General features: G+C 36.1%; 4 protein-coding genes, 1 long non-coding RNA gene and 1 other non-coding gene across 11 annotated transcripts in view; 3 read left to right on the top strand and 3 right to left on the bottom strand.

The window, feature by feature from the left end:
* Positions 1–1,473: 1,473 nt before the first annotated feature.
* Positions 1,474–1,579, bottom strand: LOC145633448 (small nucleolar RNA R71). Its single transcript, XR_014112773.1, has one exon. It is a non-coding gene; the product is annotated as a small nucleolar RNA R71 (small nucleolar RNA).
* A 28,311-nt stretch (positions 1,580–29,890) lies between these two features.
* On the top strand, positions 29,891–30,598 carry LOC145632992 (uncharacterized). The gene is made up of 2 exons (XM_081685307.1): positions 29,891–30,088; positions 30,152–30,598. Exons 1-2 carry the CDS (start codon positions 29,891–29,893, stop codon positions 30,596–30,598), a joined length of 645 nt encoding a protein of 214 aa, XP_081541433.1.
* Positions 30,599–31,022: 424 nt separating this feature from the next.
* On the top strand, positions 31,023–33,794 carry LOC145630845 (uncharacterized). 2 transcript variants are annotated; one of them, XM_081682991.1, is made up of 5 exons: positions 31,023–31,273; positions 31,352–31,612; positions 31,732–32,017; positions 32,394–32,471; positions 33,511–33,794. In XM_081682991.1, the coding sequence occupies exons 2-5, from the start codon at positions 31,377–31,379 to the stop codon at positions 33,565–33,567; spliced, it is 657 nt and encodes a 218-aa protein (XP_081539117.1). In that variant the 5' UTR covers positions 31,023–31,273; positions 31,352–31,376; the 3' UTR covers positions 33,568–33,794. The 2 variants fall into 2 exon arrangements, with proteins under 2 accessions (XP_081539117.1, XP_081539116.1); XM_081682990.1 differs by having other exon boundaries at positions 31,027–31,273; positions 31,361–31,612.
* Positions 33,795–34,779: 985 nt separating this feature from the next.
* LOC145630844 (non-canonical heme oxygenase HOZ, chloroplastic-like) lies at positions 34,780–46,171 on the bottom strand. Of its 3 annotated transcripts, XR_014112275.1 has the most exons (15): positions 45,868–46,171; positions 45,723–45,785; positions 45,506–45,592; positions 45,260–45,358; positions 43,403–43,498; positions 43,246–43,311; positions 43,049–43,139; positions 42,467–42,534; positions 42,319–42,384; positions 41,840–41,890; positions 41,435–41,499; positions 40,962–41,040; positions 36,912–37,042; positions 36,692–36,822; positions 34,780–35,097 (listed from the first exon to the last, which is right to left on the bottom strand). XR_014112275.1 is itself a non-coding variant. In XM_081682988.1 (13 exons), the coding sequence occupies exons 1-12, from the start codon at positions 46,063–46,065 to the stop codon at positions 40,986–40,988; spliced, it is 1,005 nt and encodes a 334-aa protein (XP_081539114.1). In that variant the 5' UTR covers positions 46,066–46,167; the 3' UTR covers positions 34,791–35,097; positions 40,962–40,985. The 3 variants fall into 3 exon arrangements, 1 of the variants encoding a protein (XP_081539114.1); XR_014112274.1 differs by lacking the exon at positions 36,912–37,042 and having other exon boundaries at positions 34,783–35,097; XM_081682988.1 differs by lacking the exons at positions 36,692–36,822; positions 36,912–37,042 and having other exon boundaries at positions 34,791–35,097; positions 45,868–46,167.
* A 2,743-nt stretch (positions 46,172–48,914) lies between these two features.
* LOC145632991 (protein FAR1-RELATED SEQUENCE 6-like) lies at positions 48,915–49,969 on the top strand. The gene is made up of 3 exons (XM_081685306.1): positions 48,915–49,291; positions 49,394–49,760; positions 49,850–49,969. The coding sequence occupies exons 1-3, from the start codon at positions 48,915–48,917 to the stop codon at positions 49,967–49,969; spliced, it is 864 nt and encodes a 287-aa protein (XP_081541432.1).
* Positions 49,970–71,555: 21,586 nt separating this feature from the next.
* Positions 71,556–72,089, bottom strand: part of LOC145630843 (uncharacterized) — a 2,559-nt gene continuing 2,025 nt past the window's right edge. For all 3 annotated transcript variants that reach the window (XR_014112272.1, XR_014112273.1, XR_014112271.1), the window contains one exon: positions 71,556–71,843. This is a non-coding gene — a long non-coding RNA (uncharacterized LOC145630843). The remainder of the gene's footprint in view (positions 71,844–72,089) is intronic.

The following is a 72,089-nucleotide window of genomic DNA, read 5'->3' as shown; positions in this document are numbered from 1 at the left end:
ATTTGAATATAAATACTTGAGGGATTTTATTTTCCTCTCTTATGCTTTATTTTTCTAGATTTAACGCTTCTTAGTTTTCTTTCTCTCGATTGTTGAACCCTAGCTTTTCATTCTTCATTAATTCAATCATCGAGGTATTTCAATTATTCTTTTCATTCTTTATTTATTTTATTAATTATGAATTCAAGTTTATTTATCTCTTTTGTTTTGTTTATTTCAATTATGAGTGAGTAGTCGGTTTCTAGGGTTAAGTGAGGGAAGCCATGTTTATACCATGATTATTTGTGCTTATTTATTTATAAATTTATGAATTAGGGTTTGAATAATTCCAATTGATTTGTGCTTTATTGTTTGATTCATGTAATTAGCCAATATCATGAGTTAATTATTTAGCTAATAAAAATTAGAATTGAAAGATCATATTTTTAGAGGCTTAATTACAATTGGCGAATTTGATTATGTTAGCGACCGAACTACATATGTTAATTCGTAAGCGTTAATTCCCGACCGTAGGATTAACAAGTGCTTTAATTATTCGACCTAGTTTGTTTATTAATGGATTGTTTGCATTTCTTGGATTGGTATAAGCATGGTGGACCGAACGTATGCCCTAGACTTTAATTTGTCTGAGAACAACCTTATTTTCATTATTGTCATTCTTTAGTTAATTAATCATCGAATCATTATTTGTTTATAGAAATAGTTCATATAATTGGACAAAAACTAATAGAACTTGTCTCCCTGTGGGATTCGACCCGTATTTGCTAAATCTCTGCTAACCTTAGACACTGTGCACTTGCGGTATAACTTTTTATTCATCAAGTTTTTGGCGCCTTTGCCGGGGAGACGGCTAGATTCTATTAGTTTTAGTTTGATTGTTTGAACTGTTTTTATTGTCCCATTGGAACTTCTAGTTTCAATTGGGACATTCTCATTGCTTTCTTTTCTTTTTGTTTATGCCCAGGTCAAAACAAACAGGTGATTTGATCCCTACGGATCCGGACTTGGACAAGACCCTTAGGCAACTCAAAAAACAAGGGAAAGGGAAGCAGAAAAAGACCTACTCATAGAAGATCTCTACAACACAGTTTGACACACGCAAAGAGATAACTTATAATAGGTCACTTAATTCTTACGGAGTACCATCCCAAGATGGCATTCCAACGGGTCTTAAAATGCCAGCAATCACTGCAGAGAACTTCAAAATCAAACCCGCATTGCTCAGTATGGTCCAACAAAATCAATTTAGTGGCCATCCTACTGACGAGCCGATTAATCACTTGCAGCGCTTTCAACCATTATGCTCCACTGTTCATCACAAAGGAGTCACTCAAGATCAATTGAAGGTGATGTTGTTTGGATTTTCCCTTCGCGATAAAGCTTAAAAGTGGTTGAACACTGTCGAGGAGACGGAGTGGAGCAAGATTTCTCAAGCATTCCTCAGAGAATATTTTCCCCCTGAAAAAACTGAAAAGATTCGACATCAAATATCAACATTTTCTCAAGAGTCGGGGGAATCTCTTAGGGAAGCATGGGATAGATTCTTAGATCTTCAACGATCATGCCCGCATCACAATTTTGAGAAGTGGAATCTTGTTCATATTTTCTATAACGGACTAGAACCCGAGACTAAATGTATTGTTGATTCTGCCGCAGGTGGTGTTTTCCTTGACAAGACAATCGAGGAAGGGTATGATTTTCTTGCAAATCTTGCAGCCAACCACTTCTCATCTCCAAGAACGCGACCAAAGAAAGGGAAGATGGAATTTGAAGCCTATTCACTCATGACATCTCAAATGGCTCAATTAATTGCAAAGATTGAAGCATTGCAGGCTGCTCAAGAATCTTCTCTTTTATCTGTTAATGCTATGTCTTCTCAACCTTTGCAAACTAATTTTTTTGTGAATTGTGTGGTATACAGGGTCATTTTGGATATCAATGTGCTCAGAATTCTCAAGACACCAATCAGATGGAGTAGGTGAATGCCTTTCAACAAAGGCAACCAAATGATCCATATTCTAACACATTTAATCTAGGTTGGAGGAATCATCCCTACCTTTCATACAAAAGCAATAATGTTCAAAATCCTCAACCTCAGCAATAATGGGCTCAACCTCAGCAACAGTGGTCACAGCCTTAGAACCCTCAACCTCAGCAATATGTTGCAAGGCCTCCACAACATCAACAAGGGACCTTTCATCATCCTCCTCCGGGTTTCAATAGACCACCTCAACAACCTACTCATGGAAATGCTAGCACTCACGAGCCTACTATGTCTGACCTCATGAGAATGATGACATCCATGAAGCAAAACACTGAAGATAGCATCAAGGAGTTAAAAAATACGACAAAGCATTTGGAGAACCAAATCTCGCAAGTCGTAGGTACCAATATCCAAAGGCAACCTGGCCACTTACCAGGACAGCCTATCCCTAAGGAGACCGCCAATGCTATCACTACTCGTAGTGGTGTTAGCTATGAAGGGCCCCAAATGCCTATTGATGATGCAAATCTTGAGAAGGATAAGAGTAAGGTTGCAGAGAAGGCCTTGGATGATGTTCCCACCTCAAAAGATGGGAAAGCTAAAGCAAGTGATGCTGAGAAAGAGAAAAAGAAAGGTTCCGAGCCTCCACCTGTCGAGCCAAAGCTACCATTCCCACATCGGATGCAAAAGAACAAGGTCGATCAACAATTTGGTAAGTTCTTGAGTATGGTCAAGAACCTTGAGGTAACTATTTCTTTTAATGATTTGGTCTCTCAAGTTCCAATGTATGAAAAGTTTTTAAAGGAAATGATTACTAAGAAGAAAGACTTTGGTGGTGTAGAAACAGTCGCTCTAGCTGCAGAGTGTAGTGCTATATTGCAAAATAAATTCCCACCTAAGCTTAAGGACCCTGGTAGTTTTTCCATCCCATGTCATGTAGGTGCATTATTCATTGATAAAGCTTTATGTGACTTAGGTGCTAGTGTGTCTGTTATGCCTCTTTCTGTTTGTAACAGGTTGAATATGGGAGCTTTAAAATGCACACAGATCACTTTGCAAAGGGCGGATCATTCTATAAAATACCCTTTAGGTGTTTTGGAGGATGTCCCCGTTCGGGTTGGGAAATTTTTCATTCCTGTTGACTTTGTAGTTTTGGATATGGAGGAGGATAGTAATATCCCGATCATTTTAGGTAGACCTTTCTTGTGTACTGCAGGTGTTGTTATTAATGTCAAGTCTGGGTCCTTTACTTTGTCTGTTGGTGATGATACAGTGACTTTTAATCTAACCAATGCGATGAAGTCGCCTATACTTGAGAATACTTGTTGCAGGATTGATGTGCTTGATGAGATTGTGAGAGATGATACGCCTCGTGAGTTAGCTAATGATCCATTAGAAGCTGTTCTCACCCTGGAGGTATCTGAAGGAGAAGGAGATGCAGAGATTGACTCCTTGATTCGTGACTTGGATGCCCCTAACACTGAGGGGTTTGAGGTAATGGAAACTATTTGTTCTACTTCTGAGTCACAGGTAAAAAAGGTAGAGTTAAAACCTTTGCCTTCTCATCTTAAATATGCATTTCTTGATGATAATGAGGAATGCCCTGTAATTGTTAGTGCTAAACTCGATGATAGCCAACTTTCTAAGCTTTTGACTATGCTTCGCGTACATAAAAAGGCAATCGGGTATAGCATTGATGATCTTACAGGGATAAGTCCTAATTTTTGTATGCATAGAATCAATCTGGAAGAGAATCATCGCCCTTGCATCCAACCACAACGTCGATTGAATCCTAATATGCAAGAGGTGGTGAAGAAAGAGGTAATGAAACTTCTTGACGCGGGCATCATCTACCCCATCTCATATTCTAAGTGGGTGAGCCCGGTACAAGTCGTTCCTAAGAAAGGGGGGACAACTGTTGTTAAAAATGATAAGAATGAACTAATTCCTACTCGTGTTGTCACAGGTTGGCGTATGTGTATCGATTATCGCAGGTTGAACACAGCCACCTTGAAAGATCACTTCCCCTTACCTTTTATAGATCAAATGCTTGAAAGATTATAAAAACATAGTTTTTTCTGTTATTTGGATGGATATTCAGGTCTCTTTCATATTCCCATTCATCCGGAAGATCAAGAGAAGACAACGTTCACATGCCCCTATGGTACATTTGCTTATCGCAGAATGCCATTTGGGTTGTGTAACGCCCCTGCGACGTTTCAAAGGTGTATGATGGCCATTTTCTCTGATTTCATTGAGAACATCATGGAGGTATTTATGGATGATTTCAGTGTTTATGGTTCTGACTTTGATATGTGCTTGCATAATCTTTCTAAGGTGCTTAAACGTTGTACAGATGTCAATTTGGTCTTGAATTGGGAAAAGTGCCACTTCATGGTCAATGAAGGAGTGGTACTTGGTCATCTTATTTCTGATCGTGGCATCCAAGTTGACAAAGCAAAAATTGAGGTGATTGAGAAACTTCCCCCTCCCGTGAATGTCAAGGGAGTGAGAAGTTTTCTTGGTCATGCAGGGTTTTATCGCCGATTTATAAAAGATTTTTCGAAAATAGCGAAACCCCTCACTCAATTATTGTTTAAGGATGCCACATTTGAGTTTACTGATGCTTGTATGGAGTCTTTTAACAGGATTAAGGAGGCATTGATAACTGCTCCTATCATACAACCTCCGGATTGGGATTTGCCATTCGAGATAATGTGTGATGCGAGTGACTATGCTGTGGGAGCCGTGCTTGGACAACGAAAGAACAAGGTTTTGCATGCCATTTACTATGCTAGTAAAACCTTGGATGAGGCGTCATACTCTGTTTTGTTTATTTTATCCTTTTGGCTGATTTTCTTTATAAATAACGTATTAAAAACTCCGTTTTCATCCACCAATTCTCACGAGTTCTCATCAACAATCAGTTTTAATTAACATTCACCTACAATTAGTTTTCATTAGCAATCATTAATTCATTCATCTCTTCATCTTTCTTTCTCTTTTTCTAAACCCTTGCTTTTTAAATACAAAATTCCGCATTCGCAAGATCTAGAAACACCTAGCCATATTCGAAGTTGCCTTCGCCCTAGACGTGAAATTAAAGGTTTAATTTATAAGGGTTTGGTCCCAAATCTCTATTTCAATTATTTAATTTAATTGTTTGTTTATTGTTTTCCTTGAAGTTACTAACGTGTGTATTTTGTTATTAGAAAGAGGTATCAGGCATCAAAGTAAGTACTTTAATTGATGTTATGATGTAGAATTCATGTTTATATTGTTATTATGATATTCCTAGTACCATGTCTAGGGTAATTTTAATATTAAATATGATTGTTACGATGCTTCCTATGTTCTTTCTAATATTTATGATTGTTAGTATCATGTTAGGGTTAAAGATTTGATCTTTATTGCTTAGTGACATGCTAGGATTTGCTATTAATCTTGTTAGTATCATGCCTAGGATCTTGCTATTTTTATTATGCTTTAACATGATTTATGATTATTTTTATAATTGTTTTGATTATGATTATAATTTTATAATTATTATTATTTTTATGATGATTATTTTATTTATGATTATTATTTTTATTATTATTATGTTGCTTGATGCTTATTTATTTTTATTGCTTGATCACACTTTATTGCATGTTTAAAGGGAATTTGGTACTTGTAATCACGCTTAATAAGATAATTAATAATCTTGTTAGGGTTAATTGTGATTATAATTTCAAGTGATCGCCAATAATAGTTTATTTGTGCATTAAAATTTAACCAACATAGATAAACAGATTTAGGTTAAACCTAATGATTGCATGTTAGTCAGAAAGCGCACATGAATACGATCAGAATAAAGTAAAGGCCTATTATTAGGGCAGGTTCAATCTCTTTTAGGTTGGATTTGTACCTTCATCCCCGAACCCTATTTGGTTCAAGACCTTATGGAGTTGACGATCTCTTGGATCGTTAAGGGGTGTAACCTTCACCTCGTGAACGGTTTACAAGTTCCTAAAAAACTTGTTGGCGACTCTTTTGCTCTATCTTCTTTCCCTTTGGACGCCACCATAATTTAGTGTATGATCACAGTGGGGTTCAAGCTAGGGGATTAACGCTTGAAATATTCCCTACAACCATGCCGCTCTAAAGTATCTCCTAGCAAAGAAAGAGGCTAAACCGAGGCTCATTCGATGGATTTTGCTCCTTCAAGAGTTCGATTTAGAGATTCGAGATAAAAAGGGTGCCGAGAACGTTGTTGCGGATCACCTTTCTCGATTGAGATTTCAGTCTACTTCAGATAGCCCTATAAATGACTCTTTCCCCGATGATCATTTATTCTCTGTTTCTTCTGTATCTACATGGTATGCTGACTATGCTAATTTTTGTGTAGGTGGTTCACATCCTCCGGATTTGACTTACCAACAACGCAAGAAGTTCTACCATGATGCCAAGCGGTACTTTTGGGATGATCCTCACTTGTATCGTAAGTGTTCTGATGGGATAGATGTTTCGGAGATGTGTAGCAGATTGGGATACTCATGGTGTCCTTCATCATTGCCATAATCTACCTTCTAGTGGGCATCTTGGTTCTACTGCAACTGCCTACCGAGTGCTTCAATGTGGTTTCTATTGGCCCTCATTATTCAAGGATGATCGTGCCTTTTGTAATGCATGTGATGAGTGTCAAAGAACGGGAAATATATCGAAGAGGCAAGAGATGCCACAAAATGGGATTCTTGAGGTCGAGCCTTTTGATGTCTGGGGCATTGATTTTATGGGACCATTTCCCTCTTCTTGTGGGAATCGATACATTTTGGTTGCCGTCGACTATGTCACCAAGTGGGTCGAAGCTATTGCGTCGCCTACTAATGATTCAAAAGTCGTTATGAAGCTATTTAAAAAGATCATCTTTCCGCGCTTCGGAGTCCCAAGAGTTGTTATTAGTGACGGTGGTTCTCATTTCCATCAACGAACTTTCAAGGCTCTTCTTAAGAAACATGGAGTTACTCAAAAGGTTGGCTTGTCCTATCATCCTCAAACGAGCGGCCAAGTCGAGGTATCTAATCGACAAATCAAAAGAATCCTTGAAAAGGTTGTCAACAAGTCCCGGAAAGATTGGTCATGGAAGTTGGATGATACATTGTGGGCATTGCGAACGGCTTACAAGACTCCGTTAGGGACAACTCCATATCGATTGGTGTATGGAAAAGCTTGTCATTTACCGGTCGAAATGGAATATCTTTCACAATGGGCCGTCAAGGAGATTAATTTAGATCTAGAAAAGGCCGGTGAAGCGAGACTTCTTCAATTGAACGAGCTAGATGAGATACGGCTTGATGCTTATGAGAACCATAGGCTCTACAAAGACCAAACGAAGAAGTTTCATGATAAGATGATCCAGAAACGAGAATTCAAGGTTGGCGACAAGGTCCTGCTTTATTACTAGAGACTTCGGCTCATTCCTGGAAAGCTTAAGTCTAGATGGTCCGGGCCTTTCACAGTTACTGATGTCAAAGCACATGGAGCCATTGAGGTTGCTAGCGAAAACGGCACGAAATTCAAGGTAAATGGACAACGGTTGAAGCTATATATTGAGGGTGCTTTTATCGGCAAATTGGAGACGATTTATCTCTCCGATCCACCAATTGATGCTTGAAATAGAGGTAAGAAGTCAAGCTCACGACTTTAAAAGAGCACTTATCGGGAGGTAACCTGATTTCTTATTTCTTTTATTTATTTTTAGTTTTCTTATAATTTTAGTTTATTTTATTATTATTTTTATTTTTTCTTCTTCACAAACATCTTAGTTTATTATTATTTTATAATTTTAGTTTATTAGTTTTAGTTTTCTTATTTATTTTTTTAGTTTTCTTTGATTCACTAACATTTTTTTTCTTTGTTTTTTTTTTAGTGAAGGCCTTAAGAAACAAAAAAAAAAAAAAAAAAAAAAAAAAAAAAAAAACTACAGCAGCCAAAAAACCCGTAGCCCCACCCCGCGCCCCCCACCCCCCTCTGCAGCCACTACCAGCCCGCAGGCCAGCCTGCGGCCGCGGGTTTTGGCGAACCCACCCAGCAAAAAAAAAAAATCAGAAAACCAAAACTGAAAAAAAAAAATAAATAAAAAAAAGAGAAGAGAGAAGAACGTAATACATTCCCCTTCTGTTTCTCTCCTCTCCCTCGCCACCTCCACCACAACCGCACCCACCACCGTCGCCCCACCCCACCGGCGACCAGCACCCACCGAACCTCCACCCTCTTATCACCATCTATCACCATAATCCTTCTCTTCCTTTTGAATTTCATAAACCCTAACTTTTCCAATTGATTTAGGGCTTTTGAAATTCCAAGTTTTGTGACATCAAATTGGGAATTTTGGGGGTATCCTTGGACTATTATAAGAGGTTTTGACATATTTTTTATGCACAATTCTCATTGTAGAGGTATAAATTTCAAAATTTTCATCTCTTACTATTCTACAATTGTGCTAATTCTTGAGTTTTAATCTTTTTATCATCTATTTCCCCAAGTTGGTGTGGTAGTATTGATTTTGTGTATAATTTTTGTGTGGATTGGTTGTGAATTATTTTGGGTGACACATATTTGGCTTTGGATTATTCTCATTCATTGGTTTGTGTTTCTTTGTTGATTAAATTTCTCATCACTTTCACCATGAGGACAAGAACACGAACCTCTTCAGCACTTAAGCCACTCTATGACCCCAACGCATATTCACGAAAAATCACAAAAAAACCACCGACCAAACCCACAAAACGACCTACACAATCTAAGCCAACCTCTAAAACCTCCACACCTAAAGCACCATCTAGAGTCCAGCCTCTCCCCCCATCACCATCAACTCCACTTTCTTGGTTAACCGAGTCTCAAAAACAATGTGCAAGGAAGCTCAAAGATCGAACCATGGGACACACTCTTTACTTTTCTCTCTCAGATGCTAAAAATCTTGGGTTTGAATGGTTCTTTGATAGCATTGCAATAACACATGGATGGAGTAAGGTCCTTCGTATTGATCATGATATATGTCCATCACTTGTCATTGAATTTCTTGCCTCACTTGATGTCCAATCAAATAAGGGGGATATGGTATTTTCTTTGGATGGAGACGAGCGGATTATGTCGTGGGATGATGTGAACATGGCTTTTGGATGGCCGAATAAAGGTGTCATGGGTCCAAAAGAGTTTATGAAATTCAAGGGAAGTCCAAGCTACTCTCTCTTCAATTTGAGCACTATTTGGAAACAAATAACAGGTCGAACAGATTGGGAGTCCGGTGTTAGCAATTCTAGTTCTATTGGTTGTCCAGCTCTTCGCATGCTACATTGATTTATACTTCAGTTATTTCGACCCAAGAGTGAGGCCGGCCAGGTGACTACATTGGACTTAAAACTTCTATGGTGGCTCACTAGATCTCATGGAAATGCAAGCCTTAATCTCGCCAAATTCCTCATTGAAGCATTTTTATGGGAGCGGGATCTGAAGAAGGGTGATATTTCCATGGGTGGATTTGTTTCTGTGTTATGTGCGACATTATATGTTGATTTGAAAAATAAAGAGACATTTGAATCCACCAACTACATCAATCAGGCTGCAATGGACAGATTCGGTTGGCTTTTTCACCGGTCTAAGGGTCGATATATTTGGTTTGTTAAGGGTTGCCGAAGTTCCGATGCAAGGTTGGTGTACGACATTTTCCCGAATGATGCACCCCTCGATGCAAGTAGTCTAAGTTGGAAACCACGTGAGATCACCGAGCGAATAGAGGTACACGGTGAAGTGCAACGTACTTTCCCTTGTTCACATTGTCAATCGGCGGCCGCTAGACCAAATAGCCCGGTGGTTGAAGATACCTCTCATTCTCGCCCTCCACCATCCTCTAGTAACCCAACTTCTAGTACTACGACAACTCCACTCACTCTTGATGAGCAACTGAAAAATTTTATGGATTCTTGTCTTTCTTTTCAGGATTCAGTTCTCACACGACTCACCACCATTGAAGGACATGTACAGGATCTATATGCTGAGATTTGTGATTTGCGTCGCCATGTTGGAGTTCCTAGGGCCACTGTTTCTGCTGTTGTCACTGCTACCATACCTAATGGTAGTAGCGAGTCCCTTTGAGTGAGCCATACCTTTCCTTTATCCTTTGTATGCTTGTACACAGTGAGGACACTGTGCTTCATTCTAGCTTGGGGGAGGGATACTTATCTTTAATTGCTTTCATAGTGTAGTTTTTATTGCTTTCTTAGGACTGTTGTACGGTTTGTACCATTCATTAGGAGTGGGAGTTTACGTGCAACGAAAAAAAATGTACTGCTTTCTTAGTTTAGTTGTGCTTTTGATTAATGTATTCTTGTGCCTATCTTACACTTGTTTGACTTCGAACCATGTGTGGATTAGATTAGACTCTCTTGAACTTCTTCTCATCATAGTTATGATTTTGAAATTCGGTCGGTGTGCTTTATACGTTGATAACTGCATAGCAATGTAGCTTGTGATTAATAGGTTTGTGGTAAGATGTTTTGCTCTTTTTGAGTCTAGCTAGTCGAGATTTTGTAGACCCCAAGCCATGTGAGTTTTTGAAACCTGATTGATTGACTGTCACATTTATAACAGTCTATATTTTTGTATGTGTGATAGTTCCTGGTGCAACTTTGATCTTGATTTTGCCTTAAGACTCGTAGTAATTCGGTTGTGATGAGTGTACGATTGAAATGATAAAGGTCTTTCTTTTTCTTAATTTGAGCCTCCAGAAGTTATTTTTGTACATTTGCTCCTTAATTGTTACCTATGTTGAGCTTTATCCTTCATTGAATTAGCCATATTACAAGCCTTCGGCCTCAATTGGTTACTATTCCCAAGTCTAGCTTGGGAGAGTGGTCTATTTGTTATTTGTGATTTTTATTTGGCTAATGTAGGCGTCGTTTGAAGTGCGCCTATGTTAAAAGCATGTGTGAATATGCTTGGCACTCATAGGAAGTGGGAATTGACATATACGATTAGGGACAAGGAACATAGGGAGCCGCCAACAAGTTTTTAAGGAACTAGTAAACCATTCACGGATCATAAAAAGGCAACCACGAATAAGGGACAACAAAGGCAACAACGATTGACCCGTGAAGGTTACACCCCATTCATAATCCATGAGATTACTAACTCCATATGGTTCGGAACCACGAAAGGAGGATCGGGGATGATGGTACGAAGTGAGTCATGGAGTCACATTCGCCCGTATTGGCCTCTACTCGATTCTTATATTGAAAAGAATTCCTGTGATCTCAAAGGCATACAAACAAAAATATTCAATTTTCTCCAAACTATTATTAAGCTAAATTGGTTGAATATTAATGCAACATATAATTCTAAAATATTGTGATCACTTTAATTAATTAACAAGATTAAAAAGGAACCTAAACTGGTCGTCCAAATTATCTTATTAGGCGTGATTTTCAATTACATATTCCCTTTAACATGCAATATGGTGATCAATAATAATATAATAACATCAATATTGGAAGCAATTTAACAATAAATTGTTAGTCAAATCAAATATAAATTATAAACCTAATCATGATACTAGCAATATTAAAAATAAAATAAGAGTAATTAAATTAATTAATTAGTCACATTCCGTGCGTTCCTTTAAATTGCTACATCATGAATAAACTGTTAGTAACTTCAATAAAAAAAATAGAAATTAAATTAAATTAAATAAAAAGTAGAGTTGATTTGGTCCAAACCCTCAGTAATTTGTACCTTTCACGCCTTGGTTTAAGGACGGAACCTCGGGTTAAGTATAGACTGCTTGGAGTGCTTAGGGGAATTGTTATGGAAGAATAAGGAGGCTAGAAATTAGGTTAAAGAGGGAGAAGAGAATGATTTTTGGTGTAAGGTGAGAGAGAATGATTATTGGTGCCCCGTACATCAGAAATGAGGGGGTATTTATAGAGAAAATGTGCTGAGGGAGCACACGGAACCCTAAAATGATAAAAACCCTAAAAAAGTATCCCGTGACACGGCAAACTGTACCGTGACACGGGAAGTCCCACCGTCAGACGGAAAACTTTCCCGCGACACGGTACATTTTTAGTGTGACGCGGGAAATTTTCAGAAAACGGGAAAGAAAACGCGTTAAGGGTTTACACGGAAAAGACACGGAATGTCCCGTGACACGGCACAAGTACCGTGACACGGCAGTATCCACCGTGACACGGTACAGTACACCGTGTCACAGTATGGGAGACGCGGAAATTACACGGAAACAGCTCCGTGTCACGGGGAATCCCACCGTCAGACGGTGTAAATTCCCGTGACACGGTGGAAAATGCCGTGACGCGGGAGTTGTTTAGGTACGAAGAACGCAAATAGGACACGGAATATCCCCGCGTCACAGCAAGGGCACCGTGTCACGAGAATTCCCACCGTCAGACGGTGCAATTTCCCGTGACACGGTGGAATTGCACTGTGCGCGGTGATTCCAAGTTTTTACCCGTTTTTAAAACCATCATAACTTTTGATCCGTAACTAGGAATGAGGCATATAATATATCATTGGAAAGCTTATCAAGTCTAATTTCCAACCTAATTAAAATCAAGTCAAAATAATATTTAGATTTTAAGATATGGCCGTTTTAGTGGAAGGGTATTGGTTTTAGGCCGAGTTTAGTGTTTTGCTCATATCTTTTTCGTTATAGCTCGGAATTGGGCTTATGATACATGTTTGGAAAGCTTATTTAAAGGCCTATCCAACAAAATAATAATTGGATCAAAATTGTATATCCATAAAATCAGTTTCTCTCAGTTTTGCGATGTGGACACGAAAAGTGGAAAATAGGTTATGGTTTAGGGAAATGAGCTAGAAATTGGATTGGTTCATGAAATATATTGGATAGAACATGGATTTAAGCACTCCAAAGATTAAATACTCAACTTGATCAATAATGGCGGTGAAAGGTGTTCATCAACGGCTTTGGTTTTGGGGAGACATTTTTAGGTGTCTACAGCTAAATATTTGGTTCATGGTGCAATAAAGGAGATTTTGAAAAACAAAAAAACAAAAAAAAAAAAAACAAAAAGAAGAGAAAAAGCATAATAAATGGGGTATAAAAAAAATAAGAGAATGATGAAAAAAAATAAATAAAAAAAGAGGGTTGAAGAAAGAAGGGAAGAAGAGGATATTAAATCACTTTGGTGTATTGTGATTTTTGTTTTGATCTTTATGGTGTATGGGGAGGCAAGATGCTAAACAAGATTATCTTTGACATGCATTCAATTGTGTTGTTATTGTGGACTATCATTATCACTCTCCTAGTTAGCTCACCTATCACATTTCCCAAATTGTTTATCCTACCTCTCACCCTAGCCCCATTACAACCCTCATAAAGACCTTTTGATATTCGTGCATAAGTTATGATTGAGTGAAATGAGTTTTGAGTCAAAGTTAAAGAGTATTTGTGGCATTCCGAGTCGACATGGTATAGGTTGAGTGTTTGTTATAACCCTAGCTGGTAGGGCATCTCTCGTGCTCTACTTCAGCATATCTACAGGAAATCGGCGGAGAATAGCTTGGAAAGAGACTGTTTGTGGCCTCTAGATTGGAGAGTTAATTGCAAGACTATGAGTGCTACGTGGTTCTATATGTATTCGAGCCAGATTTCTGTTTCGCTAACTTTGGTTTGATAGTTTGCTCGAGAGTCGAGTCGGTCTTATTCTGGTTCCCTGGAAGTCTTGTTTATCTTGTTTCTCCGTCTTGAGTCTAGTGTTGCTTAGGGACAAGCAACAGTTTAGCTTGGGGGAATTTGATAAATCATATTTATATAGTTTTATTTAGGCACGTTTTTGCTATAGTTAGAGCTTTTTCATAGTCTTCTTAGTTGTTTTTAGAGTCATGTCTGCATAAGTTATTATATGTCGCTCTATTACGCTCCGTTTGTGTTTTTCTTAATGTTCCAGGTGATTTCACAGTCATTTGGAAGCTTTCGAAGTGTTTAGAGATGATTCGGATGATATTTGAATGGAAATCGATGGATCGAGTTCATCAATCGAGGGATTTATGCTCGTGGATGTTGGCTCTAAGGATTTTGTGCATGGAAAATGAAAATAGCATCCACGGGAGTCACTATGGACCTTGCGGAAGTGAATTTGAGTTAGAAACGGGGAAAAACGAAGGTTTGCAAGGTATCAAAAATGACCTTTGCTCACTCATTTGATCATATCTTGAGTTCTACAAATTGGATTGATGCAATTCAAGTTGTGTTGGAAACTAGACTTAAAGAGCTTTCGAATGATAAGTCACACACCCAGAAAAGATTCCTGGAACAGAAGTTATGAGCATTTGAATCTAGCCGACGCAATCAGCCAACCGTAGGGCTGGCTGCGCCTCTGTCCCGCGCCTCCTCGAGGCTGCTGCCGCCACTGCCAGGGTGCGGGAACCACCCTGCGGCCGCGGGTCTGGTCGAGTGGTTGAGCAGCGTTTTGAAGCCTCGAGCGACCTTAAGTCTTCACTTCTTTTCACGTCATCGGTCTACTGACTTTATTTGTTGCCATATCATCATCTACCATCCAATAATATTGTAGCTTATGCATTTATTTATTTATTTATTTTTATTAGCTTAGAATTAGATTTGAATATAAATACTTGAGGGATTTTATTTTCCTCTCTTATGCTTTATTTTTCTAGATTAAACGCTTCTTAGTTTTCTTTCTCTCCATTGTTGAACCCTAGCTTTTCATTCTTCATTAATTCAATCATCGAGGTATTTCAATTATTCTCTTGTTCTTTATTTATTTTATTAATTATGAATTCAAGTTTATTTATCTCTTTTGTTTTGTTTATTTCAATTATGAGTGAGTAGTCGTTTTCTAGGGTTAAGTGAGGTAAGCCATGTTTATACCATGATTATTTGTGCTTATTTATTTATAAATTTATTAATTAGGGTTTGAATAATTCCAATTGATTTGTGCTTTATTGTTTGATTCATGTAATTGGCCAATATCATGAGTTAATTATTTAGCTAATAAAAATTAGAATTGAAAGATCATATTTTTAGAGGCTTAATTACAATTGGCGAATTTGATTATGTTAGCGACCGAACTACATATGTTAATTCGTAAGCGTTAATTCCCGACCGTAGGATTAACAAGTGCTTTAATTATTCGACCTAGTTTGTTTATTAATGGATTGTTTGCATTTCTTGGATTGGTATAAGCATGGTGGACCGAACGTATGCCCTAGACTTTAATTTGTCTGAGAACAACCTTATTTTCATTATTGTCATTCTTTAGTTAATTAATCATCGAATCATTATTTGTTTATAGAAATAGTTCATATAATTGGGAAAAAACTAATAGAACATGTCTCCCTGTGGGATTCGACCCGTATTTGCTAAATCTCTACTAACAATAGACACCGTGCACTTGCGGTATAACTTTTTATTCATCAACAGCTCTTCACGAAACTAATCACATCATTGCCCAAAACTCCCCAAAATTTCTGGAAGAAAATGACATGCATACCATCCGGCCCCGGCGCTTTATTTGGGTGCATTTGAAAGAGTACTTCCTTTATTTCCACCCCCGTGGGTTCTTGATCAAGCCTATCACCCATTTCATCCGAAATTCTCATATTAATCCCCTTCAAAACACTATCAAAATATGCCGGAGAACTATTATCAAAGAGATCACCAAAGTATTGGGAAATAATCGAATCCATATCCACTTTCGAGCTCTTCCACTCATCATGCTCATTATAAATCCCTCTAATCTCATTCTTTGCTTTCCGTTAGCTAGCTTTGTGATGGAAATATTTTGTGTTTTTATCCCCATCTCGGATTTCATTTGCTCTTTCCCTAGCGTGCCAATACGATTCCTCGATCCTTCGAAGATCTTCAAGTTCCTGAGCAATATCATTACACCTCTTCAACCTTGCTGCATCTGAACGCTGCCTCTGAACCTCTTTTAGGAGATTTTCGGCTTTTTTTAATATTCTTTTTTAAGGCACCGAAAGTGTTTGCAGCCCACGATGTCAAACCTTCAGCCACCCTAACAATCCTTGTATGCATAGGCTCAGTCCCACTAACACACCATGCATCCGAAACCACCTGTTTACATTCCTGCCGAGACAACCACAGAGCTTCTAATCGAAAAACTTTCTCATGCTTCTTGTTCACTTCATCCTCCCCAAATTTCAGTAAAATTGGTGCATGGTCTGAGTAACATAAAGGCAAATGTAATACCTCCAAATATGGAAACATAGCACATCATCCACCATTAGAAACATATTGATCAAGACGCTCTCGCACCACAGTTTCCATCGAAATTCCTCTCTGCCAAGTATGAATATTGCCTTTGAAACCAAGATCATGACACACACAATCATCCAAGGCCTCACGGAAACCATATATTTGTCTTTCACCTTGAACTGTCCCACCCTCCTTCTCATGCATCCCAAGTATTTCATTAAAATCCCCAAACATCAAAAGAGGGAGAGTAGATGAACCACTTCAGCTTCTCATAAGATCCCATGTAAGATGTTTATTAGAAGCCTCCGTCCACCCATAAATCCCCACCGCTCTCCAAATCGAAACATAATGCCTATCGAGCACCTCACCATCAATATGATGATCAGAAAAAGATCGAACATTCACAGTCGTATCTCTCCACCAAAACCCCAAACCTCCAGAAAACCCAACACTACTAACACATAGCCCATTAGAAAAACCACATCTATTTATAATTAGTTCAATTCTTTGAGAATCAATTTTTGTATCCACACGAAAACAATGTTTGGTCGATCCCTCCAACATAAGTCTTGGAGGGCATTCACTCGTAATGGGTTGCACCAGGAACATCAATCTACATTGCATTTCCCTATACATTATTAGCTGTAGGAAATATTTCAAGCATCCCACACTTGAGCCCCACTGTGAGTCTGTGATTATACATTTAAGTATGGTGGCGTCCAAAGGGAAGGAAGCTAGAGTAAAATAGTCGCCAACAAGTTTTAGGAACTTGTAAACCGTTCACAAGGTGAAAGTTACACCCCTTAAAGATCCATGAGATCGTGAACTCTAATAGGTCTGGAACCATTACTGGATATTTGGAGATGAAGGTACAGATCCAACCTAAAAGAAATTGAATCTGCCCTAAAAATAGGCTTCTACTTTATTCTTCTCGTTTTCATGTGCACTTTCTGACTAACATGCAATCAATAGGTTAACCCTAAACCTGTTTAATCTATGTTGGTTGAATATTAATGCACAAATAAATCTATTATTGGCGATCACTTGAATTATAATCAAATTAGCCTAAAGAAGATTATTAATTATCTTATTAAGCGTGATTACAAGTACCAATTCCCTTTAACATACATAAAAGGCGTGATCAAGCAATAACAATAATAACATAATAACAGTAATCATAATAAAGCATAATAATATTATCAAGATCCTAGGCATGATACTAACAAGATTAATAACAAATCCTAGCATGTCACTAAACATTAAAAATCAACGCTTTATCCCTAACATGATACTAACATGATATTAGGAAAGAAATAGGAAGCATCATGTAGACACCTAAAAATGTCTCCCCAAAACCAAACCCGATGATGAACACCTTTCACCGCCATTATTGGTCGGGTTAAGTATTTAATCTTTGGAGTGCTTAAATCCATGCTTAATCCAATACATTTCATAAACCAATCCATTTCCTGGCACATTTCCCTAAACTATAACTTGTTAATCTTTCTTTTCGATCTACACTAAATTCATACCACTTTCTCTCAAATTTTTTTCAAAACCCTAAGAGAGATAAAGCTTCAAATTCCACCATTTCTCACAAAAATTGGCATCCAAAAGATCTAGGACCGTAAGGGGTGAAAGCTCAAGGCAACAACAACCACCATTGGTTGACCCGGAGCTGCAAATTTCGGGATGGAGCGAGGTGGTGATAACCTCCCAAGAACAACGGCAAAGTATGCTCAACCTCATCTCGAGGCAGGTAATCCCTACACGTTTTGTTCATCATTCTACGCTTTCTAGATTAGGAATTGATAAACCGGTAGAAAAATTGTTTAAGGGTACTGGAATGAGTGGTTTATTTCAATTGAATTATGATACTTATGACTATTTAACTTTGGAATTTATTTCTAGTTTTAATGTGATAAAATCTAATGCTTTGATTACTCATGTTCAATTCCGTTTGCTTAATAATGATGTGAGATTGACTTTGAAAGAATTTGGTAAATTATTTGAGTTGAAATCGGATAGACCTATTGAACCGCCCCAAGACAATATTGTCGTTGTCTATAAATCCCTCATGAGGGATGCTAATCTAAACCTCCAACATGCCAAGGGCGTTTGGATACAACATCCCGTGCAAAAATTTTGGCAACGGTTTGTTGGCCTCACTATCTTTGCGAGGCATGAACCCGCCAATGTAAAGAGGGATGAACTAGAGTTGTTAGGGTCTTACATGATCCCTAGGAGTGACAAACTAAACATACCTCATAGGATAGCCCAACACTTCCAACAGGCGGCCAACGCGGCCAAGAGTGGTAGGTCTAGGGCCCCTATTTATTTTGGCAGTTTAGTCACCCACATAGCGGTCAAGCACCTTAACTTTATCCCTAACGACTTTAGGAAGGTAGTAGGCCCAACCCTTATGGACTTACCCTACTTAGGTAGCCTCAACTGGATCAATGTCATAGGGGGTGAAACTTGGTGGGTAATCCAAAGGGAGTCCGGTAGAAGGGACAATGTCTTTACGTTGCCTAACCCCGTTTTGACTAAGTTTGAGAAGGGTCAACCTTCCTACACCTTTGATTTAGGTAACCAAGGTGAGGCTCAAGTGGCTCATCAAGCACCACCTTCACCACAACCTCAATTTCACCCTCAACCACCTCCCCATCCCTACACTTATGACATCCCCACTTCTTCCACGAACTATAACATTGACCCAAACGCCCCTTATGACTTCTCGGATTTTAGGAGCCAACTAGATAGGATTGAGATGGGGCAAGGGAGAGTGGAGAGTATGGTGCGAAACCTAGATACTAGAGTAGGGTCTCTAGATAGGTTTTATACCCCATATATGATGACTATGCACGTCGGGGGGCTATTCCCCCCCGAGTCACTTGTTCCCGATTGGTTTCAATATCCTTAAGGAGGATATTCGGACCCAAGTGCCTTTGGTACCTATGTGGACTACTCTTCGGTCCACGGTTATGGGACCGGTGCTCCTTTTGGTGGGCTTGGGGGGAATGTAGACCCTAACTATTTTGCAAGCAGTTTGGATTACGGAGGTGGTGGTTCGAGCCATGGAGGAGCCGGTCCTAGCCATGGGGAGGCTATTTGAGGATGGATGAAGATGAGGAGTAGTTACTCTAGCTACAATCCCAAGTCAATGAGGGCATTGCTTGATTTGGCTTGGGGGGATGATCTTGTTTTTGGTAACTCTCTTCCTTTTCTCTATTTATTTGCTTTCTAGTGTAGTTTTTTTTATTGCTTTCCTATATGAAAATGCAAAAAAATCGAAAAAATAAAAAAATTCAAAAATGCGTTCCAATGAATTATAAATCATGCTTCCCTGTGCCCCTTACTTGAGAAAATGTGTTTTGATTCTTGGTATATGATGATAAGAATTGTGGATTAGTTGATCATGATTTGATGTTTGATTGCCTTGAAACCTTAACATGAGTCAATTTTGCCAACTGCTTGTGAATATAGTGCTTGACTAGTTGATTTGGTTAGGAATGTGTGATAGTTCCTGGTATGCCATTGAATTTGAGTATTGGTTTGCAACTATGAGTAATGTTTGTATGATTCACTATTATGCACATTTAGGAGGACGAAGGCATTTATTATTTTAGGTAGCCTTCAGATGATTTAGATACATTTGTTCCCTTCTTGCTACCCATGTTGTTGCTTGTGCCCTTTCGTTGTTTATTAGCCACATTACAAGCCTGTTTTGTCCCATTGGTTACTAGTCCCAAACTTGGCTTGGGGGAGCTATTAGTGAGTGAGGTGAGGGAGTTTGTAGTGTGCTTATTATTTGCACAATTTTGGGTGGGTTTTGAGAAGTTATTTTGTTCTTGATCATGTTTATTTTTGATGAGTTTGAAAATTATTTTCTTGAAAAAAAAAATAAAGCATGATGTTATGAAAAAAGAAAAAGAGGAGTTCAAGAAAAAAGAAAAAAATGAGTGAACTTCAATAGAAAGAAAAATCAAAAGGAAAAAAAAAATTGTTCAATGTTCAAATGTTCTAGTTGGAGGTTGATCAAAAAGAAAAAAATTGAGCTTCAATGAAAAATTCAAGTTTGGAAAATAAAGTTTGTTTATTCACTCCAGTTCTTTATTATTATATCTTATGAGTGAAATTGTAAGAGTTGGGATTGTTTGTATTGTTTGGAGTTGTATTTGGTGGATTTTTGTTAGAGTTAGTTATGTAGGAGATGTTGATCATTATTTATTTTGATCATGGGTTTTACTAGGATTTGCTCCCTTAAGCATAGCTTTTCTCTCACTTGTTCCCAAATTATTCCTACCCTTTACCCTAGCCTTACAATACAATCTTTAAAGACCTTCCGACCTTTGTGCATAGAGTTGTATGAATGTGAAAGTGTTGTTTATCAATGCAAGTTATGATTTGACATATTTCGAGTCGACTAGTGGGTTGAGCGTACATCTTTTTATACACACGAGAGTGTGAGTTGGGAGGGCATTGTTCACAATAAGGGGTTGGTTGGAGAGCGATCGAGTACATCTTTTACTCGCCACATAAATGAGAGTTGAGTGTGGGAGCACTAGTCTTGAATTCTATATGCTCTTATGGTTTGCTCTATTTGATAATTGTTAGGGAGGAGGGGTAATTGGACGGATTTGATTGGTTGGTTTTGAAGCACGTTTATTAGATTTACCTTGAATTTTTTGTGCTTGATTTTTACTTTTTGGGGTGAAGCATATTTATTAATTCATTGATGAGATCTTTGCTTAGGGACAAGCAAAGGTTTGGCTTGGGGGAGTTTGATGTGTCTATTTTATATAGTATTTTACCCCCGTCCCTTGCTCATAATTAGTAGTGTTTTTGGATCTTTAAAGCCACTTTTATTACTAATTGGTGTTTTTCTAGTGTTTTCGTAGTTTTGGTTGAGTTTTGTAGGAAATTGCACTTTTGGAGCATTTTCCCGGGTTTTCATGGATCAACCACGGAAATTGGAGGAGCACGACCATCTTCGAAGCCCAAGGCTGGTTAGAGTCATCAAGCCGGTGATTAAGGGCTCGGTGATCGGGATACCGAGGTATTTGGACCGAATGATCAAGACCCTAAGTGGATATTCGGGTTGGGCCGAAGAAATAAGCCCAATTGAAGTCCCAAGCCTCGAGGTAAAGCAAGGGCGTGGTGCACGAGAGTTATGCTGGTGCGTGGCCAAAGGCGCGCCCGATCGGGTGAGCTGCTAGCTCGATCGGGCGCGGCTATTTAGAAGAGTACGCGGAGAAAAAGGCGCGTGACCTGATTAGTTTTCGATTAGGATTTGTTTTAGGGATGTTTAAGTACGATTTTTGTACGTAATTTTGAGGACTCTCTTTTTTAGATTTTTTTCTCTCTACTTAGAATATTTTCTCTCTCTAAAATTCTCATATACTTTGTTCTTAAATTTATTCTTAATTCCAGATTTCTTTGGTAACAATTTCGCTTCTCTTAATCTTAGGGCTTGTTTGGCATCATTTTTGGTTTTCAGTTTCCTTTTTTTTAAAAACCAAAAACAGGAAACTAGAAAAAGGTGTTTCCACTTTTCTATTGTCAGTTTTCAAAATTTTCATGATTTTAATGAGTTTAAATAATTTTTGATTCATTATGAGGTATATATCATATATTTTTAAAAAAACAAAAAACCAAAAAACAGAAAACAACAGCAATGCCAAACGAACCCTCAGTTATTTGTTTTATTCTTTTGATCATGTCTTGTTTTATTACTTTGAATTGTTTAGATTTAATTATGTGTGAGTAGTTCTATTTCCAGGGTTTATTGGGATCCATAAATAATATGAAGGGGTAATTTATTGTTGTTAATTGTCAATGCTAGATTAATTTCCTATTGATTGATTTAATGCTCTGTGACTAGATTTGCGCAGATCTTTTATGCATGAGTTTGACAATATTGATTCGAGATTCGAAAGATGAGAATTGATCTTTAGGTATAGTTTCAATAGGCATTTTAATTTGTAAATGGTTAAGTCGAGATTCGAGAGATGAGATTTAATACCGGTAAATTATTGTGTGATTGTAATACGTAGCGAAAGCCCTTTATAATCTGATCAATTTATACATTGATGATTGATTATTATGTTTTACCCTGGAATATTATTTATTGGTGAACCTATGCCCTAGATCTTTTATTTATTGTTTTCTCCTTATTCTTAATCTCCGTAGTTTAGTTTTATATCCAAATTTATATTTTGGTTACTTTATAATTTAGATTACTTGAATTAATTAGGAATAGAAAGACCAGTTTCCCTGTGGATTCGACCCTACTTCCCTATCTATTTTAGTTAGTGGTTTTAGGAATTACTTTTGATTAGGTGATTCGACTTTATCCTGTCAAATACGATCAGCATAAAGTAGAGGCCTATTATTAGGGCAGGTTCAATCTCTTTTAGGTTGGATTTGTACCTTCATCCCCGAACTACCAGTCATGGTTCCAGACCTATTGGAGTTGACGATCTCCTGGATTGGTAAGGGGTGTAACCTTCACCCTGTGAACGGTTTACAAGTTCCTTAAACTTGTTGGCGACTCTTTTGCTCTAGCTTCCTTCCCTTTAGACGCCACCATGCTTAAGTGTATGATCACAGTGGAGTTCAAGTTTGGGGTAATTCTTGAAATATTCCCTACAGAAACCCTTAGCAACAAGTCGAGCTTTGAACCTCTCTATTGTACCATCAACTTTTATCTTGATTTTGAACACCCATTTACAGCCTATAGCCTTTTTACCCATTAGAAGATCCACCAAAATCAATGTTCAGTTATGTTTTAAGGCTTATATTCCTTTGTGTTTTGCAGTAACCCATCTAGGATTAGCAATAGATTCTTTATAGGTGTAGGGAATATTTCAAGCATCCCACACTTGAGCCCTACTGTGATCATACACTTAAGTATGGTGGCGTCCAAAGGGAAGGAAGCTAGAGCAAAAGAGTCGCTAACAAGTTTTAGGAACTTGTAAACCGTTCACATGGTGAAGGTTACACCCCTTCACGACCCATGAGATCGCTAACTCCATAGTGGTCTGGAACCATGACTGGATATTCGAGGATGAAGGTATAAATCCAACCTAAGAGAGATCGAACCTGTCCTAAAAATAGGCCTCTACTTTATTCTTCTCATATTCATGTGCGCTTTCTGACTAACATACAATCAATAGGTTAACCTTAAACATGTTTATCTATGTTGGTTGAATATTAATGCACAAACAAATCTATTATTGGCGATCGCGTGAATTATAACCATATTAGCCTAAACAAGATTATTAATTATCTTATTAAGCGTGATTATAAGTACAAATTCCCTTTAAACCTGCAAGAGAGGGTGTGATCAAGCAATAACAACAAATAATATATCAAGCAACATAATAATAACAACAAATCATCATCATAATAATCTCGATCTCAAAGCATAATAATATTATTAGCAAGATTCTAGGCATGATACTAACAAGATTAATAACAAACCCTAACATGTCACTAAACAATAAAAATCAAAGCTTTAATTCTAACATGATACTAATCATGGTAAAAGAAATAGGAAACAACCTAAGCATGATACTAGAAAGCAATAAAGACATCCTAACATGATACTAGGAATCAAAATAATATAAGCATGCTTTATAAAGAAATAATTAAGTAATTAAATTACGTACTTCGATGCCTCGTATCTCTTTCTAATAATAAAACACACACGTTAGTAACTTCAAGGAAAATATTAAATCAAACAATTAAATTAAATAATTGCAATAGGGATTTGGGACCAAACCCTCAGAAATTATCAACCTTTTACGTCTAGGGCAAAAGCAACTTTTAAAGACCTCTAGATCACTCTATATTCAATCTAAGGAAAATATTAAATCGAACAATTAAATTAAAGGAAAAATACACTTTAATAATCCCAACTATGGGCGATTTACTTCTAACAATCCCAACTATAGTTTATTTTTTAACAATCCCAACTATGGGGTCAGTTTTCCTCCAACAGTCCCAATTACTGGTGACCTGCTAAACAAGTTTTTTTTTAATTGCCACATGTCAACACGTGAATGGTCATAAATTAAAATTTAAAAAAAACATTTAAAACAAAATAACTAAAAATAAAAAATAAAAAAAAATTAACCAAAGTTTCGGCCACCCTTAATTTCCCCACCCCTAACCTCGCCGGAAACCTAACCCCATCCCCTAACCTCGCTGGAAATCGGCCGGCCAACACTCCTTCACCACTGAAATCAGCGGCCGACCTCTACTACCTATCTCCGACCCCCATAACCACATAGCTAGCCCTCCTCGATCCCCAAAACCACCTTGAAAATCCCCTTTACCTCATTGAGCCCGTGAAGAGATTAGATCGAAATTGGGGTCTTATTGAAGGTTTTTGCGAGGTGATGAGAAGAGTATCTATAACAGGGCAAGATGGTGGCTTGCGGCTGGAGTTGCAAGCTAAGTTGCGGCTGTCGTTGCTCTGTTGTTGCTGTGATGAGAAGTCGGTGGATCGGAGATGGCTGGTTGCGGGAATTCGTATGGCGAGGTTGCGGGAATTCATGGCGAAAGTTGTGAGAATTAGTGGTTGGAGTGCGTGAATTCGTGGTGAGAGGTGGAGGTGGTTGGTTGCACGAATCGGTGGCTGGGGTTGCACAAATTGGTGGCTGGAGACTGGAGTTGCGCGAATTGGTGGCGAGAGGTGGAGATGGCTGGTGATTGGTGGTGTGAATTGGTGGCGTGAGGGAGGAGGAATGTTGGTGTTGTTTGGTGGCGAGAAGTGTGTGTGGTGAGCAGGGAGGAGCTAGGCGGTGGAAAGGTGGTGAACGTTGGAGCAAGTGACTGGTAGGGGGTGAGGAGAGGGTGGCTGAATTTTTTTATTTTTTTATGGGTTTATTTTTTTTCAATATTTTGGACCAATAACGTGTTGACACGTGTCATGGTCACCTGTTATAACAGGTTATTGACTCGTCGTTGACCGGTTGGGACTGTTGGAGGAAAACTGACCCCATAGTTGGGATTGTTAAAAAATAAATTGTAGTTGGGATTGTTAGAAGTAAATCGCCCATAGTTGGGATTATTAAAGTGTATTTTTCCTAAATTAAATAATTGAAATAGAGAGTTGGACCAAACCCTCAGAAATTATCAACGGGGAAATACGACCCTATTTATAAAGAAAATAGTCCAAAAACGATAGAAAAGAATCAGAATTTGAATCGAAATAAAATTGGCGCATGTCGCCAACGACAGAGCCTAGCGCGAAACGACAAGCATCACGCATGTCTATGTTTCCTCTCAAATACCCCATTTTTTGGGGGAGTATTAGGACAACTTCTCTAGTGTTCAATACCCTTCTTAAGAATTAAAAAAAAAATCATATCTCCCTCATAAAGTTTGAGAAAACTGGTGTAACATTAGACTTATTCTGTATAAAGAACACCCAAGTCATTATAGTAAAATCATCAACAATTGTAAGAAAAATTCTACAACCTGTATGAGCTATTTCCTTATATGGGCCTTAAATGTCAAGATGTAACAATTGGAAGGGAACATAACTTTTTATAACATTAGAATGAAAAGATTTCCTACTCTGTCTTCCAGTTGGACATATTTCACAAAATCACCACCCAAGCAAGGTTTATTATGAACAAAAGAGAAAGAGGAGACATACTCAAATTGCTCAATAGGCAAGTGTCCTATTCTGAGATGCCAGAGCTTTGTATTATTCACATCTTGTAAAGAGCTTGAGGAAGTTGTAGCTACTTTATTCTCAGATTGTTGTTGAATAAGTTCCTTGCTAATATGATCTTCAAGGTAGTATAGACCTCTCTTAATTTTACCAAGAACAAGTGACTTTATTAAAGAACTCTGAAGCACACGTGTACCACTAGTAAAAGTAGCAGCAGAGTTCAAATCACCACAAATCTTAGGCACATATATTAGGTTGAACTTACAATCTTCAACATATAAAACATCTTTCAAAATAATGTTCTTAGTTAACTGAACATTTCCCTTATGAGTAATATGCACTTTTCCGCCACCTGGAATAATGATAAAACTCTCATCTCCAAGAAACTCATTCCATGTTATGAACAAACCTTTATCATGGATAATGTGATCAGTGGCCCCACTATCTATTATTCAACTATTGATTTTAGAGGATAATAGGCAAAATTTACCTACAACATTAGTTGGCTTTCCAAAATTGGAAGAACTTGTTGCATTTATGATATCTGCAATATACTTATGCTTATTCATCATGTTCAGAACATGTGATTTGGTCCAATCACCATCCTTCCTTGATCATCAAAGGTATAATCAGGCTCAGACTCGACTGAGTTAGTGGTCACTGCTGCAATTCTCTTATTCTTGTCATCATTCTTGAAATGAAGAGGGTAGCCATGAAGTTTATAACATCTCTGCATACTATGACCTGGCATCTTGTAGTGGTCACAATAGTAGTTGATACCTCTCTTATCAAAATTTTCAGAACCTACAAAAGAACCTCCACTAATACTATCTGAGAAGAATTGAACTATGATCTGTTGTAATTAACTAGAACCTCTATGATTGTTTCCATTTGTCATGTGATATGTTTCTATTGAAAGCAAAATGTTATATCATCACCAGATTCTGGCATAGGAACGCTTTTTTTATCCTTGTACAGCTACTTATGTTTCTCTTCTTGCATAAGCAGTCTATAGGCATGAGACAGCAAAGGTAGAGGTTGCATTAAAAAAATATTGCCCCTAACAACTTCAAAACCATCATTCAACTTCATAAAAAATTGCGTAACCAACTCACGTCATTTAAGGGAATCAGTTACACCACATGCCACCTCAGCTTTAGAGTATTTGTTTTATTTCAAGCAAGTTACTGTAATTAATGCTTGTATAAATACACTTCCTTCTTCATTATTAATCTTTAATCTATTCTTACAAAAATTACAGAAACCTTCTCTATTGAGATTCATTTTCGATCGATCGATCGATTTTTCGTTCTTTGCTCTTCTTTGGTCAGTTTTTCGATTCTCCAGTTTTGATTCATTTGTTGCACTTGTTCTTGATTTGATTCGAATTTTTCTGTTCGATTGCTGTGATTTAGATTGATTGTTTCCTCAATTGCTTGACCTAAAATTTCGTACTAGAAGCATTTCATAGTTCAGTTCTATACCTAAAAATGGGAAACATAACATTAGATGCCTCTCAAGATCCTACCTCTTCCTACTACATTCATCATTATGATAATCCTGGAATGAAGTTAGTGTTTAAGAAATTTGATGGAAATGGATACAGTGATTGGAAACGATCTATCCTTATTAGTTAGTCAGCTAAGAATAAACTAGGCTTTATTGATGGCTTAATTAAAAAACCTCCAGCTAATCCTACATTGCTTAATTAAGGCATGGGAAAGATGCAATAGCATGATCATTTCATGGATTTTGGGAGTATTATATCATGATTTGGCTAGGAGTGTGTTGTATGTTGAAACTGCCAGGTAAATTTGGATGAATCTTAAAGAGAGATATGGAGCTTTGTTTGGTACATTTTTATATGCTATTGAACAGGATATTAATGAGATCAATCAAGGTGTCAATAGTGTTTCCACCTTCTATACCAAGATTAAAAGGCTTTGGGATCAGCTTGATGATGTAGATCCTCTACCTCTATGTCACTGTGCTAATTGCAATGACAATATTGCACAACGATTGCTAAAATCTCAGCAAGATAAACGTCGCATTTGGAGGAGTCTCAACACTTGTTGTGGTGACAACAAAATGAACAAATTGTGAGGGCTTTGCCTAATAATGGCTGAAGTGTGTTGTAGGAACAAGTGAGGGATAAATTCTACCATCCCTACAAAAGCAAAAGGTTGATGATGAGTTCTTAGATATCAAGATGGGAGAAAAGACAGTCACTAAGGACTATACTAAATTCATTGAGTTGTCTAGGTTCGTGGAATGAGAAGTAAAAGGCTGTAAGCAAGGCTTGAGAGGAGATCATCTCTTTTCCTCCAATTCATATTGTCTGGACAATTGTTCGATATCCCCATTATCTTCTTATTTTATCAATTATTAGATTTTATTATGTTCTTTTTTTCTATTCACTTTTAAATATATTTAAGGATAGAGGATTAACTGTTATTGTTTAACTTATTTTCACTATTAAGATTTTCCCTCCATTCTCAGATGATTTTCTTATTTTGAATTTTCTTATTAAAGAATTCCTATTAAACAAAACACAAAACATATAGAAATGAACGGAATAATAGATTTGATTTGATAACTATAGTTTTTTTTAAAAAAAAATAAATAAAGTGCTATAGTGAAGGTCGATTTAATCAAAACGTATGCTTTGATTTCATAATAGGTAGACTGAAAAATTACTAGTCAAAGTTGTATATTAACATAATTTTTTGTTAAACTGTAGCAATTAAAAACATAGGGAGTAATTTTTAATGACTCTCATTGGTATTTTCATAGTACCAAGATGATAAAAAATTTATTTTGGTATTATGATAATACCAACCAGTGTTATTAGAGTTTTGTAAGACTCAAAGCACTTGTATTAGATACCAAGATATTCAAAAATCGTTTGTGAAGTTCAGCCCCAACACTCCGATAAAGACTATCGAGATTTTCTTGCCCAAAGTTTGAAACTTCAAAGTAAATCTTCCCTGGGTTCATATTTGGGTTTACCTGTGGAGCTAGGAGGTAGTAAAGTTTATGAGTTTATCTTCTTAATTGACAAGGTGGTTCAGCGACTGTCGGCTTTCGCATCTCTATGTCTTTCCTCAGTAGCGAAATTGGTTATTTTAAATTCAGTTTTGGTTGCCTCTTTTAATCATGTGCTCTCTGTATTTAAGATTCCTTCTTCGATTTGTTCGAAGGTGGATAACCTTTTGGCCCGCTTCTGGTGGAAATCTGATCCTCACTCCAAAGGTTTCGCCTTATGGTCTAAATCCCTGCTGCATTTACCTAAGGGTTTAGGAGGTCTCGAGATTCATTGTCTGGGCTCCTTCAACTCTGTTCTTTTGGCTCGTCAATGTTGGCGGATTCATCATCATCCTCAACTTCTTGTGTCAAGGCTTCTAAATGCAAGGTATCCTTCCCTTGGTCTTTTTCAGACAAAGAAGATTTCAGGTTCCTCTTGGGGTTGTCGTGGGTTGTTGCAAGGTCTGTCAGTTTTGTCCAATGGTATCGCCTAGAAGGTTGGCTCAAGGTCTCAGGTGCATATTCAAGAAGATCCTTGGGTTCCCGGAGAACCTCTGACTTTTCGTGATAATGGTGAGACACCTCTTCCGTCTCATGTTTCTTCTATTTTTAATTCGCGTTCTTACGCGTGGGACTTGACTTTGGTCCATAGGCTATTCGATTCTTTGACAACCAGTCGCATTTTTGCTCTGGAACGTCCCAGTAGGCCGATGGATGATTTTGTCTACTGAAAATTTTCAAGAGATGGTAATTTCACTACTAAGTCGGCTAATTCTATGTTGCTTCGTCAATCCTCTATTTTATATGAAGCGCACTCCTTTCCCTCTTCATGGTGGAAGTCTTTTTGGGGTATGCCTCTTAAACCGAAGATGCAGTGTTTTGTTGGAAACTTCTTCACAACGCTCTTCCTCTCAAAGGAATTCTGCAGTTTCGAGGAATTTCGATGGATCCAGCTTGTGTCCTCTGTCTTGGTGGTCAGGAAACCATAGAACATCTTTTTTGCAACTGCTCCTTTGTTTCCACCATTTGGAATTCTGCTCCAACTCTTTCGTCACTTGAAGCACGTCGAGACAAGTCTTTCACTGATTGGTTTACAGCTTTGGTGTTATCTTTGAGGCATTCCAAGTCTTGGGAGGTTTTAGTAAGTTTGGTTTCCTTCTTTTGGATTGTCTGGATTGCTCGAAATCATAAGGTATTTTGACAGGCTATGATTTCTCCTGGATTAGTTCTTCATCAGAAGCAGGATTGGGTTTCTAGAAGTTTTGTTGTTCAGGATTATAGGGCTATGATTCATTCTTCAAATGTTGGGTCTTGTAATAGGCCTAGATCCTCAATTCCATCTGGCTATCTGCAGGGTCCCTCCTCCTCTTCATTTGATATTTGCATTGTCTTTGATGGTGCTTATAGTGCTCAAGATCATACTGCTGGTGCTGGTTGGATTTTTCGAGATCCTGATTCGGATTTGGTTTTGGGTGGTGCCTCAAGAGCTTTTATTTCATCTTATCCTCTACACTTGGAATTACAAGCTTGTCTCTGGGCTCTTAAGGCAGCTGATCGTCGTGGGTATAGGCGCTTGTTGATTTACACTGACTGCTCGAACTTGTTTACTCTTCTTCATCATAAAAGTGGTCGAGATATTTCTAGTCTCTAATTATTTCAGAATATCCGGGATATTATCCTCCATTTCTTAGCTTGTGAACTTCGAAAGGTCCTTCGTCAATGGGTGGCTCCGGCTCATTGGTTGGCAGTTCAGGCTTGTCAACGCCGTTTTCTTTTTTTTTTTTTATCCTTTTCGTTTTTTTTTCTTTTGTTTTAGTCGTGTTGTTTTTTCTTAGTTTGTCTTGTAAAAAAAAAAAATTAATAATAATAATAATAATAATAAATAAAGATACCAAGATATTCTCTAATGACTAGCGTATATGTATCTAAAATCTTGGCCAATTTTAGCCCCATCTAAGTATTTGATCTAAGACGGAGAGGGACCAATAATACATCCCAAGATGTGTGCCTTAATAAGGCCCAAATGACGGTGTGTGAAGGTAACGTCTTTAATTTCTTGCCCTTTTTGTCTTTCATACATACATTCATACTCTCTGGACAAACATTTTTTTTTTTTTATTTTATTAACACCTAAAAGGAGAGGAAGGTAGAAGGAAAGATATGAGAAGCTTGAAAATCAAAGGTGAAAAAACCCACAAAAACAACACCAAAACCACCCAAAAAACCTCATAAACAACATCATACTGCTCAAACTCTCATATTCAAACAGTAGAATGTTTTGAGTAATTTCAACTCTATAATTTCATCTACAATACTAGATCTTAAGGTAAGTACAACATATTGTGTTCTTGAATCTAATTTAATAAATGGGATTATGATTATTTTTTATTTTCATTAACATAAGTTATTGCAGGAAATCAATACAATTCATGGAAAGAAGAGAAGAGAAGAATCAGATTAAATCGACGGAGCCAGAATTTGTGTTACAGTGGGGGAAAAGACTTAGATGTGTTCGCGTTAAAAACCCAAATTTCTCATCTAAATCCACCGGCGGAATCCGCCAGAAAATCACATCTCGTATCGTTACAGACTCCGCCGGTGACCCTTCTTTTTCGCCCCTCCGATGCACCACCAACAACAATACAAGCACCAACCATAACAACAGGTAATCATACTGTTATAGATATGAACAATATTATCGGAAAATATATGTGTGAGTGATGGGTTTTATTTAGTGTTTCAAAATTTTCATTAATTCGTGTTCATATTCGGCTTTTGTTAAAGGGGTTTGGATGCGCCGGGACATCTAAAGTCGCCGGAGAAAGAAGAGAGGTATTATACGACGAGAGGGTCAACGATTGGAGACGAGAGAGAAAATGGGAAGTCGATAATAATGGCGGAAGGAAATGGGTTTGGGATTACGGCGCAAGATAAAGGGAGTTTGATTTGGCCGAAGTTGTTTATTAGTTTATCAAGTAAAGAGAAGGAAGAAGATTTTCTTGCCATGAAAGGTTGTAAACTTCCTCAAAGACCTAAAAAGAGGGCTAAATTGGTTCAACGTACTTTACTTGTAAGTTCAAACATATCAATCTTTCAATTTTATTTTTTTAATTTTTTTTTTGATTGGATTAATACTGTGGTATCAATTTTTTAAGGGGATTTTATGGTTTATTTAATTCGATATAATTTGTAGAAATGATTTTGGTTATTTTTGTGGAGATTGTGTGAATTCTTATATGTGACCGGCCACTCCGGAAGTAGCCGTTTTGTTTGTGTTGGATGTGCGGTAACCTGATTTGGTGATGATTGGTTTTGTATGGTTGACGAATTTTGAAGTTTTAATTATAAAAAAAGAAAATGAAGATATGATTGGTTGAATGTTTGGTGTATGAAATTTGAAAAAATAAGTTTGAGTTAGGCTGATTTGGTGGTATTTGGAATGGCAGTTGGTGAGTCCAGGAGCATGGTTGTCTGATATGTGCCAAGAGAGGTATGAAGTTAGAGAAAAGAAGACTCCCAAGAAGGTAATATTTCAATTATTCTATCATTTTTGCTCTTTTGTAAATCGTTTTTACGAGTAATTTTTTTTCTAATACGGAGTACCTTCAATTAGATGATATGTGTGCAACTTTGTGCTCCACACTCGTGGAATTTGTGTGTATGAGCAAGTATTGTAGGTTTAAGAACTACGGAAATAAGGAAAACTCGAGCAATCAAGTTTGTAGCTGTGATGTATGCTTATAAAACTGTAGTTTGTGTATCAAGAGTGTGTTAGAGATTGAAGGACTAATAGGGTATAACATCTTTGAGATTAATTTTGAGTTGGTAATTGAATTGGAATATGCTGCTATTCGTTTATCACTGTTATAAACTTGGCACAAGTTCGAACTGAAACTATGTTCCCAATCAATTAAATTCTACTAAAAGCGAATCTAAAGACACACTTGTCAATATATTATTAAATAATTTCCCGCCAAAAGTACCTTCTAAAAAAATTATTATTATGTAAGGAAAAAATAAATTATATCTAAATTATGACATAATTTGTTTTATATAAAATATAAATCTTTTCCTAAAAGATTAAACTATCCATTATAAATTTATAATTATTACATGTATTTTAAATATTTTCTCTTACATGCTTTTATATCAAAAAATTTATAATAAAATTATCAAAAATATTTAACAACCGTGCATTGCACGGGATTTAACCTAGTTACAACTAATAGGGGACCTTTTTTGGGTTTGTTGATACTTCGATGTACTGGGACTGAAACTCGATCTTACCTTCTGATTGTTAGTTTTGGATTGGGTGTTAACTTGTTATAACTAAAACTATGTTTTAGTTAATGGGGCTGCCTGCTCAGTTACAACTAATAGAAGATTTTTTTTTGGGTTAGTCAATACTTCGATGTACTGGCACTGAAACTCAATCTTACTTTCTGATTGTAGTTTTGGATGATTGGTTGTTATCCTTGTTATGATGTACTGGTTTGTTATCAAATATCCAATGATATAATCTATTTATCTTAATGCTGATTGGGTTGCTTCGTAATGAAACAGAGACCAAGAGGACTAAAGGCTATGGGCATGGGAACGATGGACAGCGACTCGGAGTGAAGCGAGCTCCTTTCGTCCACAGCTACTGTTGTTTTGCAAAATTTATATTAGGATATTTTGTAGATCTGATTTTTGCTTCTATGCAAATTGTATTTTTTTGTTCACTGATTATTCTTCCCTTAAACCATGAATTAAGGAACTTCATCCATCTTGTACATATCAGTGCTTGAAAAAAAAAATACAAGATTTTCACTAATTGGTAATAATAGATTAATTTTTTGCTTTGAGTTTCAAGATTTCCAAGTTCGTTACTGCCTTGCAAGAATTTAAATAATTTTGTTCATTTTATCACCATTAACCAAAAATAGATACTTGTTTCACATATTTTTACAAATTTAAAGGTGTACACTCTTAGGTAAAAATTGTTTGTTAGTGTAAAATAGAGAAACAAAAATAGGAATGCATGTGATGAGGAGAGATACAGGGAAAAATGACAACCTAAAAATAAAAGAAAACATTAGTTGCAAATACTCCCTTCGTATTTAAATACTTGCTCCATTTCTCCATGCGTGGAGTTTTAGGAGAAATTGGAGAAAGTAATTAAATATGGAGGTTGTGGGGTTGGTGGAAGAATAAAAAATTGTAAAAAATCAAAAGTAGTGGAAAGAATTGAAAGAGAGAGAATATGGAATCAATATTGTTGGGTCCACTTGGTAAGAGAAATTATAAAATATTGTAAAAGCTTTCCAAATAAGGAAATGGAGTAAGTATTTAAAAACGGCCGGAAAAGGAAAGTGGAGCAAATATTTAAAAACGGAGGGAGTAATGTGTAGCATCATTTTTACAAAAGTTGCAAAAAAAAATGAAACGGGGATATTATTTATGTAATTCAACATTTTTTTATTTTTTTGAAAGAATGTAATTCAACATTTTGAAGATAAAGAAAAAGAATATAAAAGTCTATTTTGCATAATAGCCTGCCAAACAAGATTGTGACATTTTCTACAAAATATAAGAATCACTCTATTCTCCAAATTTAGTGTTTTTGACCATTTGCAATGAATTGCGATTCGCAATCAACCTTATTAGAGAAACGCCTTTGGTAAAAATAAATAAAATTTTAAAATTATATAGCAATTATCTCTTTCTTTTGGACGGGTTTGTATGTCAAAAGGCGTTTTCAGCAATTAAAAAGAAAAAAAAATAAAAAGAAAAATCTCTTTTAATTGCTCTCTAAAAAGAAAATAAAAAGAGAATTACTTTAGTGTATAGTTTCAACGAGAAGCCTAATACTACTTTAATTACTTTAGTGTATAGTTTTTGTTTCAAAAAAAAAAAAACTTTAGTGTATAGTTTCAACGAGAAGCCTAATACTACTTTAATTAATGTTCACATGTTCAGTTCACACATAATTTACAATAATCGTAACCAAGATTGGATAATCTATAGCTGCAAGTATTCTTTCACTATACAACGCAAAGTCTGCAAATAATCTGCTCCATTGTTTTTGTATTGGCCCTTGGCCCCCTTCTATATTTATGTTCACCTCCAATTTGAAGCAATATTTCTGTCACCACCTGTTATGTATGTCTACAAAACAACATAAACACGATTGGCATAGGTATAACAGAAAATAAATAACCCAAAATAATGAAATATTGTGTGAGATGGTCTTATGACGTTATCACATTACTAACTAAAAGTACTTCGTGGTAACTTTCATTTTGCAAGGTTTACCAGGCATTTTATAGTTAAAGAAAGGGTGACTATAACGATATATGGGAAAATCTTCAGGACTCAGGAGATCTGACACATGCAAGGGGGAAAAAATGATGAAATGAACTAAATGATTTTGGTGAACAAACTGAGCTCAAGCTCTTGGGGTTAGGTTAGCCTTGAGCCCAAGCTCAGAGTTTTTCCAAGCCAAGCCTATTATAACCCTAAGTTTGGGCTCATCTTTGCACATTGAAAATAAGAACTTGGTGTATCAGAGACTGAGAACAAGGAGCACTTGCATTCAGCAATTGGCAATTTGGCATGTCTACACTACAAGAAAACAGAGCAAAGAGGCGAGTTATAATCAACAAGGCTTGTTTAACTTATCAAGTAGGGCGCAACTACATTGCCTTAATAATCTATACTTCTATTCTAATACTGAAAGTTTAAAGGCCAACTAAAGTGTAAATATTTTGAAAAAAAATTTATAAAAACTCTTTTTTTTATGCTTCCAATCACTTCAAAAATACAATGATCTATTTTCATTAGTCTCTTAGTTTAGAATTTGTTATATACACCCCGGTGTACCGCACACTCAACTAACCAAAAATTAGGTTTTGCTCTTCATTTGATGATAAAATGAAAAACAGTCATCAAAATAAGAACAAAATACCCATTGGTGTACGGTACACCCAGGTGTATATAACAATTTCACCTTTTAGCTCTTCTAACTTCATTATACTTCGTATTATTTTTTAATAGTTTATCTTCCCTCTCTCACTTTTTACTCTTTCTCTATCTTCCCTCTCTCTACTATTCCTCTTTTTCACCCTAAATCTATAACAATTTATCTCAAAGTAATTTTTTAAAAATTATTACTGTCAAGATCTATATAATTTTCGAGAAACGATAGTGGTGTTGAATTTAAGAGCATTGCCATCAATGAGGAAAATTTTCCTCATGAGCAAAAATGTTGAGCAAAAATGATGAATTTGGTACTACAACAATGAGGAAAAAAAAATATGCTCATGAGGAAGTCCAAAAATGCTCATAGGATGAGGAAATCTCATGATGAATAGTGTGTAGTGGGCCCCACAAAAATCAACAAATATATGGTGATGTGTAAGAGAGAGAAATGTAAGTGGAGTATTGGAATAAGTAGGAGAGAGAAAGGTGAGGAAATTTTTTTTGATCATTGATGGGGTAAAATTTCCTCACCAATTTTCCTCATGAAATAAAGGAGAGAGAAAGTGGGTAGAGAGAGAATGAGGAAAATATTTTTTCCTCATTGTTGTGCATGCTCTAAGGGTGCAGTCAAAGTCGACTTTATTTACAGAACAAATACTCATGTAAATAAACAACTTATATTAGCCAAAAATAAACACATCACGCGGGCTAAATACTAGTTACATATCATAGAGAGTGAAATTAATGTCGCCTTGTTATAACAGAACAAATACTCATTTACCTCTTTGACTTGTCCCATAGCTTCTAATACATTGGATCATCATTAGATCAAGTCATATTTGAACTAGAACCATTAATGTCAATGACCCCATTCTCATCTTCATGCCGACTTTCAATCTTTGCCTAATGTTCCTAGAAAATACATACATACACTTATTAGTTGGATTTTTTTTTCTCCACAAACACACACATGCTACTAGAGGGTATTAAGTTGCATGAACCTTTGATAAATTACTACTAAGTACTAAATGAAGCTCTCCAATTCATAAATTATGCGATTTATTGATTTTGCACCACATGCTGACTTGATCTTCTTTGCAAGAGCATTTGTCCGATTCTCCTTAATTTTTTCCTAAATGTTAAAAAATAGCATATTAGATTAGTACAGGGGGAAAAATGTCAATTGCACAATTTTGATTACATGAGCATTTCCAATACTTACCCTCTGTTTAGGAGAGCTCCAATATATAAACAAGTCACTTCCATTGGTCAATTTTTATTGTAGGTGGGCAAGTGCGCTCCAACTCTATGAATTTACGGCTCGAGCATATTTTCAAATCACACTTTCTTCCACTATAAGTAATTCTTTGATTGTGGTGAAAAAATGTGCTCACTATTACTACTGAAAATGATGAATCCAGCTTAGATTCGGATCAACATGATGGGGTTGCCGGTATTCTCGAAAGTTTAGTCCCTGATTTGGCTAACTTGAGGCTTACTCCTTATAATGATTTAGATATTAGGCACTAACGTCAAGTAGATACTGAGGTCTACTATTGTTAGAAATGAATCTCGGAAGGAATGAATATACTTCACATTCGTATCATGTAAGAACCATTGCCGAAAGTATCAATGGGAGCTCGAATTGATGCATGAAATGCACTTGGAACAAACATGTTAAATAGCCACCACATTATGAGAAATGAGCTTTTATTTACCGTGAGAATAATGTCTAGGTCTAGTCTAGGATAAGTTTTACAGATATTTATATCCCTGATTAACAAATTTGATGCTTACAATTGAAGTTGACAACTAATAATCAGCCTCCATCCTTGGTGTTTTCATTAGATTCTCTAAACCAAGTTCACGATAACTATACGTACCGTAAGTTACAAGTCTTGTAACGTTGGAGGAGTGAATGTTTGGAACTAATCGTGCAACTCCAAAACAATTAAAGTGGACCTCCTTATTCTATCTTGGAAAGGTGCAGCTATGAACGTTACTGGTATAATGGCCGGTACATGTTTGTTAATTAGCTTTTGTTCTTTAGCTAATTGGTTCATTAATGCGGCAACTATTTAATGTGTCCGACCTAAGTCTCCCAAGAACATTCGTGCACCAATTGGAGCTTCCATTGGTACTTTCAACAATGGATATGGAACAATACAAATATGAAGAATATTCATACCTTCCGGGGTTCGTTTCAAACAGTAGTAGACCTTAATGTCTACTTGACGTAAGTGGACATTGTTGCCAAATATCTAAAGCATTATAAGGAGTAAGCCTCAAGCTAGCCAAATCAGGGGCTATACTTTCGAGAATACCGGCAACCCCATCAAACTAATCCGAATTCAAGATGAATTTGACATTTTTAATAGTAATAGTGAGCACATTTCCATCACCACAATCTAAGGAGTATTTATAGTGTAAAGATAGTGTGATTTGAAAATGTGCTTCGGTCGTAAATTCAAAAAGGCATAGCGTGCTTATCCACCTACAATAAAAATTGACCGAAGTGACTTGTTTATAATTATTGGAGCTCTCCTAAACAGAGGCAAGTAATGGGAATGCTCTTGTAATCAAAATTTTGCAGTTGACATTTCTTCCCCTTTACTGATCTAAAATGCTATTTTGTAACCTTTTGGAGAGGAGTGAGAAGAATCGGGCAACTGCTTTTGCAAAGACGATCAAGTCACCATGTGGTGCGAAATCAATAGATCACATAATTTATGACTAGGCGAGCTTCATATAGAACTTAATAATTTATCAAAGGTTCATTGAGTGTGTTTGTGAAGAAAAAATTCCAAATAATAAGTGTATGTAAGTATTTTTCTAGGAACTTGAGGCAAAGGCTGTAAGTTAGCGTGATGATTAGAATGAGGTCACTGAAATTAATGCTTCTAGTTCAAATGTAACTGAATCATCACTAGCTAATGATGATCCAATGTATTTGCATCTATAGGACAAGTCAGAAAGGTTAATGAGTATTTGTACAATGCATGTACACTTTGTTTTCCTTTATTGCAAAATTATGAGTTTCTTATAGGTATAAAAATGGGAAGTTTGACGATGAGATTGAGGTGAAGTTCAATGAATTTAGGCAGTTACATGAGAAAGAAATTGGAGAAAAGAGGGTCGATAATCTTACTCTTGAAGAAGCTTATGTGAAGGTTCTTGGACACTGTTTTAGTTATGCCCGAGGTTTAAGCAAAGGACACCCCTTGTTGGCCAAGGATGGAAAGATAGGAAGGGATGAGCTAGAGCATAATGTAGAACAACTGTAAAATGAAAACATCATGCGTGCTGAATTGCTAGAGGGTAAGAAGAAATAAGAACTTAACCTCGGTTAGTCATGTAGAAGATTGGCATTGATGCTTGATAAATGTAATTTTTCTAACTGTAATGCTTAATTCTTGCAAGATTCAGGCACTTTAGAATGTATGTGTGCTGAATAACATATGCTTGGTTCTTAGGATTAGCGTGTATGATGTTGAATTAAGTGTATGTTGTTGAATGTTGACTTCGGTTTTTGGTTTAATTGCCTCCTGTCAGTCAGATTTAAAGAACATCTTGTTTTAAATGATTTGTATAATGTTCTGCATGACTTTGTTCCTACTGAATCAGAGATTTTTATACTCTTTATGTGTTTGGATCCTTCCCTTGTGTCCCATGATAAATATGTTTTTGGTCTAGTCCCTCATAAAATCCAAACCTGTACCCATTGCTTTTAGTATCTCTCTGTTCATGGCAAAAACAGGTGATATGATTTAGCTAATATTCATATTGCATAAGTTATATATGTGGTTTCATTAATTTACAAATTATATTTGTTCTTTTTATGTTGTTGCTGTCAAGCATACTTACAGGTACTTGCTAGAATGGTAGCTGGTAGCTATGACCTATTTTGTCACAGCAAGAAATGTGGAATGGTAGCCACATGAAGACCAAAAGGAACAACCCACAGGCCTATTTTAATTGCATATTTTGTAGCTATGCAGCTTGTACATACAATTTGAAATTTTAGTACTCAGGCTTAGTTATATTATACTTAGAAATTAACACTTTTGTATTAAACTATTAATAGTGACAAAGCTAGAAATTATGCCTTCTAACTGTTAACCCCTTTTTTTCTTAATGTAATCCCTCCTAGATTTATTTTTTTTTTTAAAAAAAAAAACTAAAAAATGGACAAAGAGAGCAAGTTCTATTTTTGTCCTTTAAAATTTGAACAAACAGGGCAAATTTTGAGCAAGGAGGGCGAAATAAACTGACTTGTTTGAGTTGTTTACAGAGGGCAAAAATAACTTGTCCTGCTAGATTCTATCAAAGAAGGCGAAAATTTTGCCCTCTTAGATTCTGATCAAAGAGGGTGATATTTATTGCCTTCATTGATCTTTAACAAAGAAGGCGAAAATATGTCGTTGCCCGTTGAAACAAATACAACTATACTAAAAGAACGAGCTTGAGGGCGATTTCAAAGTCGCTCTTTAAGCTTTTAAGGGCGATATTTGTATCAAAGAGGGCGATTTTAATTGCCCTCTTTGATCTTATATAGTAGTGACAAGATCTACAATTCCCCTGGTTTTAGAGGTGATGTTAATTGTACCAGGGGGTTGACCCCAGCTTGGTTCTCTCCATACTGCATGATCCAAGCCCAGAGATCAGTTGGAACACGTAGGTTGTGTTATATATATATATATATATATATATATATATATATATATATATATATATATATATATATATATATATATATATATATATATATATATACGTCATCATTGAGAGATTCTTTGATTAGTTGATTATTTTGCTACATATAATGTAACCTAACCACTAACTTAAAGACCGCATGGAAATATAAAAGCGAAAACCAGTTGGTGTCCAGCTGAAATTAACTAGCATAAAGTAAAACATTAATGCACAAGCAAAGATCTGTTTGATTGAATATGCAATAAGAAGAATGAGATATCAACTAGATAAAAGGAATTACGGATCCTGTCAAACAATTTTGGGGACTGATATAATTTCAAAACTTTGAAATCACTTACATTTTCTCTTGAGAGACACAAGTTTTAATAGCTTGACTTCGCCGCTTGAAGCATTTCAACTATAAGTGTCTTCACATCCCTGACAAAACAAAAGAGAGGTTTAGTTTCTGCCTGGTTCATTGAGTTGTTCACAATCTCGACAGATGAAGGGAATTTCCAATCACTGGAATGAACAGGTGCTAAAATCAAATACCTTCTCAGGATTATTGGAGGTTTAGAAGTACAATTTTTAAAATAAAAAAATAAATAAATAAACACTAAGCAAATATTTCCTCCAGCAGTTTAAAATTTTGACAATTTTAACTAGCAAATGGAGCCACTTTCTTCTTTACAATTACTTTCCTTCCTAGATTTAAATAGATATCCAGTGTAATTCATTATTAAACATGAATATGTTTTCAGATAAAACCATATTCTCCTAACAATGACAATACCTGGAAGAGGAAATATTTAAAGATCATTCAGTGACTTACTTTCTATCAGCTGCTGGTCTAGGAAATGGAATTCGAAGCTTGTAAGTTTTCTTCATATAGCTAACCTGAAAAGATAGACAAATAACTGTTAGCTGCGCTCTATCTTTCAGTGAAGTATCAATTTATCAAACTTGAATTAGTGGAAAGCACCAAAAAGCTAAATCAACCCCTTTAGGTTCCTTTACAGCAGCAGTTTAATTCACCACCACAAAAGATCAGACCCCTAATATGGAGTATTTGCCAAATTTTCATTAAAATGAATCACTATACATAATTATATAAATGCAATAAACAAGACAATTCCGATCCGTAGATATAACACATAAATCACATATTTTGTATAGCAAGCCACTAAATGCAAACTGCCATAATATAAGACAGCAAGCAAGCTGAACACTGAGCTACCTTGACATTGAAACCTAGATGGTCTACATCCAGCATATAAGCAGAATCCACCTGCAAAAATATAGAAACTCAGTTCAGAATTACTGGTTGGTAGCAGACTCTCTCTCTCTTTAACACCCCCTTCCTTATCTCTTCATTCCCAAGCATAGATACATCTATCAAACTATATGCTCAATGTGGCACCTAGTAATGGAATCATGCAGTCTTTATCTCAAACAAGGAAAAGTGCTTCAGCTGTTGGGTTGGAAAACTACATTGGTGGTTTTTTAAAAATTTTGGAAGCTTTAACATTCAATGGCTTAAACACTCATTCTCGTATAAGTAGTAGCATAAACAGAGCTTCCAAGGCATATGCACCAGAAAGCTTGAAAAGAAACTGACTTCACTTGTTCAGAGGGCAAATTTTGCTCTATTTGTGTGTGCACGGCTGAAAAGTGTGCATGCATGTATGTTAGAACAATAATGGTGTATCAAATTACCGGTATGGTAGTCGAGTGCTTTACAATCAGCTTTGTATCTTCTTCATGATCCTTATTCATATGTGACTGACAAGAACAAGAGTTATCAAATAAAAAATCACAATGAATTATTACAGAAGTAATAACAGCCACCTTGTCAGGGAAATACCGCTATTGGCTTGGAGAACTGAGATATTGGATCTGCCTTTGCTGCACTGTATTCCTCCCTGCTGAACTCTGTCAAGAAGATGAGATCAAGTTGGACGATAACATTAAATTAAAATAGTCCCACGAAGTCCAAAAGCAACACGGAACTACAATCCAAAATAACTCAAAGGCCACACAATCAAATGCACAAAGTATTTAATTTCTAAAAAATAAAAAATTGGCTGAGAATGAGAAGGCCATCCCCAAAATATAAGAGAAGAAATAGATAGCAAATGACGGTAAGTAAAGAACAAAAATAACAAAAACATATAATAAACTATGCAAAGGCAACTGCTAGTCAATGAACCCCAGCACCACTCAAGGCCATGCTAATCCACTAACATCTTGAAACAAAATACGTCAAACGTCTTATCAGATGGAAGAGTGGAGAAGGGTGAGGGATGGGGGAAGCAAGTATCTGAATCACCACCTCAGAGTCAACAAAAAGCAGCAAAATTTGCACATATTGGCTCCACTTGAACTTTAAATTACAAGCTTCTCACAAATGAAAGACTAGAGAGTCAAACAGAGGAATTAATCAAACCTCCAGATCCCAATAAGGCGGTTGCCACCCCAGATACATACCGCACCACTTTCGGTTGGATCTTCAAAAATTGAAAGTCACCAAAGTCAACCTTCACACCCAAAAGGTTAGAGTTTTAGTTCATTAATAGACAATGTCACAATGAAGACAAAGTACCCATGAAAAGCAATTTCACCCAAAAGGTATATTGGACATACCCAAAAAGCATTGGGATGTTTAGCCAAATAAGCACTGCGAACAGCTTCTCTATCTTGTTCATTGACCTAAAATAAAATTCTCTGACATGAGCTACATTCAGAGAGTAGGCTTTGTAAATAGAAAAACCTGAACATAAGAAAGAATGAGGAACCTTACAGAAACTGCATCACCATGGAGAGTTATAACTAAATCAGTCCTGTCTTCTGGATCTTTTGCTACAAGCAGTGAGCACTGTGGATTGGCTAACAGGTCCTGCAAATCCAGAAGTGAGATTATAAAAGGGACATCCAAGATACCAGAAAGAGGTTTATGTTTGAGAGTGAAAAAAAGATTGGATGCCAGCTTTTCAATTGATGCTCATAACCACTCATCATCAGGAGATTAATTGAAGAATAATATAAACAAATGAAGACATTGTAGACTTGTCCACAATATTTTATGTCAGGAGACAAATCATCTTGAAGCAAGCACAACAAGAAATGAATAAATGAATAAAAGGATGACACTTAGTGAGAAGATTGTATATCAAAAGCAACTTTGGATTGAACTTATCAAGTTGCCAAGGTCTGAAAGGTCCAGTGGTAACAGCTCCACAAAATAGAACACTCCATATGCCAGCTTAGCAATTACAGCATCGAATCAAGAAAATTTATAACCCCAATAAATGGAGGAACAAGAAAAATGCCAAACTGTCCCTCCACATTCCTAAACAAGGCTATGGCTGGCTACATTGGCACTGCCAAATTCTCATTTTCCTCGTTATTGTGTCAATCAACCACATACAAGGGGTGCTATTAAAAAAGAGTTCTTCAAATTTTCTATGTTCATGTTGTGCTGAAAGATTAATCGCCCAAACTAAGGATTTACATAAAGGTAAAATTTTGGGTAATAGACTCATAAATTCCAGATTACATGAATTTAAACTTGCTTTGAGAGAATAACACAAACACAAAAGGTATAATAATATCTTAACAAAAGATAAAACCCTTAAGCAGTGTGATCACCACTGAAAATTTATCGCTTTCAGCTTTCAAGATTATCTCATCAGAGCATTCACAGTTTCATACAACAGAAAGTATCATTGATGAGAACATTCCAAAGGAACTACTACTGCATAATATAGCTGTTGAGAATTTGAATTGGAATAAGTGTGCTCAGACTGCTCACGTGTATTGTTCACGATAACCACCGTAGCAAGCTTAGAAGATTACAACTCCCATTGTCAAAAGTTGATATGGTAGCAAACCCAAGGTGGCTTGCTTAATACTATAGACCTTTTAAATGTAGTTTGAGCGTGTAACAATATGGTTTGCTTATGAGTATATGTAGCTAACAAGTGAGGAAAAGTGTCAAAAGCGTTCTTGTATATGTGTGTACACATGATCGTAGTTATCTCTCACTACCAAATGATTTTGGCCTTTTGAGATATCGAAGGAATCTTGCTTTGAACTAGTACATGTTTGAACTCTCCTCACTTTTGAGGAGTCCATATTACAAATGTTGGAAAGTTACATAAACAGCAACACTCAGAGGAAGTCATAGATGCACTTCTTCAATACTTGTGTGTTGCTTGGAATATAAGTGAACCTCATAGGGTAACAATGGATAGAGACATGTTTTTTAAGGACATAAATTGGCAGAGAACCTATCAATCTATCTTATCGGATAAATAGCAAGTACAGTCTCAAAGATTTTTCCAAGTGAGGTAGTAAAAACAATCAACTGTATCTTGAGTCTTGAATGAGATAATTCTCTTCCCTTGTTTCAAAGTCAACTTAAATGTCGTTACAAATAGATTCTCTCAGACCCGTTTAGGGTTTTATCTCAGATACATATTAATGCTATATGCTTGATCAGTAGTTTTCAAATATTATGTATGTCATTAATCCCTGCAACGATAAGTTTTCCTAATTTAGAACTACTACTAACAGAGTAAAAAGTGCCAGAGATTACTACGGAACAAAATTTAGACCATGGGAGTGTCAAGCACGAACACTGCCATACGAAACGTACCTGTGTGTGAACTGCTAAGCTGCTGACTGCCAAGATTGGTGATCCATCAACATCACAAGCAAATTCTACCATTGATCCTGATGGATAACCATCATATTTCTGCACGATACGCAACACATTGGAAAAATAAGCAAACAACACGAATGCTTATTAGCTTTACTGCTGAAATTCAACAACACATAAATTTATTCAACAACACAACAAAATGCAATCAAATGTACTGAATTTCCTAACAAGAAGATAGACCTTAGAAAAAGTAGAAAGCATGCCGCGAGTAGTATTTGAAAGAACAGTTCGAATTTCTTCCACTGGTGGAAGCCTAGCAGCCTTTTCCTGCAATCATCATCAATAATAAAATTAAAAAAAATTAAAAAAAAAAAAAAATCCATTCAATTAAGTAATAAATATGAAAATTACATAGAAAAATTGTATACAAAATTAACGAATAATTAAAATTAAAAACCTGGTGAGATTGAATACGTTGAAGAATTTCAACATCATCAATAGCAGTTCCAGCAGCAACTTTCTGAAAATCACAAATATTCATCATCAAATTTACTATAAAAAAAATATATATGAAACCCTAGAAGATGCAGAGTAAAATTGACCTGAGAAGAGGAAGCCATTGAAACGGCGGTGAGAGTGCGGCGAGGAGAGAGAAAAGGAGAGGCGGAGGAAGAATTGAATGCGACGGAGTTGGGAAAAGGAAGGAGGAGGAGTTTGGGGGAAATGGTGCTTGAATTGAAGCGTGAAAATGGGAGAATTGAGCATCGTAAAGTAGTTGGTAGCTTCATCATGTTGCTCATCTTCCGGATTTTTTTTTTGAATATTGAGTGTTGGACTAATCGGGAAACTTTATTTTTTTTTTTTTTAATTTTTGATTCTGGTAGTTCCAAAGTTTCCCTGTTCGAGAGGTTGAGACGTGGTGCGGTGCTGGTTTGGTGGTTTTTGAAGATGCACCAACGATTGAGACCGTTTTCAAGTTCAAATATGTGGTTCAATCTGATAATGCTAAATTTGGTAAGTAGAGCGTATCCGTGCGCTAACATGTATATTTAGAAAGGAAAAAAATACTCCGTATAGGGAAGGTGGAAGTTTTTTTTTAAAAAAAAAGGATTTTATCAATGGTACCCTCAAAGTTCTGACTTTTATCAATGGTACACCTCATTAAATTTTCATTATCAGCGGTGCCCCAATGGTACCCTCAAAGTTCTGACTTTTATCAATGGTACACCTCATTAAATTTTCATTATCAGCGGTGCCCCTAATATTTTTGGATAATTGCTACAGTGATCATTATGTTAATAAAACGTTAAGTAAACATTAATTTGGGCCATTTGGCTTGTTTAAGGTCAGCAACTGAGTTTACCATAATGCCCCCCAAGTCATTAACTATGCTTCTAACCCCAACTAACAGCATTTATCACAAAGTGAAGCAAAAAATTTGATCGTTCATCTTCTCCCCTGTTCTGAAGCACGCAACAAAGCCCTAATTGAAGCTAAATTTGTGGAGAATTGCTTTGACAAGTTGTTGTTTAAGGTTCGTACTCATTTTCGAATTTGTTTTTTGTGAATTATTTTGATTAAATTCTTATGTTTTAGGTTGGTGAATGCTATTTTGTTTGGGTGTTCAAATATGAGTTCGAATATAGAATTATGAGTAATGTAGTTTGATTTTTGTTCAATTCATGCTAGAGTTGCAATGTAGGTATGGTTGATGCATAAAGTTGGTTTTTTTTTCATTAAATTCTTATGTTTTAGGTAATTGAATGCTATTTTGTTTGGGTGTTAAATTATGAGTTCGAATATGTAATTAAGATGTAATGGTGTATGATTTATGTTGAATTCATGCTAGAGTTGCACTTTAGGTACTGTTAATGCTAAAATTTGGTTTGTTTTTTCATATCTAATTTGATTTTGTGGTGTTAGTATGATGCATGCTATACTACTGTCAATTTTATAACCTAGGTTTATTATAATGTTGTTCTTTAGTGTGTGATCAAATATTGTGTTGTGTAGTGTTTAAATGGTAGTGTACTATTATTTGTGCAGAATGGATGACAAGGTTTTGTTCAGATTTAAGTATAAAGTGCATAAAGTAGATATTGAAGTGGATGTTGATAGATGTAATCTCATGGATTTGATCATAGAGTTTGAGGATGAATTACAGAAAAGAGGGGTAGTAATAGTGAATCCTATATTTGTTTATGCATATAGAGGGAAACATTGGCCCATTGATGATGATGGTGGTGTGCAGAGGATGTTTAGGACATTCCCTGGGGCAAAAATGTATGAGATTCTAGTTGGTACTAACCCTTTGAGATCTAGTTACATGAATGACCTTGTTTCTGAGTTTAGAAGAAACAAAATAGTTGCTGAAGGAGTGAACTTTCCACCACCTCCAACAGATGAACCAGACTCACCCCCCCCCCCCCCTTTTAAATGAATCAAGCAATGTACCTAAATCTGTTGTTTATGAAATTAATGGTGAGTCAAGCACAATACTTGCTGAATTTGGTGATGTACCACCACCTCCCACAAATGAATCAAACCCACCACCTACTGGTGTTGTACCAGCCTCACCCAATTTTTCCCTTCAATATGCAATTCAGAGTGAGACCACCAAGCTTAAGCCCAGAAGGAAGTTAGTGAAGAAATACCAGGATGAGGCTAGTAAGTCAGTGGCTACTAGTACTGATGCTGATGCTCCTACCAGCCCCCCACTAGTGAATATTCTAGGTGCTGAGTTCAATTATGATCCTGATATGACTTGGGCTGATATGTTGGGAGACAATGAAGAGGGAAATTTGGAGCAAACTGAACAGGCTAGGAGGGAATACACTAAGGGTAGGAAAGAGTTTGAGAAGGTTTTTGAGAAGGCTGGTTCAAAATCAAAGGGGAAAGGGAAGGTAAGTGGTTCTGGTGCACAAGAAAAGGGGAAAGAGAAGGGTACTGGTTCTGGTACAAATGGCAAGGGGAAAGGGAAAGTGAGTGGGAAAGGAAAAGGAAAAGGGAAAGTGAAAGCTGCTATTGTTCAAGCAGAGATTGACATGGAGAGGGTTACATGCTCTGGTGGTGAGAAGTATCCCCCATCTCCCATATCCCCACACACTGTGTTTAAAACTTTACCAGTGAGAAGAAGCCCTAGGTTTTCACTAATTCAAAACACAATTCAACCCAATTTGCTTCCTTCCACCAGTCCTCACCCTAGACAGTCTGCACCTAACACTGACCCTAGTTTATTTGGTAGGAAAGTTGCAAAGAGTACTGCTAAAAGGAAAGGGATTTGGACTAGTTCTAAGGGTAAGGGGATACTTGAGCAAATTAAAAAACACCTGTTGTACCTAGTGAACCTAAGGCTAGAAGGAAAATTAGCTATGAAACTACTGATGCTGAGGGTGGGGGTGAGCCTACTGATTCTAGCAACTCATTTGATGATGACAGTGAGGATAAGGACTTTGAGGGTGATGAGTTTGATGCTCAAGATGATTCTAATGCTGAGATAATACCTGATGAAGAGGTGCCTGAAGATGAAAGGGGTTAAGTGAACTATGTACCTCACATAGAAGACAACTGGGAAGCTGGGTTTTGGGCTGGGTTTGTGGACTTAGATGATGATGAAGACTATTTTAAGAAGTTGTATGGCCATGGGGAAATGTATGAGGAGGTCAAGTTTGGGAAAATTACTCTTAGACCATGGATGATTTTCATAGATAAGGGTCATTTGAGAGAAACACTAAAAGATTATGCAGTTCAAGTGGGGTTTGCTTTGAATGTCATTGCTGCAGACAACAAGAGATACACTGTCACATGTTATGCACAGTGTTGTGAATGGAGACTTCATGCTAGTAGGTTGTCTGATGGGAAGACATGGGCAATAAAGAAGATTTGGCCAGATGTTCATAACTGTAGAGGTTTGGAGACTTACAACCTTATATGCACTGTGAAGTGGGCTGCTTTAAAGGTGATGGAAGATATCAGGGCAGCTCCAGATATTCCAGGGAAGGCTCTCAATGAGCTTCTGTTTCAGAGGTATGTCATCTACATGAAACAAGCATCACTATACAGGCTGAAGAAGTATGTGATTGAAGAGCTGTTTGGTGGGCATGATGAGTCTTAATCTCATTTTCCTAGGTATGTTGACATGATATGTGCCACTAACCCAGATTCTAAGGCATTTGTTGGTTGGAAATTAAGTGAGAGTATACCAAGGGTAAACTTATTCACTACAATGTTCATTAGCTTTGCTGGACATTGGAAAGGGTTCCTTGTAGGGTGCAGACCCTTGATTGGGGTTGATGGGGCACATTTGAAAGGGAATTATGGGGGTGTCCTTTTGTCAGCAGTTGCAGTTGATGGCAACAATGAAATCTTCCCATTAGCTTATGCAATAGTTAGTGGAGAAGACAAGGACACATGGTCATATTTTCTTTGGCAATTGTACAACATTGTGAAGGAATCAAACAGGAAAGACTGGACCATCATTTCTGACAGACAAAAGGTATACATTTAACCTCACATATTTGTTTAATTATGTATTACTCTCCCAACCTATTCTTGCTTATGTTTTCTTATAATTGCTGATGACAGGGAGTAGACATTGCTCTTACAAATGTGTGGCCTGAAGCAAAAAGAAGGTATTGTTGTAGGCACTTGAGTAGGAATTACAAGAAAGCATTTCCAGGGCCTTTGATGTACATTCTGTTCTAGAGGGCATGCAATGACACTAATGTGTACAGCTTCAGAAAGGCTATGGAGAGGCTACAAAAGGAAGGGGGGGGGGGGAAGATGTAATGAAGTGGTTTGCTGACTTAGGTGATTAGGCAAAATGGAGCAAACATAAGTTTGATCCAAATGTGTGCAATGACTCAAACACCTCAAATTTTGTTGAGAGCTTTAACTCAACACTAGGAGTAGACAGATGCAGGCCTGTTTTAGCATTGCTTGAAGGTAAATGTATGTTCCTTGAGTGTTATCATTGAATTGTGACATAGTAGAAATCGATAGCTAATAGTATTCCTTTGTATTCATCTCAAATAGGCATTAGAAGAGTGTGCATGGTCAGAATTGCATCAAGGCAGCAGAGGGCACATGACTGGAATGATGATGAGTTGTGCCCTAAAATTGCTAAGCTTGTTAGAGATATTAGCAAAGCTACAAGCACATGTAGGGCTTTTCAGTCAAGTCCAGGAGAGTATGAGATTCATGAGGGGAAGTCTCAATTTCCTCTAAGTTTGAACAACAAAATATGTTCATGTGGGGCTTGGCAATTGTCTGGTATCCCCTGCAGACATGCAATTAGAGCTATGCTACATGCTAAAGTAGATCCTCACAACTATGTTAGCTCATGGTATTCTTCAAAAACATACAAGCAGGTGTACTGCCATGCCATAAACCCAATTTCTGATTTCTCTCAATGGCCACCAGCTGATCATAACCACCCCAACCAGATTGCCCCACCAAAGATGAAGAGAGGTGTTGGAAGGCCAAGTAGAAATAGAAGAAGGGAAGAGGGTGAAGAACAACCAGGCAAGAGGGCAAGAACTATGAGATGCAGCAGCTGTGGAAATTTTGGCCACAACAAAAAGACTTGCAAAGGAGGTTTAACTAGGAAGGAATTGAAAGCAAGTGAGGCATTAGTGGTTAAAAATCCAAGGGTGAGGGATCAATCAAAGGCTGCCAAGGAAGCTGCTGCTCATTCCAAAGCTCAAGGAGCTGCAACAGAGATCTCATCATCTCAGATGTCCAGCCAACCTCAAGACTTGTCTCAATCACAGCCATGAAGCTAATCTGCTAATTGTCCTGTTCTGCTAAGTTTATAATCTCAGGGAACTTACTTCTTTTTGTGTTGGAACAAATGTTTAAAAGTTCATCATTTTTAGTGATAATGTACTGTACTTCATCAGAGGTTTTTAGCATCAACTTAAAACTATGATTTAGTTGTTTTTTGGAACATATTTTGTGCAAACATTTGACCTCTTGTTTTTTGGGATCTATTGCTTATGATCAATTAAGTCTTTTGTTTCTAGCACATTAAGAAATGGTAATGTCAAACACGAGTTAAAGGGATATAATGACGTCATAGTTGGGTTTAATGGGGGTTTGGTAGTAATCGCAACATCTTAAAAAATTTTGCGGTAGTAATTCACAATTTTTTTAATTTGCGGTAGTAATTTACAAAGTACTATTAACTTGCGGTAGTAATTTGCAAATTATCCTAATTATAATATTGACTAGTGTGCGACCCGGGCGTTGCACCGTGTTACACTTTGATGAAATTGTATTTTTTATGAAATATATTATCATCTTTGTTGATAAAATAAAATATATTATGATTGATTATGTATGTTATGAATAAATGTTAAAAACAATGTTACTAATTGATAAAGAGTATAGAAAGATAATTTTTAATACTCTATTGTTTGTGAAACTAGAGTGTACCTGTGCAAAATGCACGGGATATATATTTTATAGAAAGATATTACAAAGATCTAATAACAAAAATATATTTTAAATACGTGAAGTTGTTTGTGATATAGTAACTTGCTCTTTTATTTGGCTGAATACACTGTGTAGCTAGCTATTATGGAAGTTATTTTGTCAATGTTATAGGGATTATTCAGTCAATATTTTAAAGGTTACTCGTTCAGCGTTATAGCTGTTATCCCGCCAGTGTTATAAGGGTTGTGCGTTTTGTGTTATAGGGGGTTACTCCGTCAATATTATAATGGTTATTCCAGTGCCACTGCTGGCTTGTCGGAAAAAAAAAAACTTGTTGTCGCACAAAAAACTTTATGTATATTTTTTTTCCCGATGATTATTGAATTAATAATAAGGTAGTTAGCTGATTTTAAAAAAATATAAATAAACAATTAGAAGAATTTTTTAAAAGGAAAGTAGTGGAACTTATGGTGGCGATATTATTTAAAAAAAAGTGCATGTAATTTTGGAAAAAAATTTGCAATTATTGTAATATTGGTGTTTCTAAAAAAAAAAATTGGGCAACGTTTGGGGTAGTGTGTGTTATTAGGAAAAATAATAGTGGAAAATTTTTTGGAGGGTTTTTTTAAAAAAAAAAAAAAAAGACAGTTGGAAGTTATTTAAAGGGCAAAAAAAAAAGGAAAAGAAGAAAAAAAAGGGGGGGGGGGGAAGTGAATGAGAATTGAGAGATTGGGTTTTGGAGTGTTGTGGTTAAAAGTTGGAAAAACCACTCTACAATTATAATATAGATTCCATGTTTGAAATATTGTCTCCATTTTAAAGATTCTTGGATTTGGAACAAAATTCTCCAATAGCGCCCTTTGTTAATTAAAGGTCTACGTTGAAAGTTTGAAAATGGTTCTTCTATGCTACATTGGGTTAATATCTGGTGCGCTAACACCAATATCATTGCTCTTTTTAATTTATTCTCTAATCAAATTCCTAATATTGATGTTAAAGTTGATATGTTTATCACCCATGATAATGCTTGGAATGTTCCAGTTCTTCTATTGCATCTTCCTTATAACTTAGTCCATCTCATTCATGGGATCCCTCTACTAGCTTAGCCGATACCGGATGCTCCAGTTTGGGGTCTATCTAAAGATGGTCTTTTCATTGTTAAATCGACAACTTGATTGGCCCACTCTCGTCCTCCTTCCTCTTGTAAATAGGTGTACTGTTCCGCTGGATTTGGGATTTAAATATACAAGCATATAACCTAAATTTAAGATATTTTTGTGGCAACTTTATTTGAATAGTCTCCATGTAGGAGTTTATAGGTACGAATGCGGAAAACATGAATCATATTCATATAGCACCTAATCCCAAGATCATGCATAACACATAAAGAATTAGAATTAATACCTTTGAAGCATGATTCCACGTGTGATCGAACAAGAACAAGGGAGACAAAGAACCTCAAACGTGATTCCTCTACTTGGTCCACAGGCACAGATTAAGACCTCCACTAATGCTACTTAGTTGCAATTGAACCCTTCAATTGACCTTCTAAGGAGAAGAACGAGTAACGAACAAATCACGAACCACCAAGATAGAGAGAGAGACAATGAGGGTTTGGGGATTACTGGTTGCCTGATGCACAATCAACTGTTAATTGTGTTCTCATACAACCCTAGGCATGGACCTTATTTATAGATCTCATCTCTAAATAAAGGTCCATGACAAAGCCCAAAACTTAACTCTAATCTAACTTGCTTAACCCAATACCTTTGTGTGTGACCTCATAGGATCCATTCCGGTGGGCTTTGGACTATTTGACTAGCCCAAAGATCATTGATCATAGTCTAGCAACAGATAATGACGACCCAAAAGAACGAACTTATTATCTCCATAATTGTGATCCTTGATGTAATTGCACTTATCGAAGACAAAACTCCTTCAATCTCCCACTTGTCTGAGACAAGTGCACAATATTCAAATTCCTTAAGTCAATGTGTGTCGATTTGATAATATGATTGCATCTCATGTCGTGATCATATTAATCTACAAATCTTTTCTTGAGAAACTGAGTTAGAATTACAAAACAAAAGATTACTGTGTAATCCATTTGAGCACGGCCATGCATTTTCTGAATTCTCCCTCCTCAAGGGGCAAGACACATTCCTAATTAAATAGGTAGACTCGATCCAATCTTGTGGCAACCAAAGCTCCTACTCAAATCATGAGGTAACCAGGAAACACCCTTTCTAATCTCCAGTTACGAGAAGACGTTTGAATGTACACAGTTACAACAATCATTGAATGGAACCAGTGTTCCATTCATGTCAAAGGAATCCACTAATATATCCAGAATCTCTACACTTGAGCTTCAAAGTAGGTTTATAGTTCGATCATGCATCATTCATGCATATCCATGTGATTGACCGAGCTTTACTACACTCCTATAGCCCATGAAACAGCGCTATCCAATCAATATTACATGCTAGTCCATTTAAAGAGATCATTTATGTCCACTTTAATGACTCTAGAATAGGAACTGGAATAATATATGGATTTTGTTCACCTGTGGGGTTTCATTCACCAGGTCATCAACCTGATAAGCCCATCAATCCATAATTATTTTGGACATTTTATTTAATATCATAAAACCACAATTAAATGAGAGAAATGATGAATTTCTGATTAAACATAATTATGCCAATGAATGTATTACATATGTAATAAGTTTTTCTCTAAAAAAAAATACAACTTAAATTACATCATTAGCCTCAATCCAGTTGCACTAGCATGTTTCTCATGCTTAGGCAATGCAAGGGGTTTAGTAAGTGGATCAGCGATATTCTCATCCGTATGAACTTTGCACATCTTGACATCTCCTCTGCCAACGATTTCTCGAATGAGATGATACCTCCTCTCAACATGTATGTTGGATTTGAAGTTTGACCTAGGCTCCTTTGACTGAGCAATGGTGCCATTGTTGTCACAATACAACTCAATTCCCTTTTGAGCACTTGATACAATGTCCATCTCAATAAGGAATTTCTTAATCCAAACAGCCTATTTAGCTGCTTCAACAGAAGCTAAATACTCTGATTCTGTAGTAGAGTATGCGACAATGCTTTGCTTCGAACTCTTCCAGCTCATTGCTCCTCCATTCAGACAGAAGATGTATCCAGACTGGGATTTAAAATCATCTATGTCTGTTTGTAAACTCGCATCCGTATAACCTTTGGCAACCAACTCATCTTCGCCACAATATACTAGAAACATTCCTTTAGTCCTTCTCAAGTACTTAAGGATGTTCTTGGCAGCTGTCCAGTGTGCTTCTCCTGGATTTGCCTGAAATTTGCTACACATGCTTAAAGCATATGAAACATCCGGCCTTGTACAAATCATGGCATACATTATCGACCCTACTGCCGAAGCATAAGGTATAATAGCCATACGTCTCATCTCGTCTGGCATAATCAGACATTGAGATTTACTGAACGTAATGCCATGAGACATGGGGAGAAATCCTCTCTTGGATTTTGCCATCTTGAACCTATCAAGAATCTTATCAATATAAGTCTCTTGACTCAGCCCAATCATCCTTCGAGACCTGTCTCGATGGATCTTGATTCCCAAAATGTACTCGGCGTCACCCAAGTCTTTTATGGAGAAACAACTCTTCAACCACTCCTTGACTGACTCAAGCATTGGTATGTCGTTCCCCATGAGAAGTATGTCATCTACATACAAGACTAAGAAAACTATGCTGCTCCCACTAGACTTCTTGTATACACAAGGTTCCTCTTCGCTTTTGAGAAAACCAAACTGTTTGATTGCTTCATCAAAACGAAGGTTCCAACTCCTTGATGCTTGCTTCAATCCATAAATGGATTTCTGAAGCTTGCATACCTTTCCAGGATTTTCTGGATCTTCAAAACCCTCAGGTTGTGTCATATACACTTCCTCCACCAAGAACCCATTCAAGAAGGCGGTTTTGACATCCATCTGCCAAATTTCGTAATCGAAAAATGCAGCAATCGCTAGAAGAATCCGAATGGACTTAAGCATTGCTACTGGAGAAAAGGTTTCATCATAGTCAATACCATGAATCTGTCTGTACCCTTTTGCCACCGGTCTTGCTTCATAGATGTAGGCATTTCCATCCTTGTCTGTTTTAATCTTGTAAACCCACTTACATCCAATAGGTTTTACCCCATTAGGCAAGTCCAGCAGGGTCCACACAGCATTTTCAGACATTGATTCCATTTCGGATTTCATGGCCTCAAGCCATTCATTTGAGTTGGGGCTCGCCAAAGCTTGCTTGTAGGTTGTAGGTTCCTCATTCTCCAATAAGAAGATTTTAGAATCCTCAGCTAACAGAACTTCAACTAACTATTTGTTTCTGATTCTAGCAGACCTACGTGGGGTAGGAGCAAAAATAGAAATGTTCTCTTCAACTCTTTGAAGATTTTCGCAAGAAATAGATTCAAGTGGGACAATAGGAGTCTCGCTAGTTGAATTAGGTTGCTCCAACGCATGATTATGCGCCCTCGCCTCTGATGTGGTGTTATCCACATCCATTTGTTGCTCGTCTTAAATTTCTTTGAGAACTACTTTACTCCCACTTGGCTTTCTAGAGAGGAAATCCTTTTCTAAAAAGACACCATCGCGAGCAACAAACACTTTGTTATCTTCGCGATTATAGAAGTAATACCCTCTTGTTTCTTTGGGGTAACCCACAAAGAAACACTTGTCTGATTTAGGGTGTAGCTTATCGCCTTGTAAACGTTTTACATAGGCTTCACATCCCCAAATCTTGAGAAAAGACAGATTTGGAACTCTTCCATTCCATATCTCATATGGTGTCTTTTCAACTGCTTTGGACGGGCTTCTGTTCAGTACTCTGGCAGCTGCTTCTAGTGCATATTCCCAGAACGATATGTGAAGATCAGTAAAGCTCGTCATGGACCGAACCATATCAAGTAAGGTCCTATTCCTCCTTTTTGACACCCCATTTAATTGTGGCGTCCCTGGAGGGGTTAACTGTGAAAGTATTCCACAATTAATCAGATGTTCATCAAATTTTTGGGTTAAATATTCACCACCACGATCAGATCACAATGCTTTAATTGTTCTCCCAAGTTGGTTTTGAAGGAGTTCTATCTTCGATAAGTGCAATTACTAGATATATCAAGGATCACTATTATGGAGATAATAAGTTCGTTCTTTTGGGTCGTCATTATCTGTTGCTAGACTATGATCAATGATCTTTGGGCTAGTCAAATAATCCAAAGCCCACTAGAATGGATCCTATGAGGTCACACGCAAAGGTATTAGGCTAAGCAAGTTAGAAGCCCATTTATGGGCCTCATGAACAAGTAACTAATCATGAATTGGATTGGGCTAGCATAGTTAGATTAGAGTTAGGTTTTGGGCTTTATCATGGACTCTTATTTAGAGATGAGATCTATAAATAAGGTCCATGCCTAGGGTTGTATGATACAACAAAATTAACATTTAATTGTGAATCAAGCAACCAGAAATCCCAAAAACTCTCACACACTCTCTTTAACCCACAACTCTCTCTCCTCCCCCCTTGGACTCACGGCCGGCCACCCCTAGTGGCGCGTGTGGTGTTCCGTGATTGGTTCGTTGCTCATTCTTCTCCTTAGAAGGTCAATTGAAGGGTTCAATTGCAACTAACTAACATTAGTGGAGGTCTTAATCCGTGCTTGTGAACCAACTAGAGGAATCACGTTTGAGGTTCTTTGTCTCCCTTGTTCTTGTTCGATCACACGTGGAATCACACTACAAAGGTATTAATTTTAATTCTTTATGTGTTATGCATGATCTTGGGACTAGGTGCTATATGAATATGATTCATGTTTTCCGCATTCGTACCTATAAACTCCTACAGTGGTATAGCGCCTATGCATGTACATATATTGAATATTAATTCTTTGATAGTCCACAATTTTAATTCAATTAGGAGGGAGAATAATTTAATTATGGTTCAATCTTTATATTAAATGAGATTTAATTTTTGGAATTGTTTAAATATGACTTAAATTGCTCAATTATCTAGCAAAATCCGATTTAAGCCCTAGAATCTTCGAAAATTATGATTGAAATAAAGCCCTAAATTTTGATTTTGTGCTTAATTTTGATGATTTTTGAATATTTATGCTTCATAAATTTAATTAGATTGATTTGATACATAAAATATGATTTTTGTATAATTGTAGGGAATAAATTTCAAGCGTTAACCCCTAGCCTGAACCCCACTGTGATCATACACTAAAGTACGGTGGCGTCCAAAAGGGAAGAAGATAGAGCAAAAGAGTCGCCAACAAGTTTTAGGAACTTGTAAACCATTCACGAGGTGAAGGTTACACCCCTTAACAAACCAAGAGATCGTCAACTCCATAAGGTCTTGAACCAAATAAGGGTTCGGGGATGAAGGTACAAATCCAACCTAAAAGAGATCGAACCTGCCCTAATAATAGGCCTCTACTTTATTCTGATCGTATTCATGTGCGCTTTCTGATTAACATGCAATCAATAAGATTAACCCTAAACCTGTTTAATCTATGTTGGTTGATTATTAATGCACAAATAAATCTATTATTGGCGATCACTTGAATTATAATCAAAGTAACCCTAAACAAGATTATTAATATCTTATGAAGCGTGATTACAAGTACAAATTCCCTTTAAACATGCATGAAAGGCGTGATCAAGCAATAAATAATAATAAGTATATCAAGCAACATAATAATAATCATCATAACAATTATAATAAAAATAATCATAATAATAATAACCATAATTAAAATAATCATGTTAAAGCATAATAATAATAGCAAGATCCTAGGCATGATACTAACAAGATTAATAACAACCCCTAGCATGTCACTAAGCAATAAAAATCAAATCTTTAACCTTAACATGATACTAACAATCATAAATATTAGGAAGAGAATAAAAAACATCGCATGAATCATAATAAGCATATTTGATATTATAACTTTTTCCCTAAACATGATACTAAGAATATCATAATAACAATATAAACATGATTTCTACATCATAATATCAATTAAAACCATTAAAGTACTTACTTTGATGCCTCGTACTTCTTTCTAATAACAAAATACACACGTTAGTAACTTCAAGGAAAATAATAAAGCGTAACAATTAAATTAAATAATTGAAAGAGAGATTTGGGACCAAACCCTCAGAAATTAAACCTTTCACGTCTAGGGCGAAGGCAACTTCGAATATGGCTATGTGTATCTAGATCTTGCGAATGCGGAATTTTTTTATGTAAAAAGCAAGTTTAGAAAGAGAGAGAGAGAGAGAATAATCAAGAAAACTTGATGAGAATTGGTGAGAATTTTTGAATGAAAACGGAGTTTTTAATACGATATTTATAGAGAAAATCAGCCAAAAGATAAATTAAACAAAACAGAGTCTGACGCTCAGAAAACAGAGCTGGCGCCAACCCTGGCTAGCTGGCGCCAGGCGCCAATGGCTAGCGCCAGGCGCCAGACCTGGTTCCAGGCGCCAAGCCTGATTTTAACGTGTTTTCGAAAATCCGATAAGTTTACCGTACTGGAAGATAAAATCATATAATTTCCTCGAAAATGCTATTTGATTTTGATTAAAACTCTGAAAAGTCAACAAAAGTCAATTTATCAATGCTAATTGAATTAGGAATTAAAAGAACAGTCTAGAAGATTCTAGAAGACTAAAACCATTCCTAATTGCATTAGGAATGATAAATCATATTAGGCCCTCCCTAGGAATGGCAACGGATCGGATTCGGGTCGGATGTGGCTAAATCCGAATCCGATCCGTTTAGTAAACGGACCTTGGACTCGGATCCGAATCCGAGTCCGAATTCGAAAAATCCGAGTCCGAATCCGATCCGACTCGTAATTTTCGGATCCGAATCCGGTCCGCTTATACGGACCTCCGAAATGATCCGAATATTTTTTTTTTTATTTTTTGTAATGTCATATACCTATAATTGCTTGTATTGTCATACCAATTAAAGTATAAACATAACATATTTAAATTATAAACTAAGTTACATAACAAAATTATGCTACAAAACAAGCAAAGAATTGTCCCAATTTATAGAGCATATGCTTATACTCTCGGATTCGGACTCGGATCGGACTCTGTCGGACTTTGCGTAGGGTCCAAGTCCGATCCACCTCCTATTCGGATTCGGATCTATTTTATCGGATTCGGACTCGAACTAATTTTAAACGGATTCGAATCGGATTTTTTCCTTCGGATCGGATCGGATTCGAATCGAACTCGGATTAAATTGCCATCCCTAGCCCTCCCCTAGATCATTGGGCCGTATATAAAACTCAAACCGGGCCCAGTTTGGTAAATTGACCATAACTTCCTCAATATTCATCGGAATTGGGCTTATAATATATCGTTGGAAAGGTCTTTGCAAGCCCCATCCAACTACACTACTATTGGACACATATAATGGACCAACCAAACTGGATTGACTGTTTTCTTAAAATAAGTTTTCAAAAACTGAGAGAAGAGAAAAGAATTAAAACTTTCCGCAACACTAGACTTTCCACACTTTCGTTTCATTCGATTATGATTCGACGTGAAAGGTACTCATCACTGGGTTTGGTTTTGGGGAGACACAAATGGGTGTCTACAATAATCAATAATTTGATTTAAGAGTTAAATTAAATTTGAATTAATTTAGTGAAGAACCCTAGATTTGAAATTGAATTATGATTTTGATTTCAAAATTAAATTGGACATAAATGTTATGTTTTAAGTCAAATGACCTAATTTAATTTAATTATACAAATGTTGTTTAATTAGATTAAATATCTCAAAAGGAAAAAAAAGGAAAATTTCAATTTTGAGAAAGGACAGCCGTGGCGGGTGGACGAACCACCGTCAGGTGGCCACGACGGCTCCCCAGGTGGTCGAAAAGAAGGGTGGGAAGGCGCAGATGGCGGCGGGATAGGGGCACAACTGTTGCGCCACTGTCATTGCAGCCTAGCGTTTTTCCACCAGCAGGGAGGGCAACGCATGTGGCTGATCTTTGCCTAGCCACGGCGGCGCAGTAACCTTCCGGGGTGAGGGCGATTCCGGGAGGTCAGCTGAGCAGAGGAAACCGTCTCTAGTCTAACGGTGCTCAAGCGGTACTGCGGTGGTTTCCTCAAGTCCGATCTCTGCGGGTGGGCTGAAATGCCTTCCTGCAAACTGTTGCGTTGGCTGGGTGTACCCCTTGCTGACGTGGTAGTGGTGTTTTATAATAAAAAAAATTGTTTTTATTAAAATTATTTTATTTTAAAATATTTTCATAATAAAATCTAATTTTATTTTGGGGATAAAATCAAATTTCAAAAGTTGATTTTTGATAATTATCCTTAATTAAAGTTTTTAATTTTGGATAAACTTTCTTAAGATAATTTCAAATCTTAAAATTTGTTTTAATCTCTGAAAATTTTAAGGATTGTTGAGCAAGATTCCAAAAAGATAAAGATTGATTTAAATAATGAGATTATCTCATAATTAATTTGGATAATAATTGATTTAAAATTTTGTGATTGGCTAGTAATTAGGATAGAATCTCCTAAGTTTGTTAGGATAATCTTTGAGGATAAATAAGATTTGATTCTATCTCATGACTAATTTAAAATATACAATATTTTATTGATGATCATGAATAATATACGATATTATCTAATTGCAGTAATTAAAATATGAGATATTTAGGTGCCATGTTTCCTTAATTGTGAACATTCGATGTTGTAATTTAAGAAAGCATGATGAGTGATTTATTATGTGGCAATTTTATATTATATGATATTATTTTTTGCTATATAATGACTAGTATGGCCTAGTAGATTACTAAATACGATCTGCGCATCGTGATGTATTTTTGTAATCTTAGTACGGTCTACGTACCGATAAAGTATTTTTTGTAATTTTAATTCATTTTATTTAAGCAGTAGATAGAATTGAGTAAAATAATAGGTTGCAGTTAATCCAAGAAGTCCATGAAGTGAAGGCCCAAAGAAGCGAGATGGATGAGATCCATGAAGGTTCAAGTGGGAGCATTTGCTTTATTAGTTTTCTTAGGATTAGGGGCCATGCTATGTCTTATTTATGCATTCAGTTGATTATGCATGTTAGATTTTATTTATGTTGATTGATGATGCGCTAGAGTTCACTAAATAATCACAACATAATAAATCTAGGTCCCAATAATTGACAGGGTAAAGTCGTATCCCCTAATCAAAAGTAATTCCTAAATCCTCTAACAAATGTAGATATGGAAGTAGGGTCGAATCCACAGAGAAACAAGTCTTTCTATTCCTAATTAATTAAAGTAATCTAAATTATAAAGTGACCAATATGTAAATTTGGATATAAAACTAAACTACGGAGATTAAGAATAAGGAGAAAACAATGAATAAAAGGCCTAGGGCATAGGTTCACCAATAAATAATATTCCAGGGTAAAGCATAATAATCAATCATCAATGCATACATTAACCAGATCATAAAGGGCTTTCTCTACGTATTACAATCACACAATTAATTTACAGGTATTAAATCTCATCTCTCGAATCTCGACTTAACCATTTTTAAATTAACCTGCCTATTGAAACTAGACCTAAACATCAATTCTCATCTGTCGAATCTTGAATCAATATTGTTAAACTCATGCATAAAAGATCTGCGCAAATCTAGTCACAGAGCATTAAATCAATCAATAGGAAATTAATCTAGTATTGATAATTAACAACAATAAATTACCCCCTTCATATTATTTATGGATCCCCATAAACCCTAGAAATAGAACTACTCACACATAATAAAAACTAAACTAATCAAAGCAATAAAACAAGACATGATCAAAGGAATAAAATAAATAACTAAGATTAAGAGAAGAGAAATCGTTACCAAATAAATCTGGAATTAAGAATAGAGTTTAGAACAAAGTATAAGAGAGAGAAAACTAATCTAAAAGCTAAGTAGAGAGAGAGAAAATCTAAGAAATAATTAAGAGAGAGTAAAAGAAGATAGATCCTAAACTTGCTTAACGGAAAAGTATTTATACTAAGTAAGAATCCTAAACTAAAACAAACTTGAACGATGCTAATCGTTTCTTAATAATAACACGCGCCCGATCGGGCGAGGCACCGCCCGATCGTGCGCGCCTTTTTCCTCTCAAGTATTAATCTCGCGCCCAATCAGGCACGAGTTTGGGCGCCAGCCTTGCTTCCCTCGCCCGACCAGGCGCGCCTTCGGGCGCCAGCCTTGCTTCCCTCGCCTGGCCGGGCGCGCCTCCGGGCGCTAGCCTCTTTGGCCTGGCGGCTCTCTTGGGACACTATTTGGACTTCGATTGGGCTTCAATTCTTCGCGCCAATCTGGATTTCCTCTCCGGGTCTTGAATACTTGGTCCAAATGCCCCGGTATCACATATACCGAGCCCTTAATCACCGGTTCGATGACTCTAACCGGCCTTGGGTTTCAAAGATGGTCGTGCTCCTCTAATTTCCGTAGTTGCTCCATAATATCTCGGAAAAATGCTCCAAAAGTGCAAATCCTTGCAAAAGTCAACCAAATCTATGAAAACACTAGAAAACACCAATTAGTAATAAAAGTGGATCTAAAGAGCCAAAAACACTACTAATTATGACCAAGGGACAGGGGTAAAACACTATATAAAATAGACATATCAGTAATATTGAGGTTGCTTTTCTAATTGAATACCCAACAATCCTTAGATCATGAGTGATAGGTTAGCCTCAGCTGAGTGTCACTTGTTATCATAGGTAATTGTGGGGTAGATCATGTTCTACACATTTAATTGGTTATACTCAACAAGGTTACCTAAAGGGTTTAAAACCTTTAAGCTAAGGGTAATAATTAAACATGTGATGATTAATTATTCAACCAAGAAATACAAAGAGTTGTAATCAGTAAAGAGTTTACTCACCTTGAAAATGCAATGCTTGATGGTAGGGCCTCAGTCCGGTCAACTATTGCACAAATAAAGGATCTTGGAATCATTTAATTCAATCGGGATCAATTAATATTGAATAAAATGTTTTAAAGTTACCTATTTAATTCGCTTAAGGTGCTTTAATTTTATCAAACATAATTGAATTTTGCGTTTACTTATAAGTAACATGTCGTTCTAATTTAATTATTATTTGTATCTCCTCGATTGAAAATAAAGTTGAGAAACGTTCTCAAAAGGTTAAAAGATAATCCATAAACCTATATTCCAATTTTGCTAAGATGGTTCTAAAAGGCAAGTTTTAAACCCATGTCAAATGTCTAAGGTTGGTTTTATTCAAAATGTTTGAGTAAAATCCTAACACATCTTAAGTTTGAAAAGTGTTTCAAGGGATATAATGAGATGGGAGGTACAAACCCTCTAAAAGACAAGTATAGAAGTCCAATAAAATCTCTTATCTTCAATATGATTGAATATAAGAAAGTGATTGGAAATCTCTATGATCAAAATTTGATCAAATGACATTATTCTTCATCCATTTCATATAGAGTTAAATGGTTGATTAAACTCTAATATGAATAATGATTGAATAGACTTAGCAAAATCATGAAATATGCTTAAAGTAGTTAAGTGAAGCATCATTTTGAACCTAAGAGAAATGTTCTAAGTGGTTCAAATGGGAAAGGTTTAGGAATATATGAGGATTGCATTAAGAAGTTATAGGCCAAGAAATACAAACAAGTTGCTATTTCTCAAACCTAGAACTACTTACATGCTAAAAGTTGTTATGAACAACAAATGTTTCAAATTAAATGGACCAATTCCAATTGATTAGAAACTGCCTCATATAGTTGGAAGGTAAAAGAATGGAAATGTTCCAATTTAAGAAGTATATTATAGAAACTGATTTAGCATATTGCTACTTCTTGGACATACGATGTCTTGTTTAGTTCACTCATAAAACAATGTGGTTGAACTAAAGGAAGAAGTTATGGATAAGGGAGAAATAAATCTACAAGTCTGGAAGCAAAAGTTGTAACTTTACAAGTAGAACTTATATTTCACCTAACCTAGTTATTGACTAGAATTAAAAAAATGTTATTCATTCTTGTCACTATCAAAACATACCCATTCAATGTTCGTAATGACTAAGCATTGAAGATCAAAAAACATGGACTAAATGTTATTCTATGCTTCATTGAGGCATAATATGTTTTGAATTGCTAAATAGGTTTAAAGTTATATATGTTAGAAATTATTAAACCATTTCTATATATAAATTGTCTCTAATATGTCTATTAATTCGAATGAAAAATGAACATTGCATGCGGAAGATCCAAAGGGATGGACTTTCAATATCATTAGATTGTGAATCTATTGATATATATAATTATCATTCTAATTTGACATTTTGACAAAGTCACCATTTAGAGAAATGATGATGCAAACTTGAGGTCGAATACATATTGATGTAAGAAAACCAAAGGTTTAAAGGCTAGAGACAGACAATGAAACTTCTTTTGTGATATGATCACTTGTGCTTAGTTGAAGCATAACCGTGAAAGTTTTGAAAAGTTCAAAACGTCCAGTATAAAGTTCAGAATCAACTTGACAAGATAATAAAGACACTACAATATGATTGTAATGGTGAAAGTTTGAGTCAAGATTGGCAACACATTCAAAATATTGCGATATGATCGTAATAATGAGAATTAAGCCAAGACCTTGATGAACATCCAAGAGTTGTGAAATCGTTTTACGAAAAACTCCAAAAGAAAACCTTGTGAAGTGTTTATGAAAGGAGCAATCAATCTATATGAGATATATTTTGATAATGGATGAAAATTACCTATCTTCCAACCATTGTTTAAGGGATATACTTTTTAGATAAGCTACAAAACTAAACAAACTATATACGTCAAATCAAATGTAGCAGAGACTCCATATATGATATGGATAAGAAGAGTTCTTATAAAGTCTTTCTACAAATTAAGCAAGGAATAAAAGTTGTATTAAATCATTTAATACACGATCAATTCCTACATAGAGCACAAATCATACTTAGCACAAAATGTTTGTTGCTCAAGTAGGTGCCCTTATGGAAATTGTTTCAAAAGGTCAAGTGGGAGTAGTATAAACCTCGAAAGAGTTCAAGAAAAGCAACAAACAAACGTGGTTCAAACCATGATTGGTTCACCCTATGCTAAATATGCCTCCTCAAAAGGCAAGTGGGAGTATAAGGATATCGAAAAGTTTGAGAGCCTTGAAAGAGTTCAAGAAAAGTGATTTCGAAAATCTTGAAGAAATTTGAGAAGTAATCGAATCAAAGCAACACTATGAGCATGATTCACCTCATGTTACAAATGACAACGCATAGTCTCATTAAGTGTAATGGGAATAATAACCATGTGTCGAAGGTAGTACATTCCAAGTGCACGTCCTCTGTTGTCGTTTCTCATTGAAACTAAACAAAGTTGTTGCATTGTATGAGTTTCAATTGTTGCATTAAAACCCACAATGATGACTAGCATATGTAAAACTTAGCCAAAGAAATATGATTTCATATTGACTAAGAGTCCTAAAATATTTATTTTGGAACATGATGATTATGCAAGTAATAAAGATGATTTGACAAGTGATAACTCCAAGTCACTAGGCGAAAAAACCACTTAGCCACCGGTTCAAAACCCCCCTAAGCCACCGGTTTTGAACCGGTGGTCATTTGGGGGGTGGCAATAACCTCAAGAAAGGCCACCGGTTCAAAACCGGTGGCAAAAATGATTATTGCCACCGGTTAACCGGTGGTAATATTTATTATGGCCACCGGTTAACCGGTGGCAAAAACCCATTCCCGCTTTTTTTAAAGGGATTTTTGGCACCGGTTCTGTTCAAAACCGGTGCCAATAATGGCAAAAAAAAAATAAAAAAAAAAAATTTTTTTTTTTGCATTTTTTTCAATTAAATTGATATATAAACACTAACATATATATAAACTTACATATTTTCATTAAAATAAGGCTGTAATATTACAATTTTGGTCCAAAAAAAAATACAAGTCACTGTTAAATACAAGTCACACAAAATCACCAATGTAACACGTGGCGAGGCAGCAACTGCAGCAGCGAGCCTTGGCGAGGCAGCAGCAGCCTTGCATATAGATAACATCTTCCAAAAGCCACCTGCATCAACAAACAAAGATAAGAGATCTCGATGTGTGTATTAATCAAAGACAACAAGCAGAGCAATACTAATTCAATTTCAAGAGAGCCAAATTACACCAAGCATAACAATTCAATGTGATATTGGCTCCCTTTCTACTCAAATTACCACCCCCAAACAATATAATCAAAACCTATTTCAAAATCCACTTTGAAATTAGTTCCTTTCTACTCAAATTACACCAAAGCAAATCAATCCCACTTCAACACAATCATAGAATTAATAACCCAACAATCATAGAATTAACACCAAAGCAAAGCAATACAGCAAGCTAAGCCCAATCGACAAATCCGCAACATCATCAATCAAAACAGTAGGGGTATTTGTAACCTTAATTCCTCTTTCTTTAAAAATAGAATTAATAATCCTAACATAAAGAAAAGAAACAAACCAATATTCACAAATATGTTAACCAAATTCGCTCAAGCTATAAGTGTCTCAAAGAAAATCAAGAAGACAACACCAAAGAGATTTGATATTGACCCCTCTTAAAGTATTGAAATTTATTAACCCCTCTTAAAGTATTGAAATTTATGATACTAGTCCGTACTTTACTAAATATAGCAGCAAAGTCAATAAGCATTTTACACATCAGAAGAGCCATCAAACTGGAGTGTGTTAACAAGCAACCCTACATCATCACAAAACAAACGTACCAACACTATAACTGCGTCGACAGAGTTAATCTTACACACTAAGTGCAGCAAAAAGAAAGCTTAAATCTAGTAACTTTACACCTACATTACACCTAATCTAAATTCTAATGCTCGAAACGTTGCCAACAAGCAACAGCCGCTGAGATTTGAATTCAGCATATACCACAGACAAGTTACAGATTTCATCAACAACAAGATTTCTCTAGCCTTAGGAGTTGAGAAATTTTCCTACAGCAATAGCTAATTTAATTAACTCAGGCTCTCTCCCAGTCACAGTGAAAGATTATATCCCAAACAAAGATAATTCATTAGTTCAATTCTCAGCTAATGGCTAATGCAGATCTAAAGCACAGAATTTGTAATGATTAAATTACAGGCAAGGTTATTTAAAACACAGGTAAATTATTAGTTTATTACCAAAGGATCATGCATAAGTTTACATATATAGTAACAAGTTTATTGGACCAACAACGCAAGGCTGTTGGGTGCCTATCATCGCTGAATACATCGAATTTACACATCTCTAGATGACTGCCTACCAGAAACAGGGTTAATACAGAAAGTCAAGAAAATCATAGACAGGAAATCAATTACAGAATTTCAATTCAGCTTTAATTCAAGAAAATAAAACCACAGAGAAGGGTTAGACATTCCTAGGAGTAAAACTTGGCTCAATTTAATACATTTCTGCGGAAATTTGGCAAGAATTATCCAGTGAAAGAAAAAAGTACTAAAGCCAAACCAACAAGTAAATGGATTCCAATGCATAAAATCCTCTCAACATTGAAACAATGAGTTAGCAGCTAGTCTGCCTGAGAGTAAGCTATCAACTACCAGTTAAGTTGCTCAGACCACCACAAACAATAATCAGCCTTGCAAAGTCATTTCAAATAGAGAGCCACATAAAGAGTTCACTGCATTACATAAGTTTCCTGTCTACTAGAAGAGTTTGAACTCATCTATCCTTTTAAAACATGTTTGCACAATTTCCTAAATTAAGATGTCAAGTATTCAAATTCATCTTCTAATGTTCAATCATCCAATATCACAAAGATATAGAGAGCAAAATGGGGAGCTCATTTCACAAACAAGTGATACTAGAGCCACAAACTGAAAAGTTAAACTAACATGGTTTCCTATACAAGAATTTTTTAGACCAAAATGGACTAAATCAAACAGGAAAAGGGTTTATATACCCAGATATACAGTTAATTGATGACTCTGACATAGAGATCTCCATGGTTTCCAGATTGGGGCAGGAGAACGCAATGCAAGCCAGCATTGTTGAATCCATATCACTGCAATGAAACACAAAAGTTGATGAATATAAATCAACTCAAAAAAATTAGTAAATTAAACATATTACATTCAAAAGAAAACACAAGACAACACCAAGCATTTCTTTTTTATCAGAAATTAACAATCACAGGAGTCCTGCTTCTAAGACACCTGAGTTTCAGCTCGGGTACAGCAACTAGCACAGAATTGAACTGATTTAAGCTATAGCAGTATTAAAAATAGCTTCACATTTTTCTGCTTCATCAAATAAAAACCAATTTCACTGAAAATCAATCTATCGTAAATTAAACTTAGCAAAGGTAACTCCCTCAATATACATTCACGCATCAGTTTTTGTTATTTAAATGTCAAGTTTAATTACAGCTTTTCAAAATCCCTAATCTCAACTCATGTTCAATCACACCAAAACATTTAGCAAAATCATCATCATTATTACATCCAAAACAACCACAATCAAATAATACCCTAATTTTACACCGATTAATGTTGTTTTTATTAGTATAAACAGTAGCCATCAAACAAACATCAATTTGGGCAGCCAAATTTTGTGCAGTAATCACCTCCAACATTATACACAATACAATCACGCAAACCCTTACATTCATGCAACCAAATATCCATCACTAAGAAAATTAAACAAGCATTTACAGACAACAAAAACCCTAGCAATTAAAAAATAAATCTAATGAACAATAAAAAAAGGAAAGTAAATACATACCAATAACCAAGATCTAAAGCAGAGGACTCAAGAAGAGATAGAGAGATGGATCGCGACCACCGTAACCATCATAACCTTGGCGGACTCGAAAATACTTGTTAAAGGATTCAAATAATTCATAGTATGACTATGACTACGATGAAACCTTTACATTAGTCATGTTGCAAAGATCTATTAAAGATATTTTAATGATTTCTAACTTATGAGATTTGGTAGATGGAGTTCAAAACACTTTCGTGAAATGGTTCATGAAAGAAGATTTGTATATGATACAATCAGAATGATTTTGAAAAATCCAATAATCCTATGGATGCATAAAAGATCCTTTAATGGATTAAAGTTAGCATCATGGAGTTGATTAATGTTCTTAATTTTGTGAGTTAATCAAATTGTTTGATGTTCTCATAAAATGAAGAAAAGGTCTTGTGTATACAAGATGTTTAGTGGGAGCTATACAGTCTTCTTGGTCTAGTATAAAGAGCCATTATTCATTGCTTGAAGAGTCAAGTGGTGGGTAATGCATTTTGTATGAAAACCTGGAAGAGGAAGATGAGTACAGTTGGGATTTAAGATCTATAGAGCTAGGTTTTGAATTATGTTTGAGCTTGGTTAAGAAACTTATATTGATAAGATTCTTATAAGGTTCAAAATTATATTGAAAAGGGTTTCAATCCCATGTAACATGACACATTGATTAAAGATTCAATGCTTTGAGAAAGGTTGATGAAATTAATGTTTTGAGTGATGCTCCTTATGTAGTTTGCGAAGGATATCATGGACTATACTCGTCTATTTTATTCACGTGTTTTAAAGACAAGTGATGATAGATTTCAAATCGAAATCCAACGTAACGTTGGAATACAAATTAGAAATTCCTAAGTTCCTTGCGAAAGGACGAAGAAGAATTCTTAGTGTATGGAGATGAATATTATTATAAAATTTAAAAGTTGTGAAATTCGTGTTTATGAGAATGTCTCATGAACTCTACTTAATAAACCCCTTTCATGATCAAGGTATGAGAGTCATACTAAGGATTCTTGGATTGAAGCAAGTTATGTAATTTAAGTTGTATATGTTTTGAGAAAGCACATTACATAAGTAATACATCAACTTGCAGAATTATGTTTATCAATTGAAACAAAGTTTCAATCTTATTTAATTATGGTTTTTGATATTAAATAAAATTTTCAAAATAATTATGGATTGATGGGCTCGTCAGGTTGATGACCTGGTGAATGAAACCCCACTGGTGAACAAAATCCATATATTATTTCAGTTCCTAGTCTGGAGTCATTAAAGTGGACATAAATGATCTCTTTAAATGGACTAGCATGTAAGATTGATTGGATAGCACTGTTTCATGGGCTATTAGAGCGTAGTGAAGCTCGGTCAATCACATGGATATGCATGAATGATGCATGATCGAACTATAGACCTACTTTGAAGCTCAAGTGTAGAGATTCCGGATATATTAGTGGATTCATTCCTTTGACATGAGTGAAACACTGATTTCATTCAATGATCACTACTCTATTTTTGATCTATTGCAACCCTTAAATTCGTTGCATTAGGCATCAAAATCCGTGGCATTGGGCCTGATGCAACAGCCATGTACCGTGGCATCTGCTGGCGTTGCAGTAGGTCTAATGCAACGACATATGACACCTAATGCCACGACATCAATGATCCGTGGCATTAGATCAATACCTAATGCAACGGCAACAATATTGTCGTGGCATTAGCTATAATACCTAATGCCACGGTTTCCTATACCTAATGCCACGGTTTCCTAAACCTAATGTCACACAATAATGCATATAATAATAATAATAATAATAATAATAATAATAATAATAATAATAATAATAATAATAATAATAATAATAATAATAATAATAATAATAATAATAATAATAATAATACAATTAAAATCAAAATTTTCAAAAAAAAAAAAAGAATTTTATTAATATGAATTAAAAGTTTATACAATGTTATCTATAAGGAAAATTAAAAAATTAAATTAATACTAACTAAACTAAATAAAACACACTTAAAAGTTAAAACTAAATCATTTTGTCCCCCAAACAATATTTTGGGCAATTCTTTGAATCGCATTATCATTTTTTTCTCTTTCTTCTCTAATTTCTCAAGTAAAGCAGTTGGGGAAGCATCTTCTTCTACTTCAATATCCACCTTTAGCACTATTTACACATATTCAATGGATCTTGATACCCTAATAAACAAAACACACAAACAAATCAAATTAGGATTATAAAAGAATTGAGCACTCAAAAAAAAAAAGAAACTTGAGTTGAACAATATATACAAAGTTCATAAGAAGGTTCTTTTACTTAGTTAAGAAGGTAATCTTCATCACATTATAATACCGACCATATTATAGTAGATACACAAAACTACTCACATTAAAAGCAGGCGTGTTCGCACAAGATATAATACATTATAAAGAGAAATTAAAATT

This window comes from Chenopodium album, chromosome 5, assembly GCF_948465745.1.
Source record: "Chenopodium album chromosome 5, dcCheAlbu1.1, whole genome shotgun sequence".
Lineage (NCBI taxonomy): Eukaryota > Viridiplantae > Streptophyta > Magnoliopsida > Caryophyllales > Amaranthaceae > Chenopodium > Chenopodium album.
Note: the sequence above shows the minus strand (reverse complement) of the source record. Positions and strands in the feature narration are given on the sequence as shown.

What these genes read in the sequence shown, in the direction of transcription:
- LOC145632992 (XM_081685307.1), top strand. Translation starts at nt 29,891, where the DNA reads ATGGATCCAGCTTGTGTCCTCTGTCTTGGTGGTCAGGAAACCATAGAA. An exon ending in CCAAGTCTTGGGAGGTTTTA is followed by an intron (nt 30,089 to 30,151) that starts GTAAGTTTGGTT and finishes GTATTTTGACAG; the next exon opens with GCTATGATTTCTCCTGGATT.
- LOC145630845 (XM_081682991.1), top strand. Translation starts at nt 31,377, where the DNA reads ATGGAAAGAAGAGAAGAGAAGAATCAGATTAAATCGACGGAGCCAGAA. An exon ending in TGGTTCAACGTACTTTACTT is followed by an intron (nt 32,018 to 32,393) that starts GTAAGTTCAAAC and finishes TTGGAATGGCAG; the next exon opens with TTGGTGAGTCCAGGAGCATG. An exon ending in AAAAGAAGACTCCCAAGAAG is followed by an intron (nt 32,472 to 33,510) that starts GTAATATTTCAA and finishes GTAATGAAACAG; the next exon opens with AGACCAAGAGGACTAAAGGC.
- LOC145630844 (XM_081682988.1), bottom strand. Translation starts at nt 46,065, where the DNA reads ATGAGCAACATGATGAAGCTACCAACTACTTTACGATGCTCAATTCTC. An exon ending in CAATGGCTTCCTCTTCTCAG is followed by an intron (nt 45,786 to 45,867) that starts GTCAATTTTACT and finishes TGTGATTTTCAG; the next exon opens with AAAGTTGCTGCTGGAACTGC. An exon ending in AACGTATTCAATCTCACCAG is followed by an intron (nt 45,593 to 45,722) that starts GTTTTTAATTTT and finishes TGATGATTGCAG; the next exon opens with GAAAAGGCTGCTAGGCTTCC.
- LOC145632991 (XM_081685306.1), top strand. Translation starts at nt 48,915, where the DNA reads ATGTATGAGGAGGTCAAGTTTGGGAAAATTACTCTTAGACCATGGATG. An exon ending in AATGAGCTTCTGTTTCAGAG is followed by an intron (nt 49,292 to 49,393) that starts GTATGTCATCTA and finishes TCATTTTCCTAG; the next exon opens with GTATGTTGACATGATATGTG. An exon ending in TCATTTCTGACAGACAAAAG is followed by an intron (nt 49,761 to 49,849) that starts GTATACATTTAA and finishes TGCTGATGACAG; the next exon opens with GGAGTAGACATTGCTCTTAC.